Raw genomic sequence first — 72089 nt, 5'->3', positions numbered from 1 at the left:
AGTATCAGCACTAGAAGTGTGCCAACTTCTTGGGGACGATTGTTAAGGATATTTAGCAACCGTAGTAGACAAGTCAAAGGAGGAGTTGAAGTTGGAAGATATTGCTATTGTGCGAGAGTTTCCAAATGTCTTCCCAAAAGAGTTACCGGGGCTGCCTCTAGAGCGGGAAATAGAGTTCATTATTGAGCTAGCTCTAGGGACAGAACCCATTTCCAAAGCTCCCTACCGTATGTCTTTGACGGAGTTTAAGGAATTAAAAGTTCAGTTACAAGAATTACTCGATAAGGGTTTTATCCAACCAAGTGCATCACCGTGGGGAGCACCCGTATTGTTCGTGAAGAAGAATGATGGGTCATTGCGTCTTTGCATTGATTATCGGCAGCAAAATCGAGTAACTATCAAGAATAAGTACCCATTACCTAGAATTGACGACTTGTTCGATCAATTACAAGGAGTATCGGTATTCTCGAAGATAGATTTAAGGTCCGGTTATCAACAACTAAGAATCAAACCTAAGGATATTCCAAAGGCCGCTTTCCAAACTCGATATGGTCATTGTGACTTCCTAGTAATGCCTTTTGGTCTTACTAATGCGCCCACAGCCTTCATGGATTTAACGAACCGGGTGTTTAAGCCATTCTTGGATCTTTTTTTAATGGTTTTTATCGACGACATCTTGATGTACTCGAAAAACCCCAATGACCATGAACAAGACTCGAGGATGGTATTACAAACACTTCAAGAGCATAAGTTATATGCCAAATTCAGTAAATGTGAATTTTGGCTAAATCGCATGGTATTCTTAGGCCATGTAGTGACACATGAAGGGATATTCGTGGATCCAATGAAGGTGAAAGCAGTAACCAACCGGCCAAAACCAACGATAGTGACAGAAGTTCAAAGTTTCTTGGGTCTAGCTGGATACTACGGAAGGTTTGTGGAGAAGTTTTCAAGTATAGATGCCCCTCTAACAAATTTTACAAAGAAAGATGTCAAGTTTGAATGAACTCACAAATGTGAACAAAGCTTTCAAGAGCTTAAGCGGGGGTTAACAACCGCACTTGTCATGCCCCCGCACCCATCGGGCATGTCAACATCTCTTCTTGGTCATTAAGTTGTAACGTCCCAAGACGCGTCATCGACTCATTTAAAATTTTATCTTTTAATTAAGCGCATGCGGAACGTGTTACTTTCCCAGACACATTTAAACAACAGTAGGGATAGCACACCATGCAGTCAAATCAATCAACATCAGCAAAACAACACTTTTATTTATTTATATCGTTAACCCCGGGAAATACATACATACAAGCCCTATCTCAGGGCCACTTCCTACAACCAAAAAAAAAAAAGGGATCCACGTCCACTTTCAGCTTTCCATAGCTAAGGGCCCGAAAAATGGTTAACAACAATGGGTGAGATATAAAATCTCCGTGAGTCAACGCCTAAGTCCAAATAGGGCGCTGATTCGTTCAAGGCAACCTAAATATGCAGGTCAATGTCGATAACGGATCAATAGCGTGCTACTCTCGCAACGCTCTAGCTACCACATAATCAAGCGCAACTCAACAGTTAACCATCAATCATATGTCTACTTATCCCACCTTAGCTCACATATTATACAGTACTCAATATGGCATTGAACTACACACAAATCAAGGCTCACAACCAGAACACTAATCACAACTTTCATGCCAAATATGCAATAAATAAATTGCACGTGATCAAACATGCAGTAAATAAATTGCACGTGATCACCTACACGCAATTCAATCACTAACCTTGAAAGTTGCCAATCAATTTATTACATAAGCCAATTTATATGGCTATTCCCAATATCGACATCACAATTCAATCATAGAACAATCACAAACGAATACTAAAGCTACAAAATAATATTAGTAAAATAATAAATCGATAGCTTATCGTCCAAACATCAATAGCTTATCGTCCAAAAGCTCGATAGCTTATTGTCCAAACCTCGATAGCTTATCACCAAAAGCTCGATAGCTTACCGTCCAAACCTCGATAAATTATCATCTAAAACATCGATAGCTTATCATCCAAACCTCAATAGCTTATCCCCAAAAGCTCGATAGCTTATCGTCCAAACCTAGATAACTTATCGTCTAAAACCTTGACAGCTTATCGTCCAAACCTCGATAGTTTTTCGTCCAAACCTCGATAGCTTATCCCCAAAAGCTCGATAGCTTATCGTCCAAACCTCGATAACTTATCGTCTAAAACCTCGATAGTTTATCGTCCAAACCGATAGCTTATCGACCAAGGTTAACTAACCCAACCATGATTAACAAAAAGTAACTATGATTAACACAAAGTAACTACTCTTAACGAAAAGTAACTATAGTTAACTATAAGTAATTGCGGTTAATGAAAAGTAACTACGGTTACTTTAACTAACCAGGGTTGACTAACCCGACAACAGAAGTCAACTAACCCAACCGTAATCAATTAACTTAACCCAACCATCATTAACTAAACTAACCATTAACATAAACTAATATATCCCTAAACGTAATTAATGACCTGATCAGAGATTAGGGGTTAACCCACAAATAATAGCTAGCGACGATGAACGATCGGCGACGACGACTTGAGCACAACAACGGCGATCCTCGGCTGCTCTCGGCCTCTCGGCATGGCACAATGGTCGGTAACTTGAGCTCATGGCTTGGAGAAGACAATCCACGGCGGCGAGGCAACGAACGACGAACGACGAAGCTTGAATCGGCGCCGAACAAATCGGGTCTCTACCAACCAACCTTTGTTCTCCTCAAACCCATGAAAATTCCAGGGTTTCTTTGAGAATCAGCCCCACGGATCCAAGTAACCCTCGATCTTATGGTCGCAGAAAAAACAGAGCTCAATTCGCCCTCCGGACGAGCTCAAACGAGCGATTTCTTCTCCGGCGGGCGCAGAAATCCGAGAAGACGGGCTCTCGAGCGTAGGGGAGTTTTGGCCGAAATTTGCAAGAGAGAGAGAGAGAGAGAGAGAGAGAGAGAGATTATCTCATTTTTGGCGTCTTGAGCAAGCCTAGCTCAAAATAAGAAACCCTCCATCAAGACCATGCCACAAAAGTCTTCTCTCATGATGGTTTCTTGGCTTTTCGTCATAAAGCAAGAAGGGTATTTTAGTCATTTCATAAGCAATGGTAAGTTAGTCATTTGGCACAAATGATTGAGGGTACTTTGGTAATTTAGCATCAAGGGTAATAGGGTAATTTTGCAAAGGAGTATGTGACATCCCACTTTTGATAGATTCCAAATGGTCAAGAGAACCGAAATAGGTTGAAGGCTGACTTGTGATGAGGAGATTCACGCGAAGAGGGAAATGAGTTGAGGACGTAGCCGCCCAAACCATGTAGGGTAGGGAACTTTGAATACGTGTGCGATTACTTGTTCGTACGCAAGGGAAGCCCCACGTTACAATTATCGAGCATTTTGGGGCTTGCGTATCCGGCCACGTGATGATGGATTTCAGCAAGTGCAAGGAATCCATTCGACCCTGTCTTATAGTCTAGCTAGTATTCGGATAGAGCAGGCCACGTTGTTCGGCTTAGCTGGTATATTGATTCATGTATCTAGATTAACACCTCCATGAGTCGGGATAGCGGAAAGTACATGTGAACCAACGAGTTCGAGCGGTGACATGTGATCTCCTCATGAGATGTGGGTGGGCATAGGTTCGTACAATATTTAATGGATTTGCATGTTATACCAAAAGAATAGATTATTGTTATTGAAGTTGAAAATTAACAAGACATTTGAAGAATTCCGGAAAATGAGGGATGAATAGTTGAGATTATATGATAGTACTTAGGGGGCCAAAAGTATTAGCTTCAATTCTAGCCTGGACGTGTAGGATAGGTTCCGTTCGCGGGTTCCAGTGGCGCAATTAAGGTCACTGAAGGCTGAGTTAACGTGAGTTGTGGACTGATCATTGAGGTGGATAGCACTACATACCTGGCTATTAAACTTTATTAATAAGATTACGTAAATAATATATAACATTGGCAATGCCTCTTGGGACGTGGAAAGCATGCAGCTAATCCCAATGAGCTGCTCCTTCCTTAAACACGTGGCATCTATGGCAAATGAGAAGGAAGATTAGTGGAGGAGTGTGGCAATCGGGGAATTAGCCACCAAACCTCTACTACATGCGCAAGGACACATGTACGGGGAAGAGTCCTCCTTCCCATCTTACTTGTCATTCACGTCGAAGACCCACTCGAAAAGAAAAAGAGAGAGAGAGAGAGAGAGAGAGAGAGAGAGAGAGAGAGAGAGAGAGAGGAGAGAACGTTGGGTTTGGGGCAGCTCCGTCGACACTCTCTTGGACGACGCAAGTGACCGTGAAGAAGATAGGAAAGACTAAGTGGCTGTCTCCTGTTCATCCTTGGAACTAAGGGAAGAAACTCATTCAATCCTGTTTTGTAGTGTTGCTAGGAGGTTTGAACAGAGTAGATAGATGATGTTAGGTTGGGCGGAAAGTAGGTAGAGGGCTTGAGTTTTAAGGATACTGATTTGGGATGAAATTGAAAGAGGAAGACTACTAACCTTAGTCATAGAACTTGATGAACAATCGATTAGGGAGCGCCACAATGGTATTTGGCTAGAAATGGTAAGACTTAGAGAGGAATGTTGTTCGGTGGAGGTTAAAGGAATGAAGAATTGTCTTGTTGGTGAATGAGGACTATGAAACCATAGACAATAACCGATTGTGGACCGTGAACTGGAGTTAGGGGAAACAAATAGAACCCAATGACTTGCCTACTATCCTAATGCACAAATTATTGATTGAGGCTTTGAGCAGCTTGTAGTATTGTATTGTTGGTTGTTCTTATTGCTATGCTGTTCTTTCCGGATACGGGCTGATTAATTAAAAACGCCTCCAAGGGTCTTCGGGTAGAAAAGAATGCGTGTATGGGGAACTAATAGAGCTATGTACCTTCAGGGGCTGATCGAGCACCTAAGAACCAGGTCAGTACAATAAGTCTCTTAGGTGAGGATGTACAAATAAGAAGGTAGCTTAGATTTTAGTTCTTGCATTACTATTGTTGAAGTTCGTCTGAATTTGTTGACTAACATAAGAAGAAATTGCAGCATAAGGAAAGAAGTTCTGGATTTAAAATATCTCACGCATTATACATTCACGTATATTATGGCATAGAGTAGCAATGTGGTTGACATGAGTAATCTCTACGTGGAATTCGGGATGCCTAGGAAAAAGAGTTGCGTTAACCCTGAACCGTGTCCGGGGATGCCATGGCCACTGCAAGGAGGCCTCGAAGGGAGGCATTTGCCTCGGAGGGAGACGTCACAACGTTAAATCAATTTTGTGGCTAGTGGAAGGATCGGTCGAGATGAACTCGCGTTCATGATATCATGTACATACATGTTCATCACTCATTTTGACTACATATGTGTGACTTAAAACAAGTGATTCTCGTGCAATGAAATTCATTATTTGGATTTGAAATAACTCGTTTGTTATTGGAAAAATTGCATATAAATATGTTTGTTACTTTGTCGCCTTGAGTCAATTGATTTAGCTATTAAGGGATAAGCTTAGGAACAACACGAGATTGGACGTTTTTCTTGCTGGGCCTAGAGCTCACTCTTGTGTTATTTTCTCTTTTCAGATTAGAAAACAATGGCAACCCCTCCAGCAGGTCACTTCGGAGTCCCCTTAGAATACGAAGTGAAGAACTACGACATGATCTACTTAGATGCGCCAAAACTGAAGCTAGTAGTGTATGAGTTCACCCTGTGGGTAGACGAGGGCTTTGTGTCCGGCATAGTTCCTCACATTTTTCATGCTGTTTACATACCCGTAGGCGGGCAGCTTATAGGCTCGTTCCCGTACTATGCTACGGGCGACGCAGATGAGCTACTTGACCTAGGGAACCTTGAGCAGGCAAGCGACACTTCCGAGGGAGATGCTTCGGATGGGGACTAGTACTGGAGGGAAATAGTTCGTATGATGTCTTTTGAGTTTGGCAGTAAGTAAATAAAGAGGAGTAGTCATCCCAAACCTCCCAACTATGCCGAAGATTTTTTTGGAAGTCATAATGACTGTTGTAAATGAATCTAATATAGAAGTGGACTTTTCTAGAGAACCTTTTACTTTGAATTCTAGCTTTGAGTCCATGTAGTTTACAAAGGTCGGATGACAGGTCACGAAATGTTATAAATCCTACATGTACTATTTTATCCTAAGCTAGACGAAACGTGGATAAACTCTAACGTGCTAGAATGTGGTGACCTGGGACGTCACGGCTCTTTTAGTATCGTAGCATAGGTTTACCTGGAGTGATAAGGTGTGAAAGCGTTTAGGGTATTAAGACACGCACGCGATTAAAACACTAATGCTTGTGATTGTTGTATTTGTTGCGAAATAAGTAACCATTAGGTTACTCATAGGCTTTGGTAACATCCGTTACTTATAAGGCTAATCATAGTAATCATGATTGGACATGGATCAACATGCAGAGGACTAAAAGTTCACAATGGTAAGGACCGGAGGGTCATCAACAGTGGGAGGCAGGAATGCAGGAGCGGACAACCGGATTGACGAAGTCTTGCAAGCTTTGGCTAATTTGGGCACGGCGATAGGAGCTCAAGCGCAGCAACCACAAGTTGGTACAAATGTTGGAGGAGGCAAATACCGTTTGCGGGGTTTAGTAGAACAATTCCTAAAGTTAAGACCACCAAAATTTACAGGATTAGGACACCCCGAGGATGCCAAGAGGTGGATTAAGAGTATGGAAAAGATTTTTAGATTGCTAAATTGCAATGATGTGGACAGAGTAGCTCTGGCTGAATATCAATTGGAGGACAACGCCCAACATTGGTGGTATGCAAGCAAGGACACTGTATTTTCCCAAGGTGTAGAGGTAACTTGGGAGGTCTTTGTCAATGCCTTCTATGGGCAGTATTTTTTTGATTGTGCAAGAGATCAAAAAATAGCTAAATTTATGAATCTGACTCAAAGTGACATGACTGTGGTTCGATATGAGGCAAAATTTTCTGAGCTTTCTAGGTTTGCTCCTCGGTTGATTGAGGCACAAGAGCGTCGGTGTAAGAGGTTTTTGAATGGACTTAAGATTGAGATCCAGAAGTAGTTAGCTCCTCTGAGAATCCGAGAGTACCCCGAACTCTATGAACGAGCTCAGCTGGTGGAGCAAGTGTTATTGAAAGAAAGGACTGAGGCTGAATAGAAGGTGGGATCAAGTCACCAAACCTTGCAGGATTATATGAGGTATGATAATAAGAGGCCAAGGTCATTTGGCAGAACATTCAATGGTCCTAATAAGAGGCGTAACTTCGGACATTATAGAGGGACCAGAGGCGGTCGGGAGACAGGACAAGCTTCACGCCCGAATGGAACCCGTCGTCGATGTGGTAAGACACATGGTAATGCACCTTGTCCTAGAGGAAGGGAATGTTTTGGTTGCGGACAAGTAGGACACTTGATAAGGGATTGCCCACAAGGGAGGCAATAGCCTCAACATACTGCACCGACCCAACAACCCCAAAGAGGTAGAACTAAATTTCCAGAAGCTCAACGAAGGCCCCCAGCTCAAGGCGGGATTCAGGCAATGACTCAGGGGGAGCGCGAGACCTCCAAGACTACAATCACAGGTACGGTCTCCTTATGCAATAGAAATGCATACATCCTGTTCAATACGGGTGTGACACATTCTTTTGTATCTACCAAATTCGTGGAATTATGTGGATTAAAGTCCGAACCACTTGAGGTGCCACTTAGTGTGACTACTCCACCGAGGGATAAGGTGATAACCACTCTAGTATGCCAAGATTGTGAAATTGTTATAGAAGGGCAGGACCAGATGATTGACTTGGTAATGATAGATCCGGTTGACTTCGATGTTATCATAGGTATGGATTGGCTACGTAAAATGCGAGCCAATGTAGATTTTTTTAAAAGGGTGATTCGGTTTAGTCCCGCAAACGAGAATAACTTTGAATTCTTAGGAAGAGGAGCGAAGGTGCCAGCACCTCTTATTTCTGCAATTGAAGTCCGTAAACTCCTTAGCGATGGGTGTCAAGGGTACCTAGCGTGTGTTAAAGATTTGTCTAAAAAGGAAGACAAGATAGAAGATATTCCGATAGTTCAGGAATTTTTAGATGTCTTTCCCGAAGAATTGCCAGGTTTACCTCCTAAGCGAGAAGTTGAATTCACGATTGAATTAGCTCCAGGAACGGAACCGATTTCTAAAGCTCCGTACCGGATGGCATTCGCGGAGCTTAAAGAATTAAAAGCACAGTTGCAAGAATTACTGGATAAAGGTTTTATTAGGCCAAGTACGTCACCATGGGGTGCACCGGTGTTGTTTGTCAAGAAAAAGGATGGAACGCTTCGTCTTTGTATCGATTACGGACAACTAAATCAGGTGACCATAAAGAATAAATACCCTTTGCCAAGAATTGATGACTTGTTTGATCGGTTGCAAGGAGCCTCGGTCTTCTCGAAGATTGATTTGAGATCAGGCTATCATCAATTAGGAATTAAGGAAGAGGATATTCCTAAGACAGCTTTTCGGACAAGATATGGTCACTATGAGTTTGTAGTCATGCCTTTTGGTCTAACAAATGCTCCAGCTGCATTCATGGATCTAATGAACAGGGTGTTTAAGCCTTATCCGGACCAATTTGTGATAGTGTTCATCGACGATATACTAGTATATTCTAAAGGACCTAAGGAATACAAGGAACACCTCAGAATGGTGCTACGGACGCTAAAGGAGCACAAGTTATATGCCAAATTTAGCAAGTGTGAATTTTGGCTAGATCGAGTCATATTTCTTGGACATATGATAATTGGAGAGGGAATCTCGATTGATCCGGCTAAGATAGAGGCAATAGTAAATTGGCCTCGACCAACGACGATTACAGAAATTCAAAGTTTCTTAGGGTTTGCAAGATATTATCGAAGATTTGTGGAAGGATTTTCTTGTACCGCCGGTCCGTTGACCCAACTAACGCAAAAAGGAGCCAAGATTGAATGGACAGAGAAGTGTGAGCAAAGTTTTCAAGAACTCAAGAAGAGGTTAACTTCTGCCCCAATATTAACAATACCGTCGGGATCCGGAGGATTCGTGGTATATAGTGACGCATCACACAAAGGTTTAGGCTGCGTCTTGATGCAACACGGGAAAGTGGTTGCATATGCCTTGAGACAACTAAGACCCTATGAATTGAATTACCCAACGCATGATATGGAACTGGCGGCTGTTATTTTCGCATTGAAAATGTGGAGGCACTACCTATATGGAGAAAAGTTCCAAATCTATACAGATCACAAGAGCCCCAAATACCTATTTTCACGTAAGAAGTTGAACATGAGACAAAGGCGTTGGATGGAGTTATTGAAGAATTATGATTGTGAGATCTTATATCACCCTGGTAAGGCAAACAAGGTAGCCGATGCTCTTAGTAGGAAATATACATTGTATATGGCTAATATGATGGGTAAGGAATGGACATTATTAAGCGAGATCTCAAATTCAGAGTTTAAGGTTGAAGTGGATGGACTTATAGGTATTTTTGCTACGCTTAAAATCGAACCTAAATTAGTGCAAAGGATCGGGACGTTACAACGGTTAGATCCCGAGATCTCCAAGATCCGAAATGAGGCATTAGAAGGTAAGAAACCAGACTTTCACGTGTCAAAAGATGGAGTTGTCAAATTTTGAGGATGTCTTTGCGTGCCAGGGGATGAAAATCAGAAGAAAGAAATCTTAGTAGAAGTTCATCGAAGTAACTACGGTATCCATCCTGGAAGTACTAAGATGTATCGAAATCTCCGACAAAACTATTGGTGGAACGGAATGAAGAGAGATATTGCTAGATATGGCTCTAAATGTTTGACTTGTCGGCAAGTGAAGGCCGAACATCTCAAACCAGCAAGAATGTTAAAACCCCTAGAGATTCCCGAATGGAACTGGGAACATGTTACTATGGATTTCATACAAGGGTTGCCAAGGACTTCGAGAGGATATGATTCCATTTGGGTTGTGGTCGATCGTTTAACTAAATCCGCTCATTTCCTGGCCATAAGAATAAACTACTCCTTAGAGAAACTAGCAGACTTGTATGTCCAGCATATAGTAAAATTGCATGGAGTACCGGTAAGCATCACCTCGGACAGGGATCCAAGATTTACGACAAAACTCCGGAAAGGACTTCGGGACGCTTTAGGGACTAAACTTCAGTTTAGTACAGCCTTTCACCCTCAAACAGATGGGCAGACGGAAAGAGTTATACAATCCTAGAAGACATGCTACGAGCGTGCATATTGGATTTTAAAGGTAATCGGGATGACAAGTTACACTTGGCGGAATTTGCTTATAACAATAGTTACCAACAAAGCATTGACATGGCACCATTTGAAGCCTTGTATGGACGGAAGTGCCGAACGCCTATATGTTGGGATGAAGTAGGAGAATGAAAAATTACGAGACCGGAACTTGTGCAAGTCACGACCGAGGTGATACAAGTAGTACGAGATAAGCTCAAAACCGCCCAAAGTCGTCGAAAAAGTTACGGCGACAAGCGTCGAAGGCCTCTTGAATTCACAATGGGCGATCATGTATTCCCGAAGGTCTCGCCAACTAGAGGCATATCAAGATTTGGGAAGAAGGGGAAGTTAAGTCCCAGATATGTTGGACCTTTTGAGATCCTAGAAAGGGTAGGAGATATGGCCTATCGGATAGCTTTGCCACCAAAGCTATCCAATATACACGATGTCTTCCATGTATCTATGTTAAGGAGGTACCAACCTGATCCTAACCATGAACTGGATTATGAGACAATAGAAGTGGACGAAAAAGTCAAGTATATCGAGGAACCAGTACGAGTTACGGACCGTAAGGAGCAAGTCTTAAGAAATCGAGTCATCCCATTGGTAAAGATATTGTGGCAGTACCATGGCATGGAAGAAGCCACCTGGGAACTCGAAGAATTAATGAAACAACGATATCCTCATCTGTTTGAATTATAAGTCAGGCCTTTGACTCTTGATTAGACATGCTGCATTATCACTTCAATGCTTTCTTTTTTTTTTTTTTTTTTATTTTTTTTTTATCCTCTTGGTTTAAAGTACAAAAATTATTGGTGATCTACTAGTGTATTTCTATAGTTGATTCGGCATTGCAGTATCTCCTTATTAGCTCCTATGAGGAATTACTATTAGGAGAGGGATCAAGAACTTCCTTAAAAAGTAGACATGACAGTCACCGCTAATACAACAATTAACTAATCCGGAGGGAAGAGATTTTCTGACTAGCCTCCAATCTCATAATCGTACTCCAATTTCGGGGACGAAATTTTATAAGGTGGGAGGAACTGTGACATCCCACTTTTGATAGATTCCAAATGGCCAAGAGAACCGAAATAGGTTGAAGGCTGACTTGTGATGAGGAGATTCACGCGAAGAGGGAAATTAGTTGAGGACGTAGCTACCCAAACCGTGTACGGTAGGGAACTTTGAATACGTGTGCGATTACTTGTTCGTACGCAAGGGAAGCCCCACGTTACAATTATCGAGCATTTTGGGGCTTGCGTATCCGGCCACGTGATGATGGATTTCGGCAAGTGCAAGGAATCCATCCGACCCTGTCTTATAGTCTAGCTAGTATTCGGATAGAGCAGGCTAGGTTGTTCAATTTAGCTGGTGTATTGATTCATGTATCTAGATTAACACCTCCATGAGTCGGGATAGCGGAAAGCACATGTGAACCAACGAGTTCGAGCGGTGACATGTGATCTCCTCTTGAGATATGGGTGGGCATAGGTTCGTACAATATTTAATGGATTTGCATGTTATACCAAAAGAATAGATTATTGTTATTGAAGTTGAAAATTAACAAGACATTTGAAGAATTCTGGAAAATGAGGGATGAATAGTTGAGATTATATGATAGTACTTAGGGGGCCGAAAGTATTAGCTTCAATTCTAGCCTGGACGTGTAGGAGAGGTTCTGTTTACGGGTTCCAGCAACGCAATTAAGGTCACCGAAGGCTGAGTTAACATGAGTTGTGGACTGATCATTGAGGTGGACAGCACTACATACCTGGCTATTAAACTTTATTAATAAGATTACATAAATAATATATGACATTGGCAATGCCTCTTCGCATGTGGAAAGCATGCAGCTAATCCCAATGAGCTGCTTCTTCCTTAAACACGTAGCATCTATGGCAAATGAGAAGGAAGATTAGTGGAGGAGAGTGGCAATCGGGGAATTAGCCACCAAACCTCTACTACATGCGCAACGACACATGTATAGGGAAGAGTCCTCCTTCCCATCTTCCTTGTCATTCACATCGAAGACCCACTCGAAAAGAAAAAAAAAAAGAGAGAGAGAGAGGGAGAGAGAGGAGAGAACACTGGGTTTGGGGCAGCTCCGTCGACGCTCTCTTGGATGACGCAAGTGACCATGAAGAAGATAGGAAAGACTAAGCGGCTGTCTCCAGTTCATCCTTGGAACTATGGCAAGAAACTCATTCAATCCTGTTTTGTAGTGTTGCTAGGAGGTTTGAACAGAGTAGATTAGATGATGTTAGGTTGGGCGGAAAGTAGGTAGAGAGCTTGAGTTTTAAGGATACTGATTTGGGATGAAATTGAAAGAGGAAGACTACTAACCTTAGTCATAGGACTTGATGAACAACCGATTAGGGAGCGCCACAATGGTATTTGGCTAGAAATGGTAAGACTTAGAGAGGAATGCTATTCGGTGGAGGTTAAAGGAATGAAGAATTGTCTTGTTGGTGAATGAGGACTATGAAACCATAGACAATAACCGATTGTGGACCGTGAACTATAGTTAGGGGAAACAAATAGAACCCAATGACTTGCTTACTATCCTAATGCACAAATTATTGATTGAGGCTTTGAGTAGCTTGTAGTATTGTATTGTTGGTTGTTCTTATTGCTATGCTGTTCTTTCCGGATACGGGCTGATTAATTAAAAATGCCTCCAAGGGTCTTCGGGTAGAAAAGAATGCGTGTATGGGGAACTAATAGAGCTATGTACCTTCGGGGGCTGATCGAGCACCTAAGAACCAGGTCGATACGATAAGTCTCTTAGGTGAGGATGTACAAATAAGAAGGTAACTTAGATTTTAGTTCTTGCGTTACTATTGTTGAAGTTCGTCTGAATTTGTTGACTAACATAAGAAGAAATTGCAGCATAAGGAAAGAAGTTCTGGATTTAAAATATCTCACGCATTATACATTCACGTATATTATGGCATAGAGTAGCAATGTGGTTGACATGAGTAATCTCTACGTGGAATTCAGGATGCCTTGGAAAAAGAGTTGCGTTAACCCCGAGCTGTATGCGGGGATGCCGTGGTCACTGCAAGGAGGCCTCGGAGGGAGGCATTTGCCTCGGAGGGAGGTGTCACAATGCTAAATCAATTTTGTGGCTGGTGGAAGGATCGGTAGAGACGAACTCGCGTTCATGATATCATGTACATACATGTTCATCACTCATTTTGACTACATATGCGTGACTTAAAACAAGTGATTCTCGTGCAATGAAATTCATTATTTGGATTTGAAATAACTCGTTTGTTATTGGAAAAATTGCATATAAATATGTTTGTTACCTTGTCGCCTTGAGTCAATTGATCTAGCTATTAAGGGATAATCTTAGGAACAACACGAGATTGGACGTTTTTCTTGTTAGGCCTAGAGCTCACTCTTGTGTTATTTTCTCTTTTCGGATTAGAAAACAATGGCAACCCCTCCAGTAGGTCACTTCGAAGTCCCCTTAGAATACGAAGTGAAGAACTACGACATGATCCACTTAGATACGCCGTAACCGAAGCTAGTAGTGTATGAGTTCACCCTATGGGTAGACGAGGGCTTTGTGTCCGGTGTAGTTCCTCACATTTTTCATGCTGTTTACATACCCGTAGGTGGGCAGCTTATAGGCCCGTTCTCGTACTATGCTCTGGACGACACGGATGAGCCACTTGACCCAGGGAACCTTGAGCGGGCAAGCGACACTTCCGAGGGAGATGCTTCGGAGGGGGACTAGTGCTAGAGAGAAATAGTTCGTATGATGTCTTTTGAGTTCGGCAGTAAGTAAATAAAGAGGAGTAGTCATCCCAAACCTCCTAGCTATGCCGAAGATTTTTTTGGAAGTCATAATGACTGTTGTAAATGAATCTAATATAGAAGTGGACTTTTCTAGAGAACCTTTTACTTTGAATTCTAGCTTTGAGTCCATGTAGTTTACATAGGTCGGATGACAGGTCACGAAATGTTATAAATCCTACATGTACTATTTTATTCTAAGCTGGACGAAACGTGGATAAACTATAACATGCTAGAATGTGGCGACCTGGGACGTCACAGAGTAGAATAGTCATTTCAAGGCAAAAGGGCAAAACAGTAAATTTACCTTTAAGGGCAAAATGGTAAATTCACTTCTAAGGTTCGGCGAGGATTAGGCTCGGGCGTGAATTGTCTCGGAGCTTCGATTCGACGACTCAATTATCCCGGCTTGATTTCCCTTGTTCAATGCCTTAAGGTTACTCAATACCCTTTTAAATTCGATAAATCAACGTATAACGATTGTCCCTTAATCCTCGAAAATCCAATATTATCAACCAAACTGAAATTCATGGTTAAAATCTATCGAATTCATTTATCTTACAAACGTCGAATTTTCGCGATGTCACAAAGACTGTCCTAACCATACCGACAGGATTGGGAGGCTTCGCCATTTATAGTGATATGTCTCATAAAGGACTCAGATGTCTCCTAACGCAGCATGGCAAGGTAGTCGCTTATGCCTCTAGGCAACTAAAACCGTATGAGTTGAACTATCCGACTCATGAATTGGAACTTGCAGCCATCATTTTTGCTTTAAAAATTTGGAGACATTATCTATATGGAGAGAAGTTTGAGATTTACACCGATTGTCAAAGCTTAAAGTACTTGTTCTCCTAGAAGGAGCTGAATATGAGATACTGATACTGGATGGAATTATTGAAAGATTACGATTGCGAGATACTATACCACGTAGGAAAAACAAACAGAGTCGCGAATGCTCTCAATCGGAAGTTGGCCATTACTCACACGATGGTCAAAGAGTGGACCCTCCTGGAGAAAGTTCGGGATACGAAATTTAAGTTTGAAGTTTGGTAACTTTCCAGCTTGATCGCTACCCTTCGAATTGAACCAGAAATAGTACGAAGGATTAAGGCATTACAAGAAGACGACCATGAGATAGCTAAACTTCAAGAAGAAGCTTTGAATGGGAAGAAACCAGACTTCCAAGTATCTAGTAATGGAGCCTTAAAATTTCGTGAGTGTCTTTGCATTCCTAACAATGAAAAATTGAAGGAATAAATCTTATCAAAAGCCCATTGGAGTAGTTATAGCATCCACCCAGGAAACATGAAAATGTACCAGAATTTTCGACAACATTATTGGTGGAATGGCATGAAAATGGATATAGCTCAACACGTTGCAAAATGCTTGACGTACCAACAAGTCAGAGCTCAACATTGCAAGCCTGGCGGAATGCTACAGCCGTTAGAAATTTCAGAATGGAAGTGGGAGCATATAACCATGGACTTCATTCTAGGAATGCCAAGGACTCGACGAGATCACAACTCCATTTGGGTAATTGTTGATTGTTTGACCAAGTTTGCCCACTTTTTACCTATGCGGACTGATTATTCAATGGAGAAATATGTCGAGCTATACATTCAACATATAGTGCGATTACATGGAGTTATTGTATCGATCACATCCGATCGAGATCCGAGGTTTACATCCGCTTTCTGGAGGAGTCTACAAGAGGCATTGGAAACGGAGCTAAAGCATAATACGGCATATCACCCACAAACCGATGGTCAGACGTAAAGGACCATCAAATCTTGGAAGATATGCAACGAGCATGCCCCATTGATTTCAAAAGAAATTGGGATGAATAGTTGCATCTCACGGAATTCGCTTACAACAACAGTTACCAGCAGAGTATTGGAATAGCACCCTTTGAAGCATTATATGGAAGAGCCTGCCGAACTCTAATTTATTGGAGTGAAGTCGGCGAGAAGCAATTGACAGGACCCAAACTAGTCCAAATAATGACCGGCGCCGTAGAAGTAATATGAGATCGACTTAAGATGGCTCAGAGTCGATAGAAAAGTTACACTGACAAAAAAAGGAAACCTTTAGTGTTCAACATGTCCGACCATGTATTTCTCAAGATTTCCCCTATCAAAGGTGTGTTATGCTTTGGCCAAAGAGGTAAGTTGAACCCGAGATTCATAAGGCCTTTTCAAATCTCAACGAAGATAGGAAACCTAGCCTATCGATTGGCCTTGCCACCGAAAATTTCCAAAATCCATGACGCATTCCACATGTCTATACTAAGAAAGTATGAGCCCGATCCGACTCATGTACTAGATTTCGAGACAATCGACATGGATGAAAAGATGTCGTACGTTGAGGAACCAATACAAGTTTTGGATCAAAAGGAACGAGCACTAAAGCATTAGACAATTCCTTTGGTCAAAGTTTTATGGCAACGACATGGCATGGAAGAGGCTACTTGGAAGAGCAAGGATAAAACGAAGTGCAAGTACCCACACCTATTCGATAATCCAGGTATGTCCAAATTTCAAGGACAAAATTTCTTAAGGGGGAAAGAATTGTGACATCCCGGATTTTCCTTACATTAGAAATAATTAGAAAGTAAAAGAAATTCTCTCAACCATTATTTAAGGAATTTTTTATAAGTGGTTACTTCGTAACTTCTTAAGAAAGTTATTTCAAAAATTCTCAAGAAAGCTATTACTTAACTTATTTGGGATTGGACCAAAAAAAAAACTTATTTGGGAAGTTTTTGAAAAAATTGAATTAGAAAATATAATATGAAGAAATAGTTCTTGAATTGATATTAAGTCAATGGTAAGTCAATTTTCTAAAAGATAAGATCAATGTCGTTTTCAACCATTTAATGATAGGATAAGATCAATGTCATTTTCAAGCATTACATACTAAGATAAGGTTCAATAATAACCATACAAATGGACCAATCAAATAAGGATCGTAGCTACTCTAGAAACCTAAGATTAATAGCTTAAACAAGCGGACCAATAGAATACTGATAAGTGGCTAATCTAAGATACCTAGGGTTTAAGATGGACCAATAGGATTTCGATATGTAGCTAATCTATACCGAGATGACCTATAGGGTGCATGGTGGCCCAATAAAATGGAGATAAGTGGCTACTCTAAAGATAAGATAACATATTGAATAATAGGCTTTCTAGGTGGTCCAATAAGATTAGGACAAGAAGCATGTGTATTAATGGCATAAAAGATAAAAACTTTAGGCTATAAAAAGGAGGATGGTCTCCCATTTTAGAACCACAAAAATCCATCATTTTCTCTCTTCTTTTCTCTCTCTTTACCGCCGACTCTCTCTCTCCCTCACCTTACGCCACCGTCACCGTCGCCTCAAGCTGTCACCATCACGCTGCTACCGCCTCTTCCTTTGGCTTAGTTTGGGTTTCGTTCGTTAATCATAGTGAAATATGATAATTCGGTAAAAGGTAAATGGGATTACTAAATCTAATGCGGTAACGTCCGTTTGTTACTTAAACGAAGTATTGCATTAGATTGATATGAATTATTTACATTTCATGTGCAACACGAGTGTTATTGCATCAAGCAACGACGATATTTTCTTGCATTAATATGATTTAATGCATGCGCCTGTAAGAATGTGTTTGTGCGGATCATCCGAGGAACGACGTATGGCTCGGATAGGCAATTGTTATGACTCGGATAGGCAAACGTTCCCTTAAAGTCTCAAGGGTTCATATTGTGGGTATATTGAGCCGTCGTTCCTATGAAAGTGATTATGCTAGACGTTCACCTTTTGGCGACGTTGAACCCACAAGTGAGCGTTCCCGAGATACGTCTTACTAATTATGGCCCGGACAGGCACGAAAATTGACGAGCCAGGAATGGCCGTTTAATGTGACTTGCATAGATTGATGTGTTCATGGCATTTGAACAAAAGTTATGTGGTGGATTCTACGTATTTGATGATTTACAAATGAAGGTTCGTGCTCATGTTTGCAATAGATCACAGGATAGCTTTGTTGAGTATAAAGCTTACATTTCCGCCTTAGTCCTAGTAATTTCATTTACTGGGCTGCTCATTCATCCCTTTATTTTTTTTCAGGAAATTGATAGACCCACCATGACCTCCTTTGTTTGGCCAATCCACCCATATGCGTATGTACCACTTTCGTATTTTATTTATAAAGTAATAAATAGGAGGTTATATGATGATTGTAAGATATATTGAAGCATACATAAGATTATGTGTGTTTATGTATGGAGGTTGCTATGTCTGCTATTTCATATGTCCACCGTTAGAAATAAAGGTTGGCAGAAAATAAGGAAAACAGTTAAAGAAAAATATAAACAGGGTGATAAGGGGAAAAGGTCCTAGGGTCGTTACAAAAAAACCCTATATGTTCTTTGTTTTTTTTATTTCTTTCCTCTCTTGACAGAATATTGAGATAAGAACGTGGGCCCTCTTCTTATTTCCTTTTCTTGTACGGTGGAGTGTTTCATCTTGATCACATTGGATATTTACAAAATTGACACCATTCCGCAAGAGTCCAATAAATATTGAATTTCATAAATGAATTCAAACTCGAGACATAATTTAACAATTTCTCTAAACCATTAGATTTCATCCCTTGATCGAGCTAAAAAATTGACCTTTTTCCTATCGTTTTTATTATTTCGAGTCGGTCTTGACATTTGATCCAAAGGCTTTTAAATTTACCATGGTCAATCCTATTTCGCTATTCGGGTATAGTTAGTTTCACTAATTTTCATGCTAATCATCATCTTAATTGGGATTATCTCAAGAAGAGAAATTGCTCTAGAATCTTCTCATGTCAAGACAAAATAGAGGTGAGGATGAAATAGGTAAGTTTTCAAGTGGATAAGGAATTTCAACCAAAAAAAAGTGGATAAGGAATATCATTTCAAGGACAATGGTACAAAGGGATTTCTAGGGATTTGTGTCATGAAAGTTTGTGCAAGAGAGGATTATTTTAAAAAGGACACTCGTCATTCGGCCATAATGAGGAGAGGGTTACCAAAAATTCAAGGGGAAGCTCATTCTTGAAAGAGAAACACACACATGCACACGCACACACTCTCTATCTCTTGCTTTCCCCCGCATTGAGTCCTTGCCACTGCCTTATTGGTCGGTCGACGGCTCCTCTCAGCCAACCACCACCACTATGACCTTCCCCTAGTCCCTCCCTACACCATCATACGAACCGCTAAGCCTCCCACCACCCGCCGAGCCCCCTCTGGCACCAAGACCCTCTCAACTTCATCACCAGTTTTTACATGGGTAGTGCTCCCTAGTGGCACCGAACTTCAATCCGACAGTCCGATGACCTTTCCTTGACATTTCCTCGAAGTTTCCATGGCTGGAGCTACTTGAATCTCATACAGATTACCTATGTTTTCTCTTACTTCTATTTGTTGTTAGGTTTCTATCTTAGAACCAAGACTAACCATCCTTAATACTCCATCCATTTTTAGAGTTTGAGCCGCAACTTCGGTGCCTAGATTACCGAGCAAGCTCAACATCGACTTTCAAAGTTCATCACAAAAGGTAAACATCTTGATGCTAGCGATTTTATGCATAGGATAGATGAATAGAGGACGAGCATTTAGCCGAAATATGAGGAGAATCGGAGGCAATAGTTGTTGGTTGATGGTTGTTGATTGATTACTGAATATATCATTGTGACGTTGATTTTGCATACCTATGAGTGTTGGCTGATGTTGTGGTGCATTATAACGTGTTTTCATTCTTGGGTCAGAATGCACAATCTTACTATTATGTGACTTTAAGGGCTAAAACGTTTATATTCCATGGAATGATGTTCTAGAGAGTTGTCGGCTACATCTCAAACTTCGATTTGATATATTATGGCAAAGTAATCCGTAGCCGTAAGGATAAAACTATGTTTATAAGAAGAAGGTGGATGAATCTTGCCTATTATGTCCATCGCCCATCCTCCGAACGGCCATGGCTTTATAATAAAATGGAGTTCAAGCGGTGATACATGTTGTAGTGGTCCTTGTTTTTTACATCAGTGACATGCCTTAGCGTGATCAATACAATCATGCATAATCATTGGCCAAAAATATCCATATCTCTTCAATAACCATCTCATCTTAATTCCAACTTGATGCGCTCCACATATGCCTTTGTGTGCTTCTGCCATGACCAACTTTATATCATCTTCACATAAACATCACAACAGCAATCCATCCGAAGACTTTCGGTACAATTCTTCTCCTACTATCATCTACTTCTAAGCTTGTCTCCTCAGCTTTTGGTCTCTTGAATCAAGATTCTTCAAGAATTCCATGATAAGTTGTCTCTAATCTTTTTCTCGAACCACTTCACTAACTACTATCGGCATCTCTCTTTGCTCAATGGAAGGTACAGAGAGTATAATGGTGGTTGTCGTGCTCGCCAACTCTTTTGATAATTTATAACCTAAAGCCATCTGTCCTAACTCGTTGGCTTCATGATTTTTTTTTTTTTTTAACATGAACTATGTCATAATCTTTAAACCGATATAATTGCTTCTTGGCTAAATAATAATAGCCAATCAAATTTTCATTCGAGCATTGAAATTCTCCTTTCACCTACTTAACCACCAATTGTGAATCGTCACATGTCTTGATGAACTGTGCTCTCAAGTCAATCAATATTCCTAAACCTATTATCGGTGTCTCATATTCAGCTTGATTGTTAGAGCATTCAAATCTAACTTACAAACACACCTTGTTTGTTCTCCTATATGAGAGATCAACACCAAACCCGCTCCAGCTGAATTGTTGGTACAAGACCCATCAAAATACATTGTCCATGGTACAACCCGACCGAGATTCTATTCATTTTCTTCAATTTGTAAACATAGGTATTCGGTAAGAAAGTCGGCAATAGCCCGACCTTTGATTTCTTTCATTGGCACGTACACCAAATCGAATTCGGTTAAGATAAATGCCCATTTGGCTATACGTCCTTTTGTAACAAGCCGTGACAACATATATTTTATTAGATTAGTCTTACCAAGCACATGTACAATAGTTGACAACAAATAATGTTTTAACTTCATACAAGAAAAGTAGAAAGATAAACATAATTTTTCTATCGCAGTATATCTTTTTTCAACATCAGTTGGTGTCCTACTTAAGAAATATACCGCTTGTTCTTTTCCATCTTCATGTTCTTGTGCCAACATACTCCCGATAGTTGTATCGGTAGCAGATAAATACAATTTCAATAGCCTGCCAACTTTTGGTGGCACAAGAACAGGTGGATTGATCAAATACGCCTTGATTACATCAAATGCCACTTGTTGTTTTTCTCCCCAAATGAATTCATCTTAAGTCTTAAGTCGCAAGAGTTGTGTCATTGGTTCCATTCTCCCATATAAGTTTGCGATAAACCTTCCGAGAAAATTAATCTTCACGAGTACCATTTGGAGTTGTCTCTTTGATGTAGGATGAGGAAGTTCCATGATAGCTTTTTCCTTATTTTTATCAATCTCAATCCCCCTTTAATTGACTAGGAAACCCAAGAAATTTCCTATTCGAACTCCAAAAGCACACTTGGCTAGATTCATCTTCAACTTGTACTTCCTCATCCTAATAAAAACTTGCTCAATGTAGTCTAGATGATCCTTTTGAGTTGATTTACCATGATGTCATCAATATAAACTTCGAAGAACTTACCAATCATATCATGAAAGATAAAATTCATCGCTCGCTAGTAAGTTGCTGCTGCATTCTTCAGTCCAAAAGGCATGACTATCCATTAGAAAGTCCCGATTCCTCTAGGACATATGAATGTTGTTTTCAAGACATCTTCATTAGCAATGAAAATCTGATTGTAACCTCAAATGGCCATCCATCGTAGATAACATCTCACTTCCCAATGCCGAATCTACTAACATGTCTGCCATAGGCATCCGATATTCATCCTTTAGAGTAGCATTATTGAGATCCCGAAAATCAATACGGACTCGTAACTTGTTGAGAAAAATCCCTAGACGGTTTTGAAATTGACAAAACAATCCAAGTTCTCTTATGTTTTGAGATAATGCCGTGATTTACTTGTTTTGCAGATTGTCCTTTGGTGCGGGGATGCACGGGATTGAATCTGGCAAAAGGATTTGGCTCAGATGTTGTTTCCGAGAGTCTCAAATGCTAGTTCGAGCTCAAACGATGAGCGGGGATAGCTCGGACGTTGGAATGGCGCTCAAGCTCTGAGAGAAGTACTTCACAAGCCATAATCAAAACTTCAAGATGAATACAAATTGAGCTTAATTGATGCATATCAACGGACTCCATCGAGTTGGATCATTCTTGAAGATTCTCGGTGACAGAGATCAATCAAGGATGCGGAACCAAGAAGACAAACAAAGACTTTCCAAATGGAAGAAACCATCTATGGAAACCCGGGATTATAATTGTATGGGCGATTTGATCCAAGCGGGGAAGACTTTCCTTTGGCGATCCCCAACGGCTAAGAGATCTTCTTTTGGTAATCATCTCATCCGAAAGGGTAGATTGGAGAGATCTCTTCTGGATGCCTTGCAACGGCTAGATTGGAAGCGGAAGAGTACAAAAGACATCTCGAAAACGAAGGGAAACAGAGATCGGCGTTAAGAGGGAAAAGTGTTCATAATTCTTAGATAGAGTGAACTCCATTTTCAACACAGTTCTTGATCCATCCATTGTAATTGTGAGGAGGTGTACACATGAGTGTTGAGCGCTAGGTGTGAAGTCCCGTGTGTCAAGGAGATCACCGATCAGTAACCTCCGAGCAGCTTACTAGTGGAATCCAAATGATTGGCTGTCGGTCGAAGAAGTGGACGTAGGCTTAACCAAAGCCGAATCACTATGAACCCTCTATGCAATTTTCCTTATCTCTTACTTTGATCACTCTAGATATATTGTGATAGCTAAACCGCACACGAACAGCGTGCATTGATTACATTACATATCCTGCGTCAATTGAATTACTTGCTCGTTACGATACACTCTGTCTCCATCATCCGAGATCTCTGTTTTACGCCGTGTGATCTAAATTCCGCAATAAATTCTTAAAATCACACTCCATTACCTATTCACCCCCTCTAGGTGAAATCACTAGCCACTAACAATTGATATCGTAGCCTGGTGCTCATATTTTGTGAAGTGTTTTTACTTCTGAGCTAACGATCTTTATGGCTAGCAATTTCTCTCCTTCTTGGATCGAAGGTGGAAGCAATAACAGGCCACCATACTTTGAAGGAAAAGATCATAGCTACTGGCAAAATAAATTTAAAGCATTCGTCAGATACCGGGATCCCCAAATGCGGGATGTCATACAAAAGGGGAATAAAACCAACGACAGAGACTACAAGTGCAAGGGACAACACAACGCCGACGGCTGTTCTATCTGCAACCGAGATAACCAAGAGAGATGCTCTTGATGCAAAGGCTATTTATTCATTTTACAAAGGATTATCACCTACCGAATATAGACGTATTGCAGATTGCTCCTCATTGAAAGAAATATGGGATAAGCTTCACGTCACCTAAGAAGGAACAGACAGAGTAAAGGAGACAAAAGTCAATTTTCTACTCGGACAATATGAAGCATTCAAAATGAAGCCTGAAGAGATAGTGAAAGAAATGTTTGACAGGTTCACTGAAATAGTGAATGGTCTCACATATCACGGACAACCAGTTCCGGACCGATGAGAATCAACAAGCTACTCCGAGCTATTACAAAGGAATGGGACAACGTTAAAACTTCCATTTGAAAGACTCAAAGAATATCTCCCTTGTCAATGGACGAGCTCATTGGAACTCTTCAATCTTATAAAGAAGAAAGAATCAATGATGAAACCACAACTAGAGGTAAGAAGTCAATTGCCTTAAAATCAAATGTTGATTCCGACGTTCCAGATTCTAAAGACGAAGATGATGAAGAACTAGCGCTCATGGTCAAAAGATTCAGAAGAATGGCTAAACAAGGTAGGAACTTCAAAGACAAAATGGATCTCGGACGATACAATCGTAGAAGATCATCTGAGACCAAAAATGAAAGCCAAGAAGTCATCTGTTACGAATGTAAGAAAAGAGGCCACATCAAACCCAATTGCCCACTATTAAAGAAGAAAGGCAAGGATGAGAAATCCAAGAAAGCATTGAAAGCAGAGACTTGGAGCGACACCGAATGTGAAAGTGATGAAAAATACGCAAACAATTTGTGAGAAAGGAAGTTTTGGAGATACACAAAAAATTCGACTCTAAATGAGAAATCAGTTTTCTCGAAAAAGAATTTTGTCAACTAAATGAAAAATCCGACTCTATATCTTGCAAAAATGCGCAATTGAAATCAAGGGTGGAAGCTCTCAAAAAGGAAAAAGATTTCTTGAAAAAGGAAAGAAATCCTTTTGAAGAGGAAAACGTTTCTCCGAAAAAGGAAAAACATCTTTTCGAAAAAGAGAACTCCATTTTGAGAAAGGTAGTTTTGGAGATACACAAAAAATTTTCATCCGATTCAAAAACTTTGCAACACATACTTTCTATATAAGTTCCCTACTACAACAAGTCAGGACTTGGTTTTCAAAAGGAAAGTGATGAGAAAAATTATTTTCCGACAGTAAAAGAAAGACTTAAGCAAAGACCTTCTAAATGCGCTTACGTGAGTCACTTTAGGAAACAATTTGTAAGATTTGAAAGACAACGTCTCTCAAGATGTTCAAATTGTGGTGATCCGAAACATTCCAGGAGCTACTACTCAAAGATCAATCGACCAACACATAACATTCTTAGATACACTTATACGGCTAACCTCAAAGGACCCAAACAAATTTGGGTACCAAAGAAAAAGTGAGAATCTTTTATCATTGCAGGTACCGAACAAAAGAAGAGACAAATGGTACCTTGATAGCGGTTACTCTAGAGATATGACTAGTAATTCATCTATGTTCATTGATTTTGAAAACCTTGATTGAGGAAACGTTTCCTTTGGAGGTAACAACAACGAAACGATTATGGGCAAAGCAACCGTGAAGATTGGCAATCTACTCATCAAAGATGTTTCATTAGTCAAGGGTTTGAACTTCAATCTTGTTAGTATTAGCCAACTATGCAATATTGGATACAAAGTTTCTTTTGCAGAAAACAAGTGCTCGTGTACAAGCCAAGACAACAAGTCATCATTTACCGGACGAAGATATGGCAACATGTACCTTCCGGACACATCGTCCGAGAATGAAAAATGTCTTCTATCCGTTAAAGACGATCCAGAACTATGGCACAGGACGTTAGGACACATAAGCTTCAAGCAAATCAACAAACTTTCCACAAAAAAGCTTGTGAGAAAACTTCTAAATGCCAGATTCGAAAAGACAAAACTTTGCAAAGCATGCACACTTGGAAAGCAAATAAGAAATTCCTACAAATCCATAAAAGAAGTCATCACTACCCATGCTCTGCAGCTGTTGCACATGGATATCTTTGGACCTACTCGAACACGTAGTATTGGAGGTAAAAAGTATTGTCTTGTTATTATTGATAACTATACTAGATTCACATGGGTATTCTTTCTTACTCACAAGAGTAATGCATTCTCATTCTTTAAAACCTTTTCTAAGAAAGTTCAAAATGAAAAAGGTTATTCAATCACTAGCATCAAAACCGATCATAGAGGTAAATTTGAAAATCACTACTTTGCAGAATTCTGTTATCAAAATGGTTTTCAACACAATTTTTCCTCTCCATATACTCCTCAACAAAATGGAGTTGTTGAAAGGAAAAATAGATCCTTGCAAGAAATGGCATGAACTATTTTAATTGAAAGCAAAGCACCACCCCATTTTTGGGCTGAAGCCGTTTCAATTGCCTGTTATACTATCAATCGTGTTTTCCTCGGACCATTGATTGAGAAAACTTCCTATGAACTCTACAAGGGAAGGAAGCCAGATATTTCATACTTTCATGTGTTTGGATGTAAATGTTATATTCTTAAAAATGCAAGTGATCGAACCGGTAAGTTTGATGAAAGATCAGATGAAGGTGTATTCTTGAGATACTCCACAACAAGTAATGCTTACCGAGTCTTCAACAAGAACTCTCGGACAGTCGAGGAATCAATAAACGTAAAATTTGAAGATGAGCGAACTACTCGGACGATAGATGCTGAAGAAATAATAAGATCCGAGAATCAGAAATCATCATCCGAGAAGGAAAAACCACCATCTGAAGACGCAGAACCGGATGAAACCTTTCAGAACATGGAGAATACTCCGCAAAGCACATCATCTGAAGATTCAAATGATGAAGATTTCACCGAGACCGAACGTCACAAATCAAATAGGAGCTGGAAATACAGATCCAGTCATCCCCGTAAATCAGGTCATTGGAAATATAGATGAATGAGTAAGAACCAGATCCAAACTCAAAGATACGATAAATGCCTTTGCTCTAGTTTCCGAAGTTGAACCCAAAAGAATCGAAGAAGCTCTTGAAGATGAAAGTCGGATCGAAGCTATGCAGCAAGAGTTACAACAATTCAGATTGAATGAAGTTTGGGAACTTGTACTCGAACCAAAGAATCATCCTGTTATTGGAACCAAATGGGTCTTCCAGAATAAGCTGGATGATAAAGGAAAAGTAATCGGGAACAAAGCAATGCTCGTTGCAAAAGGCTACTCACAGGAAGAAGGGATTGATTACGATGAAACCTATGTACCAATAGCAAAACTAGAATCTATCATATTGCTACTCGCTTACGCTTGCCACCATGACTTCAAGTTGTACCGGATGGATGTTAAAAGCGCATTTCTCAATAGATATATCAAAGAGGAAGTTTATGTCAAACAACCTCCAGGCTTTGAAGATCCGAAGAACTCGGATCATGTGTACAAGTTGAAGAAAGCTCTCTACGGACTCAAGCAAGCACCCCGAGCCCGGTATGAAAGGCTAAGTAATTTTCTTACTAAAAAAGGTTTCAAAAAAGGTAAAGTTGATACAACTCTTTTTTTCAGAAGGGAAGGTAAAGACATTCTACTTATCCAAATATATGTTGATGATATTATATTTGGCTCGTCTAACCAACATCTTTGTAAGAACTTCTCTCAAACCATGTAGAATGAGTTCGAGATGAGCATGATGGGAGAACTCAAATTCTTCCTAGGACTACAAGTGAATTAGACTAATCAGGGTACATTCATACATCAAGAAAAATATACCTTGGAACTAGTGAATAAGTTTGGTCAAAATATCCGCAAGAAAACAGAATCGCCGATGTCTACCTCATCCAATTTGGATGAGGATGAACAAGGCAAACAGGTTGATCAGAAGCTATATAGGAGCATGATTGGTTCTTTGTTATACCTTATCGCTTCTCGACCTGATATTATATTCAGCGTGTACATGTGTGCAAGATTTCAATCCGATCCTAAAGAATCTCATATGTCCGCTATCAAAAGAATCATCAAGTACACAGGAACTAATCCAAATTTAGGATTATGGTATCCCAAAACATTAAATCTTGTATTACATGGCTATTCGGATGCTGATCTTGCAGGTTGTAAGTTGGATAGAAAAAGTACTTCGGGCACATGTCAACTTCCGGGATCTATGCTGGTGTCATGGTTCTCCAAGAAACAGAACACCGTAGCTTTATCAACTGCAGAAGCTGAGTATGTAGCACTAGGAAGCTATTGCGCTCAAATCCTATGGATGAAGCAACAACCGAAGGACTTTGGTGTTGAAACTCACAACATGGAAATCAAATGTGACAACACAAGTGCTATCAACCTCACGGAGAATCCAATTCTGCACTTGTGAGCTAAGCATATTGAAATCAAGCATCATTTTATTCGTGATCATGTGTATAACTGTAATGTTAACATTCAATTTGTTAATTCTAAACATCAATTAGATGATATATTCACTAAAGCACTTGACAAAAATACATTTGAGTACATTAAACAAGAATTGGGTATTACCATGATTCCCATTTGAGCTGTGATCTAGACAGGAGAAATTGCCTCGTAATTTAAAAATATCATCTCAAGACTTTCAGCGACTTCCGAGCTTGAAAGCATCATCTAAAGGAACTCAAGGATCTCGGAACTTAGAGGACCATCCGAAGACAACATCTTCCGAGCGGATACGACAAAAGATTTGATCGTTCGAAATCTTGGTGCGTAAGTCGTTTTTATTTTTGGCAACAAATAAGGTACGCATCAACACAATCTTCTTAAATATTCGGCAAATATTATGTGATTGTGCTTATTGTTCCGATTGAATATTTGATTGCCTTGATTGAAATTAAATTGATTGAGCTGAAATATTCTCAAAATATTTTCAAAAGAATTTCCTATTTTATCAAAATAAGAACCGCCTCCCGCACCCTAAACCTTTTCTACTCGCTCACTCAATCTTACGAAATCCAAAAAACCCTAAATCTCTCAAAGCTCCACGATCAGAATCGCCCGACAATTCTCATTCCTCATAGGGCCCAAGAATCCTTCGGCACAGAAATCATCAGCTGCTGGCTCTCGTCGTTCTGTTCGTCTAGGATCCAAAGAACAGAGAGCATCCGGCAATGCTCCAACCCATTACGACCTCACCACCTTGCCGAGTGAAGCTGAAAAGCAGGCATAGAGATTGATCGCTCACATGGCAAAGACTTCGCCAACAGGAATGACAGAAGAGAAACGCAAGAAGATTCAAGAACGAATCTCTTCCACGGTAATCCGAACCCCCGAGGAAAACGCTAGTTTGCCTATTGAAAAAAGGATAAAGCTAGCTAGGGGTGTATCGAATGCCATTAAAGGGATGTGGATTGATGGTAGGTATGAAAGTAACATTCTGGAATTTGTAAAATTGAATAGGTTCTTCAATGAGAAAGAGCTGTACAAATTTTCCGAGATGCTCACTCGAAAATAAATAGGGCTAGCTACCGGATAGGAACCGAATTTCGGAAGAGTAGTCCCTTCGGAAAGGGAAAAGGAAAGGTTGGAGAACCCGTAGAGATTGAGCGGGGAAGTGCTCAAAAGGAGGATGTGAAGGAGGAAGAAATTTCGTGATCGAACATCTGAGGGATGATGATGATGAACTGATTTATTCCTTTTTCAAGCCTGTACCGATGAAGTTTTTGGCTGATGAAGAAGAGGGAGATAGGGTCTTCGGATCGAAAGAACATCAACAAGGCTACAAGGCACTACGTGCTAGAGGCATTATGCCTAACAGACCTGTTGATTCAGACTTTTTTGAAAGGAATGGTCTGCAGATCCTCTATCCCCTCACCAACTTGCAGCTCCATAACTTCTGCTCCTTAACCACTCCAACCTATACTGAATCGATCGCCTATTTCTACTCGAACTTCACAATGATCGATAGAAATGCAATTCAATTTTCTTACGGGGAGTAGAACATCATTCCGATTGCTGAAGACCTGGCAGACATTCTTCGGACCGAGCTATTCGGTTTCACCAAAATTCCTATATCAGATGAAGATGTTTACAAGGAGCTGTCTGGCAACCCCGATCTCTCAAGAGCCAACAAGCTACACGTTGAGCATCACCACTTCCCTCCGAGGACCATCATACCGCATAAAGTAGTTATCAACTGCCCAAGGCCAAAGGGATCCTCAAAGACGGATATCTCAAGGTATGAGGCAAAGCTTATCTAGGCCATTCTAAATTGAAAACCCTTTCTTCCGCCTCACCTAATCTTTCCGCACATGAGAAGAGCAGTGAAGAAGAATAAGGGTCACCTGCCCTATAGATCTCCGATAAGCAAAATCTTTGAGTACCGGCAGATAGTGGTACCTCTGGAACTCGGATCCGTAGAGCTCCATCGGGGAAGTGTGGTCGAGAGAATGCTCACAAAAATGGGTTACATATTTGAAGATGGAAGCTGGAGAGATAGAAAGAAGAAGGTGATCCCTATAGATCTTCCTCAAAAGGCGCCCGCTATTGAAACTCCACATAACAAATCTGCGAAAACATCCTCGTAATCCACTCGAAAGAGGAGGATCAAGATGATTGCTCACAAATCAACCGGACCTAGCATCAAAAGAAGAAAACTTGCTAAGGTGCTACTTGATAGAATTGAAAAGGAGCACATCTCGGACAGCTCAGCAACAAATGATACAGAATTAGAAGAGCTGATCCAAACGATCGTCAGATCAACATATGAGGATGAGACTGCCACTCAACCGGAGCAGCAGAAAAAGGAGAGAGAGGACACAGAAGAAGGAAGAGATACAACGAGAGAAGAAATGTCATCTGTTCCCGAACAGGGAACAAAGACCGAGGGGGCACATCCACAAGAAGGAACGTCCGAGAGGGAGCAAACCGAAACAGATACTAATGCTGCTGAAATAGCAAATCTCCCAGGCAAATCTGCTTCATCATCTAAGCACCATGTAAGGACTCAGGGGGAGTCAACAAATGTGAGCACTCGGACGGATGAAACAGACAGTGCTAATGACTCGGACCTTCTCAGGGAGATAGCACACAGGAAACAAGAGATGAACCAAAAATGGTCAGAGCTTTGGACCTCTCTACGCTCGTAAGTTGAAAGCCCGAGTACAAAGGTAGATGCTGAGGTTGCAAAAATTCAGAAAACTGTCCATGATTATTCGGAATCTCAGCTGGGCTTCTTGGACAACAGGATCCTCACTATGAAGCGGGATCTGGACCTTAAGTTAAATCGGCTATCCAAGTTTGTCCTAGTTCAACTATCTACGGACCAAGCCTCCACTTCAGATCAAGCCCCATCATCTTATCAACCGGACCAAACACCAAAACCTTAAACTGTTTTTTTACAACATTTCATGTTTGGATCTGTATTCTGAATCTCACTCTGAACACTGTCCTTTTCTCTTCCGATTCATTTGATTGAATGATTCATTATTCTCTGCTAAATTTCATATCCGAATGTTAGCATGATTGATTTGAGTATATTGCATAGATGACCCGAATAGGCATCGAATTCAAGAGGAGCAACGTTTTATCTCTACAATTCGTATCCGACTATGCAGGTCACTCCCTTTTGCTGATGACAAAAAGGGGGAGAATGGTATATTGTGAGACATGTGTGACATAATTGTGTTATAACTTGTGATGTCGTGATGTGATATGTGAGATATATGACTAACTTGTAATGTCGTGATGTGATATGAAAAATATGTGAATGAATCGTGTAAAATCAATCTGTGATATGCGTGCGTATTCTAGCAAGAATCCCTCAAATACAAGATCTCAAGTTAAGCATGATCTGTGGAAACATCATCCGAAAAGGAGTACCTTCTCCTAAGCTGAGTAAGTGAACAAGTTCCCTTCTCTCAAAATCACATATTTCACTTGACGGGTTAAACTTGAAAGCATTAGCTAAACAGGACAAGCTCCGAGCATCTAACATAATGTGATGCTCTGAGGAGTTACAACTTTCATACTCGCATCGTATATGAAACTATTACACATCTCAATAAGTATATGCACTTAGAATACAAACTCATCAATTGAGATAGCACAAGTTCCGAGACCGCTCATCATCGTATATAATTGCATTTTTTTCAGAACTTATTCTTGCTAAAAGTACAAGTAACGAACCACTAAAATTATTCCTTAGCAAGATCCTCACTAGAGTAACTTTGCTAGAGTTGCTCACCTTTTTAACTCAATTACTCGTTACTATTGTGGATTGTTTTGTCATTATCAAAAAGGGGGAGATTGTTGAGAAAAATCCCTAGACGATTTTGAAATTGACAAAACAATCCAAGTTCTCTTATGTTTTGAGATAATGCCGTGATTTACTTGTTTTGCATATTATCCTTTGGTGCGGGGATGCACGGGATTGAATCGGCAAAAGGATTTGGCTCGAGATATTGTTTCCGAGAGTCTCAAACTCTAGTTCGAGCTCAGACGATGAGCGGGGATAGCTCAAACGTTGCAATGACACTTAAGCTCCGAGAGAAGTACTTCACGAGTAATAATCAAAACTTCAAGAGGAATACAAATTGAGCTTAATTAATGCATATCAACGGACACCATCAAGCTGGATCATTCTTGAAGATTCTCGGTGACGAAGATCAATCAAGGATGCGAAACCAAGAAGAAAAACAAAGACTTTCCAAATGGAAGAAACCATTTATGGAAACCCGGGATCATAATTGTATGGGCGATTTGATCCAAGCGAGGAAGACTTTCCTTTGGCGATCCCCAACGACTAAGAGATCTTCTTTTGGTAATCATCTCGTCCAAAAGGGTAAATTTGGAGAGATCTCTTCGGGATGCCTTGCAACAGCTAGATTGGAGGCGAAAGAGTACAAAAGATATCTCGAAGACGAAGGGAAACAGAGATCGACGTTAAGAGGGAAAAGTGTTCATAATTCTTAGATAGAGTGAACTCCATTTTCAACACACTTCTTGATCTATCCATTGTAATTGTGAGGAGGTGTACACACGAGTGTTGAGTGCTAGGTGTGAAGTCCTGCGTGTCAAGGAGATCATTGATCCGTAACCTCCGAGTAGCTTACTAGTGGAATCCAGCCGATTGGGTGTCGGTTAAAGAAGTGGACGTAGGTTTAACTAAAGCCGAACCACTATAAACCCTCTATGCGCTTTTCCTTATCTCTTTCTTTGATCACTCTAGATATATTGTGATAGCTAAACTGTACACGAACAGCGTGCATTGATCACATTACATATCATGCGTCAATTGAATTACTTGCTCGTTGTGATACACTCTGTCTCCATCATCCGAGATCTCTATTTTACGCCGTGTGATCTAAATTTCGCAATAAATTCTTAAAATCACACTCTATCACCTATTCACCCCCCCTCTAGATGAAATCACTAGCCACTAACATAACTTTCCATTCTTCTTTTTCAGGGGAATAATATTCGAGATCCACTCCACATACCTAGTTGTCTCAATGAATCTTGCCTTCAGCAGCCTTTATATCTCTTCCTTGACTTTATCAACTACATCCGGGGCGAATCTCCTCGCCGGTTGTTTGTGTGGGTGAAATCCCTTCTTAATTGGAAGGCGATGTTCGACAATATCTCTTGACGGACCAGGCATCTCATGATAATCCCATGCGAAGCAATCTTTGTACCTTCTAATCAAGTTGATCAAGTCTTCTTTCATGCCCCCTTGTAGGAAAGTACTCACATATACCAAGAGGTGACACCCGGATTCTCCACTATCAACTTCCAGCAATGGATCTTGAGCCTCTATCGCTTTATTGTCTTCCTTAGTTGGTGATTCTTTCCACTATTCAATGCGATCTGAAGTTTCAACACTTTGCTGAGCTATTTTCGCCAAATATGCAAAGTACCTCTCACAAACTTCTTGTAATAAGGATTCGTCTTCCATATAGAGTATGTAATTCACCTAATGCCAAGCTTGACTTAGGGATCCATTTAGTCTTTCTATCCCCGAAGCAACAATAAGCAAAGAACTGTAAGTCCATCCTCGGTAGTTCAACAACATAATTTCCACATTGATGATCCCGACACCTTTGATGGATCTCAATCCAACCCATTGGAGCAAGTCCCGAGTTGGCCTCGATGTATTCCACTTTCTCATCTTTCCAAAATGCTAACACTTGATGGAGAGTTGAATGTACGCATTGATTGGAATGTATCCAATCCCTTCCAAGCAGCAAGTTATATGAACTATATGACTCTATTACAAAAAAGGTGGTCTTTGACGTCTTGGACCCTATGGTTAGATCAAGTACAACCGCCCCCTTGACTTCGGTGACTTCTCCAAGAAAGTCGGACAACCGATCGTTCGACGGGATGATGTCCTATTCGTCTTTCCCCAACTTCTTGAAATATTTGTAAGATATAAGATTCAAGGATGCTCATGCATCTACAAAGATCTTACCGACGGGACGACCATTGACTCTCCCTGAGATAACCAAAGATTTCAAGTGCTTGGCTCTATCCAATGGTACCTTCTCAAACTTGATGGCCTCATTATCAGAGAACTGAAATTCTTCCATCGCTATCTCTTTCTTCGATATGTGCTCAAGATCTTCTTCCACTATTGAACATGCCCCGTACTCGGGTGGGAGCTTTGCATGAACCATATTGATCCTTATTGGAGAGAGAGACTTTTTCAAGATCTTAGACTGGCTCGCTTAGCAACTCTTGCTATCCTCCCGCGATAACTTATGATTCCTTTATTTTGACTTTCCTTTATGCTTTAGGCTAAGTGCTACAATGAACTACCCAAAGTTGATTGTTCGAGGTGTGTCTTGAATGTCCTTTCCTCTTCCAAATTCTAGACGAGAGTAACTTCCCGAATCATATGTGGAGGTAACTCTCTCCGCCTTAGTGGGTTCCTTCTCAATAGAACTACGTCTCCAAACCCAATTGTCTTTTCTACTATAAGGCCTGGATGTTGAATTTTGTAATGTCATGCCTCATGTTTGGTTGTTCCCGAAATTCCTCCGTCCGCCTTTCATTCGCCGAAAGTGTCTTTTAATGGTTCGGTAAGACGCTTAACCAGGTGGCCTAGTTACTGACCATTTCTCTTCATGAGGGTTGTGTGGAACCTTAACCGTCCTCTTCTTCTATATGTTTTGTGGAACTGGATTTGGTGGTGGAACATCGGACTCATCTCCCCAACCCGTTGGTTCAACTGGCAGTGACGGGGGTGGATAATCGAATGTATCCCCATAGTACACAACATAATCAAACTTCCCACTAGACTCTCCCAACAGGCCTACTATGGGATCTCATTCTTTATAACGTTGCTACAAACTCTTCTTCTTCTCAGGCTTTCATGGGGTTTTCTCTTCTTTGTGAGCTCGCCTTTCGATTTCTTGGGCTAGAAGAACTTGTTTTGGTAGCTTAGGGTAAACCTCCTTCCTATCAGCCCGATCATCGATATCTTTCCCTTCAAGCACTAGCACTAGCTGTCTTGGTTGGGCTTCTTTCTTTCTTGATTAAACAGAAGAATGCCTAGTTGATACTATCTCGGACCTTATCCGTGGTCTACTGTCTTTGCGAACGAACGATTCCAATCTGTATCTTCCTCTTGTTCCTCTCATAAATTGAAACCTTGGAACATCCCGATTCCTATTTATCAACTCTTGGTGACAACGAGTACAAAGTCCCATCTCCTCATATCTAGATGGCTCATGGATATTAATCATGCATGTCATCTTCGAGAACGGATCCGTGTCTACCTCCATTGCAGCTTTGCCTTTGTTTTCAGCAACCTTAATCTTGCCTTGCCGAATTGCCTCTTGGATTGTCTTTCTAAAGACAATGCAATTCACGATATCATGGGTCATAGAATGATGCCACTTGCAGTACCTCTTGTCAACCAACTTCTCTTTAAATGGGATTACTTGACCTTCAACCAATTTGGTTAGGCCATCTTTCAGCAACAAGTCAAATATCGCATCCAATTTAAAGATGTCAAAAGAGTAGTTGTTTATCTCCTTAGCTTTAAACTTTAAGACGTATCCGACTCTTGTCGGTTTAAGAGCTGGATAAACATAAGGTTTTTACAATACCATAGTTGTAATCGCTTTCTTATTCTCTTCTTTAGCGTAATCCTTGAACTCGGTACTTTCCGCAAGAGTCACTATCTACCGATTGTCCTTCATCGGCTTCTTGTCTCTTTCTTTCAACAAATGCTCATACTTGGAAACTCAAGCGATTAATTGAAAAAGATCATCAAAGGATTGTCCATCGAACCTTTCCCTCAAATTAAACTTTAACCCATTGAAGGCTAAACCAATGAATTCTCTCTTGGTAAGAGAAGCCAAACACATGTTCCTGGATTTCTTGAAACGAGCAATAAACCGATCAGCTGTCTTGGTGTTGTACCGTTACATCCTTGCCAAATCAGCCATGTCACCTCTGGTACCGATCGGTAAAATTGAGAATGGAACTATCTTTCCATCTCAGTTCATGTTTGAATAGAGTTTGCATGCAAATTGGTATACCAAGTGAATGTTGTTTTTTATAAGGACAATAGGAACAGCCTCAACCTTAGATATTCATTGGTTCCAGCCTCCCCACATTGTGCTAGAAAACAGCCTACATGCTCCACTGTTGATCGATCTTCCTCTCCCGTGAACACACCAAAGTCCGGTGTCTTGAAACCCCTCGGGTATAGGATATTGTCAACCCAATCGAGATGTGGCTTCCTATACACAAGTCTTGGAGCACCTCTTTCTACCCCCAATTGTTGCACCAACTTGCCCACCGCGTCCGTATTCCATAGCCTCAAGTTCTGTTGGCCTATCCAAGGATCTTGCCCCCTAGAGTTAACCGGTTGGGGTCTATCTATCCCTTGATGTTCCACATTGAAGTTAATTAGTGGCCCTGGCCTATACAAAGGATTCCTTCTCATCGGTGGATATGGTTGGGCTGCATGAGATTTCATAGGCCCCATATTTGGTACATTCGGTGCTAGCAGTGGATTTGGAACAAAGGGGTTGACCACATTAACTTCAATGGGGCCGGTTTGAGGGAAATTATAACCGTTCACTCCATTCATTAGGTTTGTTGGTGTTGGATTCTTTGGCCTTGGTACAATTCTCACAAAGGGTTGTAGATTCTGTCCCCCACTATCATTATATCCAACAATGGGAGGTCCCGATGTTAGAGGAAATGGCATAGTACCCGGAGAATTCACATAAAAAGGTGGAACTTGAGAAGACGAACTAGGATGCGATATTACCTCGTTTATGGCGTTGACCACCATAGGCCTTATCACGTCGGTTACATGTCGCACCATGTAATTGGTGAGTTCGTTTTGCTGTTTCTCAAACATCTTCTTCATCGTAGCCACCAATGTAGCATCGCTTGCTAAAGTACGAGTCTGTTCTCCAATTAACCGCCGTGGAATATCGGCATTGCGATGGGGTACCTCTTCAGCATGATTAGCCACTAAGTGCTCTGAACGTGCACCATCATCCGGATTGTTGACTTTGTCAACTTGTGCTCTTCCTGGTTGATTCATAGTTCTCACCATTTCTCCAAATCTCACCACGATAGTCCCAACGGGCGTGCCAAAAAGATGTTTGCTCATTTTGCAACAATGAAAATCTTTCACCTCAATTCGTTCTTCGATTTTTATTAAGAAGGTTCTACGGTTCAATTCTCGAGGAGGTATCCGATGAAGAACAGATCACAAAGAGAAGGTGTGAAAATGGGTTTGAAATAGATGGATTGAAAGTGGACTTGAGATCAACAAAGGTCAGAGTTAAGTTACGGTACTCCTAAGAAAGCAGTACATGACTAGGAAATAAACTTGGCTACTAGAATTGAAAGTGCAAGAACTTAAAGTGAGACAAAAGTTAAACTCAGAGAGGAAATTGAGTGTTTTTATATATGTGTTCATCTTGTTGTTCTCCTCTGTCTTCTTGATATTTGTATCTCCTTTCACCCCGTAATTACTCGCTTAGTTATCTTTGTGTTTTCAAATCTTTAATCTTGGCTCCTTCAATAACTACCCCTTTTTGCCCATGTTCTTCACTGCTTTTGTCCGCCAAAATTTGATCTTCAACTGCCATAATGACTTTGAATTTGAATCGTTTTGAATAACCTCCCATGATTTGTTCGTGCCCATTACTTTCGTTTCCCGCTTGTAACTTCCCATTGACGTGGCTAACTTAGCTATTCCATGGCCCTCTTTATGCCTGCACCCCTCCATCGTTGACCTTCTATGATTTTCGGGAAGTTCCCGAATCATGACCACTTACCGAATCTTGGACTTAATGACCTTGCTACCCACTTCCCGAATGTCGGGTTCTTGCAACTTTCAGCATATTACGGCCAACTTATCGAATTTCGAAAAATCATTTGTTGCTCTTGATTTACCGACTTCAAGATGTATTGACGATGACACCCCTTCAGGACTTATTATTTTGGTGTTAACAGTATGAAATACATATACTGTATATACATACATTATATATGTTACATAATAGAAAGAAATTCAAGTATTTATTTTTTTAATTTAATAAGTTTGTTATTCAAGAAAAATACGTTTTGTGTCATGTAGTTTCGTCGAATATCTTTCACCGAAAATTATTTTTCGGCTTTTAATTAAAAGGAAACAAGTTTTGTGGAGACTCCGGACAGGAAATATCCAGGCAAACAGCAAAATCATCAACTTGAATTTCAGTAGGATTATGCAGACACAAGCTGAGCCAGAATTTAATCAACGACAAGGCATGGAAAATACAAACTTCATAATAGGACTTATGTAAACAAACTATGCCAGAATTTAAAGACGATGTGAATCTGAAAACTACAATAGCTAAGAAATACGCCGAATTTAATCGATGACATGAATCTGAAAAAATAGGGATAGAATGCAATATAGTAAAGATACTGGAAGATAGTAAATTCGCTTGATTTGCGTAGGGGTTCTCCAGTGACAGGCAATGATTTTTATAGTGATTTTCTTGTTACTGCTCCTGAGCGGTTTCCAATACTTGGATCCATGTTGTCACGATGCCATGATCTTGCTCCAAAGCGGCTTCTCCTCCAATACCGCCTGTCGTTTGCCCTACGATTGCAATCACTTCGTCCTTTTGTGGCTCTGAACTTGTAACCGTATTTTTTTATCTTGTCCACTTTCTTCTCGATCTTCTGCTGACTTACTCATTCCCACCGATCGATACGTTTACCAATTGTCTTTGATCATTCGTCGTCGTCACAGGTCAGTAATTAATTATTGATTAGCACAAGTGTCGATGTCACTTTTATTCCCAGGGATTAGTCATGTGCCTAGCGAAACTTGTTGTTATGGCCGTGTATCGATTTTTTTTTTTTTTTTTTTTGCACATGGCCGTGTATCGATGGCTTAGTCATTTTTGTGCTATCATATGCTTTCTTTTAAAAGAATTAAAAAGGGCAGAATGGCACCTTAAGTGTCAATATTTATATACGGCGCTCACTTTAATGCCACTATTTTTTTTATAAATGCCAATTTTTTTGAAAGATAGTTATTTTAGTGCCAATTCCGATGAGCTTGGCCGAAAATCATACGTGATAATTTTTTATTAATTAACTAATCCTATGTGGCTCGTTGAAAATCCTTGTCGGCTTCCAAAGCACAAACGACATCATTTAGCCAATTTCACGGAGTGATTTTTTAGTGCCGTAAGTTGTAAATTATGATCGTTTGAGTACCAAGTTTTTCTGAAAGTGATCACAAAAGTGCCATAAGTTGTAAAATATGATAACTTAAGTGCCAAATCGACCAAGCGACGTCATTCTCTTTGCACACGTAGAATTGATTTTTATTTAAAAAAGCCATGTTACTAAATTGTTTGGATAAAAAATGACATGTCACTAAATTTTTTAAAATAAAAATGCAACGTATTTATTTTAGCTAGAATCTCTCATCGTTGGCACTTAAGTAATCGCTTTTTCTACGATTTGGCATTTAAGTGAGGTGGTGAAAAATTTTGGCATCAAAGTGAGCGCCGTACACAAATATTATCACTTGAAATTTCCTTCTACTAATTAAAAATGTATTTTTAATTTCTTTTAAAGAAAACCTTTTAATGTATGATTTTGCACCATGTACCATGAAATTGCTGATGTGGATGCCTATCGTCCTACGTGGCATGATCTAAGCTGGCCTATACATTTTAATTAACTTTCGATTTTTTTAATTTTTATAGTTCTTTTCTTTTCTTTGCTTTTCTTTGCTGAGTGCTAGCAAAGATCGCCGACCATAGGCAAAGGCTGGCAACCCTCAATCAGTACTACGCGAGGGTGAACCCCATCCAAGTGAGGCCAACCAACTCCTAATCGTGGTCGTCAAGGGCAACCTCATCCAACCCTCTCTGGCGATTATCGGTGGCTAGCCATCACCTGAAGCCGGCCACCAACGTAAAGGAAGGAAAAAAATAGGAACAAGAAAAAAAGAAAAAATGTTATAAAAAAGTTGTCCATGTCGACGCTAGTAAGTCATATGGAACAATCAAGACCGACCGGATCGCCACTTCAGCATTTTTCGATCAAAATTAACCGGATGGACTTAGTTGGCATAAACATAAAAAGATTTATGATTCAATTGGCACAATTGAAAAGTTTGGGACTAAATTGGCCAAATGTGCAATAAGTTAAGTACTTTTTGGACAACCCCTAAATCTACATGGAAATTGAATCTCTAAATGATTAGCTCGTGAATGACCCGCTTGATGTGTTATCTTCGTACTAATTTCTGGAAGATTTTAGGGAAAACGACACAAATAGTTCCTTTGATCCTATGTGCAATGTCATTTTTAAACTTTTAATTTGATCAATATAGTTTTCAAACTTTAATTCAATCTGCAATGTGGTCTCTAAACTTTTGAAACACTTTCAACTTAATCCCTAAAATATAAAATAAAAAAAAAGTTTAATGCAGTCCTTCCATTAATTCAAGCTCATGAACGACTTTGAATAATTTTCTATAGTTCAGAAACTAAGTTAAACCCGCTTCAAAAGTTCAAAGATCACATTGAACAAATTGAAATTTCAGGGACCACAATGCACATTGGGCCAAAATTCAAGGATCATTTGTGTCATTTTTCGAAGATTTTACATTATAACATGCCCATAATTTGCTATTTGACTTGTTGCTTCAATACCCTTCGGTGCAGTAAAAACCTAATTATAAAAGATTTTGGTCAAGTTTTTTTTTTTTTTTGTGGTTTTGTTTTGGGGGGGTAATGATTTGGGGTTTTGATGAGTTGTTGCATTTGACCATATTTTTTTCCGAAGATAGTGTATCGTTTGTAAATTTCATGTCTTTTAAAGCTCAAGAAGTGGGACGACCATGTTTAATTTCGGGACATATCCCTCGTCATGTTGCGTGAACCTTATCCTTTCGACATAATTTCATCTGCCCCACAAGCACATTCAGGCCCATATGTGAAGCAACCTAAAAGGGGCTGTCGACAGGAAATATCGAGGGAAATTTATCGAAAAAATTATAAATTTATTGTATTTATGCCGATTCAGTCTTAAACAATTTCACTATGTCAATTTAATTATAAATATTTTCATATTTTTTCAATTGAGTATATCCAGCTAATTTTGACCGGAAATTACTTACGTAAAATGACATCGCCAATGCTGACGTAAAAAATTTTAATTTTATCAAGGAACCCTCACTGGTCACGTATTGGCCACGGGCGAGGGCCGGGACGCCCTTGCCTGTTCCAGGCATCGTGGCCTTGCCTAGATCGGGCAAGGGCATCGCAGCCCTCCCCATGCCCTCATCGGCCGTAGCGAGGGCATTGCAGCCCTCGCGAGTGCCTGCGAGGCTCGCGATTGCCTACGAGGGTCGCAGTCCCCTAGCCTAGTGCCGGCGAGAGCTAGTCGGCGATCCTTGCCGACTATTGGTAATATAAAAAGTAAACGAAAGAAAAGAAAAAAAGAGAAAATTTGAAATGTTTTTAACAAATATTCACGTCGGTGATGGACATGTTACGTCTAATGGCCAACGTCCACATAAGCGAATTATGGCCAAACATTGGTCAAATGGATTGAAATGGCAAAAATGTGAATTTAAGACTAAATAGACACACGTAAAAGATTTAGACCTAAATTGACACAAATATAATAGGTTTAGGACTTTTTAGATAATTGTCCCTATAATTGATGTGATCCGCAACTGTAAATTAATAAAAAAAAAATAAGGGAATCGTTACCAATTTTTTTATCTAGCACAAGTGGCGCCATCTAAATTTTATCTATAACGGTACCTTGATTGTTTTTTTAGATACAATTTAATACGTATATATTCACAAAATTAAAGCAAAAGATGCTAGTAAAACTATAATAGAAGAATATAATCAAAAACCAAAAACAATAAACTACAAAACGAAGCATGCACATTTGGTTCAGCTTTCTCAAGCAACATTGAAGTCCTAAAGCCCATTAAGAAAATGCTGGGGTACTTGCAAGTTTTTTCAAGGAGCATTTAGCCAAATGTTAGCCTTTGGAAGGCTGAAAGCTCAATGCCGCTAAGACAACATTTCGCCAAATGCTAGCCTTGGGAAGGCCGAAATCTCAATGCTAGCAAGGATCAACATTTAGCCAAATGCTGGCCTAGTGTTTCTTTCTTCCAAAATTACCCTCACCAATTCTTTCAAATTTCGGTTTTGCCCCTCATATTCTATGCTACATTATTTTTTTTAGTTAAAAAATATTTAAAAAATGAAACCCCGTGGCTAACCTCGATGGGGTCTCGCGACTCCTAGTGGCCTCGGCCGATGACCGCCGCTTCATTTTCATTTGTTTATTTAAAAAAATATTTTAGCAAAGACCCTTGCAAATTTTTTTTTCACAAATACTCATTAGCCCATAGTTACTTTTCAAAGCATTTTTTATCAAACATAATTTGCATTTCTCCAAAACCCTTTAGATTGAAGGTATTTGTATTTCCTCAAAATCTATTTCCAAAACCGAACCAGACACACCCAAAATATCCTTAGACTGTGGATTTGGTTTGAAGTTGTAAATTGTGGATTTCCAAAATTGATGATGCGAATTGACATCAAGAAAAAAAATTGGAAATGATTTTTGAAACTTTCCAAGGAAAATGTAGTCTTTGAAATTTTCCTCATTGTTTCCGATCAAAAAACAAAATTCCTCATTGTTCGATTCATTTCTAAACTAGTTATTTTTTAACTTGACAAGACGTACACACGACACTTGTTAACTTGTTCGTTCAATTTTACTCATAATAAATAATAAACAAGTCAAGTATAAACTCACCTTTTTACGTGTTTATGACGCACTTAGGTAAGTTTAGAATATCAATTTAAAATGCTCCTTATGCTAACATGACATTTTAGTTACACTTAGAAATGCTTACACAATTTGAACACAAGTAAACATTTTGATATATGCAACCTATTAAATTAATTTGTTATTTTTGAATTTTAATTTCGTGACATAATTGATACACATTTTTCATTGGGATTAAACCTAGATTTTTCATTGGTGCAATTGACAGAGAATAAAAAATAATGCAGGGACTAAATTGAAAAAAAAAAACAAAGTGTGAGGAAGAAATTGAGGAAAACTATAGTCGGAATATGCCATCTACATCTAGTAGATTTTGTGAATTTAATGGAAAGATCACATTGAATCATTTTTCATAAGTTTAGGGACGGCATTACATAAAAAAAATTAGTTCAAGAATGAATTGAACAATAAGCAAAAGTTTAAGGACTACTAATATCATTACCTCAAAAATAAATAGTTAATACCTCTCATGATAAGCTTACCACAAGCTAATTTTTATCTCAAAAATTCAAAATCGCCATTTGTCTCAAACTATTTTTTCTTTTTAATAAAAGATCCTTGATTTTTCTCTAAAATGAAAGATAATTTGATATAAATGGGCAAAAAGACATCTGGAGTGCCAATATTTGTGTACAGCGCTCACTTTATTATTAATATTTTTTTAGATTGTTTAAGTGCCAAATTGAAAAAAAAACGATCCTTTGAGTGTTAATTCCGAAAAAAACGATTACTTAAGTGACAATTCCTTCCAAACAAGACACATGGCATTTTTTATTAATTTTTTAATATTACATGGCAATTTGAAAAAAAAATCAACCCACGTGCCGTCCACATGGACTGTTCAACTTAAAAATAGTTTATTTTTTTCAAAATTAAAATTAAACGAAAAAATAACCTAAATAATAATAATAATAATAATAATAATAATAATAATAATAATAAGGGAAGTAGAAGTTAGCCCTCGCCGCCGCCCTACCATCGCCGGCTATTGCCGACAAGGGTAGGAACTAGCCGATGGGGTTCGCCGAGGCCTCGGCGACCCGTGATCGCCTTCACAAACCCACGGCAAGGCCGACCTCGCCCAGAATGGCCGTCAATGGTGGGGAATGGCCAAGGGGGGTCGCAAAGCCCTAGCGACCTTGCCAAGGTCTCGCCGTAGTCGACAAGGCCGACCTCGCCCATCGAGCTATAGCTAGGTGAGGCCGGCCTCGCAAGTCGAGGGGGTTCGCAGAGCCCCGGTGACCCTACCAAGGTCTCGCTATGGTCGGCTAGGCTATCCTCGTCGGCCGAGCCGTCGCCGGGTGAGGCCGGCCTCACCATGGGATTGCAAGGCCGGCCATGGCCGGGCCTCCCCGACCCCGGCGAAACCTCGAGGGGGTGGCCGGGATGTAGCGATAGCCCTCGCCGTTGCAATTGCTTCCCTGTTTTTTTAGTTTTTAAGTTTTTTAATATTACATGAAATTTTATTGATTTTAAATTTATTTTTTTGCTTACTAGGATCCTCGGCGAGCCACATAGATGATACATATGATTTTCAACGAAGGTCACCAGAGTTGGGACTTAAATAACCGTTTAAAAAAATTTTGTATTTAAGTAATCAAAAAGAAAATTAATATCAAAGTAAATGACGTACATAAATATTGACACCCTAACTGTTGTTTTACCGATACGGGCAGTATAAATGTGCTTGGTGGATATCTTGAGGGTATTGCCCTAAGTGACAATCGAGTAAAAATGATGTCATAGAATTCGACCACGACCTTCCTCGCTTGGCTCCGAAGGTCACCGAAACTAAATGAACTCCTCTTTCTCTGCTCAGTTTCTCCTTCAGTTTTGCCTTTTCCAGGTGAGCGCATGCCTAAAGTCGTGTGTGTTCGCCAGTTTTTCTTCTGATTTGGCGTGGCTGTGATTGATGCATCTGCTGGTTGTATGGTTGATTGTCGATCGTTAGAAAAGTTTCCACTCGCTGCTTATTTTCTTGTGGGTTCTCAGGAAGAGAAACCTTAGAAGAGACCCACATTTTCAGGGCGCCCCAACTCTTAGCATTTGGCCTTGATTTCGTGTATCATAAGGGTTTGCAATTGGTCTTCGGCTAGTAGGTTTGGTTGAGAGTGATGGGAAAGTTTTTACTCTGTGGAAGAATTAAGAGAGAGTCAATTTGGCTCGTAAGATGGTCAGCGATGTTTTGGGCCGTGTCTAATCCGATACTTTTTTCTGGGTTTTTGTAGTTTTTTATGGATCCCTGATAAGTGCATAGGCAGCTGCTATTGGAGCTGTGTGGCCCATGTTGGTATGAAATAGATGATCTCGAGAGAAGATGAAGTTGAGAACCGGGATTATTTACATGGTTTGTTCGTTAATGGGAGATGTTGATTGAGCCCATCTGAGCAAGCGGCAGATGCATTTTGACAACTGCATAGATGTACTTGATCCGTCGCTTATGAGGCTTAAAAATTGAGGGCAGAGGGAGACAGATGGTATTTAGTGATTCTTGCCTAAAGCAAAACACCAATGAGGTTAAAGGGGGAGACAGAAATTTCATGCTATCATCATTGTAGAACTCATCACGGGGAGAAATATGTTGGTGTCTTTAAGCGACTTGTTCTTTGCGACGAGGAACGGTATAGTCTCAGAGGTTCTTTCTCTGATGTTCCAATGTGGTTTTTCATGCAACTCTTACAGCTGAAGATGCCAATAAGAATACACTATGGCTTCAGTTGACTTTAGTATTGAAGTTGAACTAGATTTTGTGCAATTTGATCAAAGGTATCTTTTCTCTTCGTGAAAAAGGGGAGAGAAGAGGAAATTTTTGGCTTTTGTTGGAAGGACCATGTTTCTCATGCAGATCTACTGTGAAAACCGTAGTACTATAATGGTCGACCATATATTTTTCGGGAGGAGGGAAGAGAGGTGGGGAGGGATATGATCAGAGGCATACATGGGGGTGGAAATCAAGTGATTTCTAAATTAGTAGTTAGTTCATGAATGATTGATCTATCTGCATTTCAAATTGAATAATGATTCAATGGATACCATGGGATCTCAAGAATTTGTAAGTTCGCCATTTTCTGTGCATTTAGTGTCTGTTGTTCTGGTTTTTCAATTTACCTCTATTGTTTTACCAACTAGCGATTGGAAGAGCAAGGGACAAAAGATATCAGTGTTGCTGTTTGAATGCTCGTCCTCTTGATCAATCAACGCATGTCTCCCTTCTTGGTAGCCACATAACTACACTGAAAAGGCAATATGTCAAGGTCTGTTCCTATCTTTGAATAGGACAGCCATCTCCGCATTCAGCAACAAACATTGCTTCATGTTATCTATCCCTAGATGCAATGTTCAAGGCGCCTCCTTTATAAGTTGTTGGCCACTCGGAAGTTTTTCTTTTGTTAACCCATCCTTTTGATTGATTGCTAGAAGAATCGCAAAGCAATAGTTGTCATCTGTTGTTGAAGATGTTTATTTGTTCAGGTTCTCTAACTCTTCTGTGTTTGACTTCAAAGCTCAAAGTCTGTTACTTTTTGTCATGTTATTTTGTGATCACTTGGTCATTGATTTTGAACTCCAAATCTGTGCATCAGACAGAACGGTGCATCCAAAAAGATGTACGGTAACTAAACTTTCTGGTATACTTAGTTATGCTCTTTGAAAGTTTACAGCTTTATATGTTTGTGTTGGGGTACTTACTTCGCTTGCCATTTTATTCCACAAAGAACAATCTACTCTTCTGTTGTAGTAAATTATCGTAGTTCGAAGAATGCTTTTGTGCTGTCTTATGGTTATCTCACGCTGGCAGTAGCACACTAAAATATGTATATGTTTAGTGCCTGACAATGCTTTTTGTGTTTCTCTTTCATCGAATTAGCCAGTAAAGTAACTTTCTATTCTATCTCATGAATTCACTTTCTATCTCAGGAATGAGTGAGATGGAAAAACAGGACAATGCCGCCGCCGCTGCCCCCATTGCACCGCCTCTAACTTCATGTCGAAAGAAGAAGAAGGATGATGCCACCTTTTTGGAGGACATAACGGATCACATTGATGAATTCATCAATGCATCCATGGATGAGCACAAGAGCTGTTTCACAAAGACAATTCAGAAGGTATCATCTTCCTCGATTGCACTCTAGCTTCGCAATTACCCTCTTGATGCATCATGTAGTCTCCTCCCCCTTGCTCCAACTTATTTCCGTGTTTTCCTCATACAGATGTTTGGAATGTCAAAGATTGTTGCAGAGAAGAACGCCTCTGCCCAGGAAGTTGAAAGTTCGCTGCCTCTTAAAACGGTAGTATCAGACTAGAACATACTCCTGACTATTGACATAGATTTCCCTGTTGATGCTTCACTTTTTCTTTCACAATGACATTTCGTGATCAACACTTAAAATGTGATGGGTTCCTAGTTGTTCCCGTCTTGCTGTGAGTTGAAGTCTGGTTAGTTCAGATTAGTAGGCCTGTGGAAATTGTGGGTTTTATGGTTTTAACCAAACTAACCTGCTCTCTGCGAGTATTGTTCCACAAGATAGATATATGATTAGGTGATGAGAAAACCATACGTACAAGTTGAAAGTATCATGAACATGGATTTGGCACTATCTTCCTCTTAAAGATGTTTGACAAGTTTAGGATGAAGTGATCTGAAAAGATTCCAATGATCTTCATTGACTCTTACCCCTGTTTCCCTTTTGTCTGCTCTATTTCTATAAACCGTAAGTTTGCGTTTGAGTATATGAATGTTGCCCCTAACATCAAATAACATTGTCATTCTATTTGCAAAATTGTCATTTTTCCCTGAAAATATTTGTCACAACTCAAATCGCCATCCCATCATCCCCCCCTCCCCCCCCAAAACCCACCCTCCTCTTTCCCCCTGTTCAACTCGAAAGCCCTTTGACATTACTAGTTTGCTCATGGCCTGTGGCGTCATTGCCGGCCTCTGTCACCAACAGACCTCCAGTAATGGCACGACGGTGGTAGCCTTGCTCAGCTCCATCGTCCGCCATAGCTCTTCCACTGTCACAGAGACCTCTGAAGCTTCTCTCTCTCACACACAACAACAATCACAACCTCCAGTACAATCTAGACCGAGGTTGCGCATCTAGACATTTTCCACACTGTGCGCAAGTATTACAATCGATGAACCGAGAGTCAATAATAGAGAGGGAGGAAGGGGAGGTGATGATAGTGGCGTTGGCTCTGGTGCTAGTGGCCAAGGTGGCCGGGGAGTGGACAACGGCAAGGTGGGTGATAAGTGGGTCTGTTTTGTGAGTGATTAGTAGACCTGTCAAAATGGGTCCAAAGCCTTTTTAATGATCCAAAATTATTGGAATGGGTCATAAATAGGGCACATCTAATTTCGCAGGCCAGCCATAATGGGTTTACAAAATGAAAGGCCAAAATAATGAACCAATTTACAACCGTCGCTTTTGCGACTCTTGTTCATCTTCTTCTTCATTGGAAGTCTGAAACTAAAACAAGCAAGCGAGCCACAAAGAGATATGAAGAAGAAGAAGTCATGTGAGCTCTGCAACAGCCTCGTGGCCATGTTCTGCGAGTCGGACCAAGCAAACCTATGCTGGGACTGTGATTCCAAAGTCCACGGCACGAACTTCCTTGTCTTGTCGCCAAGCAATCGAGGAATCTCCTCTACTACTGGTGCCAGAGCTCTACGCCATGGAACGTGTGGGGGCCGAGGTTTGCACCGACAGAACACGTTCACTCTGGACCTGCGAAGAACAGGAAGCCCATTTCCAATTTTGCCTCCGTCCTTCCATTTACTCTACTTCTGTTCACAATTCTTCACTTATGTTCATCCTCTTCTTCTTCATTTCACCATCCGTTCTTGATGAGGAGCTCCAAGAGGAACCGCAGTCGTCAAATTCGGTAGTAGTCCAAGAACTGGTTGAGCTTGTTGGGATTCAGGTTTAGACGGATGGGTACAAGGTTTTCGGTCCTGTGAGCTCATTCCTTAATCGTAGCTCCGCGAGGGGTTGATTGGTTTTGTCGTCCGTCTCTTAAACAATGGTGGTGCTCTAGTAATGCGTATGCGCGATTTTGCTTGCTGAAAGTAGAGTTGACGGTTTGATGCATGTGGTCAATGAGCTTGATGAGGATAGTTTGGTTGTATGTGAAGTGTTTGGTGTAATTCCTATTTGAGAGTCTAGCTTCAACTACTCATGTGGCTTCCAAATTGAGGATCGGCTGGCGAGCCTCAGAGTTAGAAGGAAGAATTAAAGAAAGAAAATATAAAAGAAAATATAAAAAAATATGATTTTTTTTAAAGAATTATAAAAATTACGAATATTGTTAATTAAACTTGGATGGAAATATTTTAGCAATATTTAAAAATTATAAGAAACAAGTTCTCTTAATTGAATTGAATATGTGTATATTTTGGGTATATAGGTCAAGTTGGGTATATGGGTAACTAATTTTGCATTGCAATAAATTATACATGAACGAGTTAAATGGATCTATTTGGGACCCGATCCAAACCTCGCTTGACCCACCCCTTTAACGAGTCTAATTGTTAGGGGAAAGAAGTTTCCTCTTGACATGTGTGATTGAGTGAGGGGTAAGATGGTCTTTTTGCTCGTGAAGATGCAAACTCAATTTCTGAAAGGAAAAAAGTCACAAAAAATAATGCCGAATTATGCCGACAAATTTACCCTAAACTATTTTTTATGACATAAAAAATTTCAAACTCATACGTGTATCACCCATTTAAACTCAGTCAAGGTTCCGTCGACAAGTACCATTAAAAACTGTGGAAAGAAAGCATTGTAAATACAGGGCGGCTAATGAAATTTGATGAAGCTATGCGGGTGGCAAATTGGTGGGACGGGTATGAGTGCAGGTATGTTGTGGGATGGGATGCAATGGGATGAAATGGACACAAACCTCTCCAAACGTGAAAGGAAATGCCTAACATTTCGCACCAGAGACAATAGTAGCACGACCTTTGCAGAGAAAACCAAAACTCAAATATTTCACCAATGGAACGAGAACGACGACACCCATATCACAAATTACGCCCATTCTCACTACGAGCCATGTCATTGGCCTATTTGTAACAAAATTAGGATTTGTCATGATTAATTCGGTTATCTATATAGTCACCAGCATAGCACGTCGATTTAATTGTGAGAATCGACGAAATCCGCGACATGGTCAAAGGTAGGAACCCCTTCTTTTTTTTTTTGGGTGGTGGGGTGTTTAACATTTGAAAGTTTGTATCGTATTGATCACAAGCGCAAAAGCTCGGGCTTTTTAAGGATTTGGCCTCGTCACGTGAACCAACTCTCACCCAAGTCCAGGATCGAATAATGAGACAACATGGAGGCCCCTAAATATCCAAAGCAATCGGTCTGATAGGGGACGAAATCTACACGACGACGTCGAGATCGGATCCGGACTTACGAACGTAGGACTCAGCCTAAAGTGTACGACCCATAGCCACGTAATTAACCAAAAACAGTCCGCCGTCTCGTCAAGAAAGTTCAATCAAACCAAATACTTCGAATTACTTGATTTGATACATTGAAAGGAATCGAGATTCAGCTTTGATTTCACGGAAAGACTTGAGAATGGAGCACCCGTTTTTTCAACTTATCCCACCAACTCCGCAGATACCGGGGACCTCCGAAACATATCCTTCAGTATCAAACTGATATAACAGAGACGGAAAAGGACGGAGATAATACTTTTACATCGCCGCCCTAAAACGCAACGCTATCTAGGCATATGCTGGAAAGCATATACCCTTTCGCTAAGTCCAATTCCGCACATCGCTAACTATTTTTATTATTATTTACTTCGACGTTGTCATTGCGTTACAGGCTAGGCTCTACCAGTCTTAAACAATGCGGGGCCTACAAAAGATTCAATATTTCCGTAAAATTTAAGAAACTCCTTCCCCCAAGAGTTTTTGCGAAGCCATCAAGGAGGGAAAAAAAAAACCACGAACTTCTGCAAGGCTTTTGAGAAATCAGATGTAATAAAAATATATATCAGCAGACAGGTAGCGCCAGCGCAACTCGAATTAGGACACCGACGCTGTTTAACACTGACTCAAATGATAATTGTTCCATCTATGCTTCGGAAACTTGAATCATCCCTCATCTTTTTTATTCGAGGGAGTTCACCATTAGGAAGCAACAACGCCTTGAAAAGGACAAAAAAAATTCAAAACCAAAAAAAGTTGGTTGCCCAGGAACCCAACTTGCAATTTGCAACTACTACTAAAAACAATGTAACAATCCAACCAAAGGAAAATTCTGCGACCAATCGAATGAACTGGGACCACAGTCTGCAAGTGGGAGGTTGGTGTTGCAAATTTTCTATACGCTTCCGTTGACACGTCTCTCCGCCACAGAGTATTCACAGAGAAACGCAACGCCTATCGAAAGCGACTCCACAATTAAAGCATCAGCAATGACGGAGAAGAGAAGAGGGAGAAGATCGTGGCGGAGAAGGAAAGCTGTAAATTGTTGAGAGCGAAGAACTATACTTCCATTTGCTTTGACATCTATGCGCAAAGGACAGGTTGCTTAGTAACCATCGATCAAAAAAGCAGAGAACTCGAACACGACGACGAAACCACGACACCATAAGACCACGACACCACACCCACCTAGGCTCAGATCACATGCGCCAACTGGGAAAAAAATTAAAAACAGCACCGACAAACTCAGTTCAGTTCCTCCAGTTACCCTCGGAGGCACCGCCGCCCCTGGAGTACCTGGAGCCGCCGCCGTAACCGCCGCCGCCGTAACCGCCGTCTCCGTACCCGCGGTCGCGGCTCCCGCCGTACCCGCCGCCTCCGTAGCCACCGCCGCCTCCGTAGCCGCCGCCTCCGCGGTTGTACCCACCGCCTCCTTCGCGGCGGCCGCCACCGTACCCGCCGCCACCGCCGCGGCTGAATCCGCCGCCGCCTCCTCCGCCCCCGCCGGAGCGAGACTGGGCCTCGTTGACGGTGATGTTCCTCCCGTCGAGGTTCTGGCCGTTCATGCCGTCGATCGCGTCCCTCATCGCCTTCTCGTTGCCGAAGGTAACGAAGCCGAACCCGCGGGACCTCCCGGTCTCGCGATCGTTGATGACCTGAAACAAAAATTCAACGGCGTACGCATCAGATCCGGGACCAAAGCGCACCGTGGGGGAGAAGGAAAAAACAAAGCTGTGTTATCGATCGATCTTCCGTCTCTGGCGAAAAAGATGAAGATGGACGTACCGATTCGAGTCACAGTAACAAAAATTTTTTCAAGAGTAACACAGAGAGAACATAGTATCAAGTAACACAAACAGATCAGATCAGATCGGAACGGATCGGGATTCGATTCGGATCGCGGTCAGATCTGGATCTCCTGCTGCGACAAACGGACCTTCGATTCGAGGATCTCCCCAAACTGGCTGAAAGCCCTCTCGAGGGACTGGTCGTCGGTGGCCCAAGCGAGACCGCCGACGAAGCACCTATACTCAACCTCTGCGGAAGACATTGAAGAAATCGAGAGAACCCTTCGAGAGAGAGAGAGCCAGAGAGAGGCGGTTTCTAGGGTTTACACGCCTCCGGTGGAGAGCAATGAAAGGCCTGACCAGCTGGAGAGCGGGTATTTATAGCGGGTGCGGGGCGTCGAACTAGGGTTAAGGTTGGGGGTGCGCATTGCGCTCAGTGTGGTTAAGGTGCTAACCATGGTTAGTGTTACGCGGGTGTTTGGATGTGGATGCATGGATGAGTGGGAACTAGGATCATGCCTGCCACAGGAAGGCATAGGGTAGGGACAATTGAAACTTGCAAGGCTGTCAACCTAATCCTAGTCCTAAGCCCAATCCAAGGATTCAAACGGCTCATTCTGAGTTAACTTCCCACTAATTGTCTATTTTATGGATGACCCAATGTCGAAATGTGGATCTTCTCCTCTCTTTAATTTAAATTCATTGATTTATCGGGTCTCTTAAATATCTCGACACTACTAGAAAAACACATTTATAAAGATTTTATGGTGATTTCTTTTTCAAACGAGGTGAAGTGAGTCAATTAATTGAAGAATTTATCATTGAGGACAGAAAAAATAAGTTAGTTACGAAAGCATTAGCATGAGATTCTGATTGTTGTGGCGACTCTTTTGAAACGAGAAATGATAGGAATGAGTTGGGATTTGATGCCAACAGCGAGATTACAACAACAAAGCCTGAAAAATATTTAATATGCTATTGAGACTTCATAATTGAATCTTCTTTTTAACTAATAGGCAAATTTCTGATGAAAAAAACAAGTAATGGGCAAATTTAGAGACAAGAATTATAAGTTTGGTGACAACCTATGTGGCCCCGACACATTTCTTGTCCTCTTTAATTTAAATTAACTGATTTATCTCGTCACTTAAATACCTCAACGCCACTCGAAAAGTAAATCCATAGAAACATTATTATCGCTGTTCTTTGATGGGTGAAGCAAGTCAATCAATAAGAATTCATGGTCAATGGTAGAAAAAATAAGTTAGTTACCTCGCTTAGCAGTTGGGCTACCAAGAACAATTAGCTTGAGATTATGGTTGCGGTGGCGATTGTTTTGATGCGAGAAATTGCTCACAATGGGTGGATTTGATGCCAAAAGTGTAATTACAACAATAAACCCTCGAAAATATTTAATTTGTTATCGGAACATCGTGGCCAAATTTTATGGACATCATCGCCGACTTATTTTCTTTTAACTAATAGGCAAATTTATAGACAATAATCTAATTAAATTTGTTCGTTTAATATCTTGACATTTCATCAAATTATGACTTGGTGATAACCCATCGAGGCCTCGGCTAATGAACCGAGTCAATTAGCAAGAAATTCGTTGTCAATGGAATGTAAGTATGGCAGATTTCAATTGCTAGCAAGATTAGCACATGGATAATATGGAGGGGAGAAAAACATAGACAGCATTTTAAACACGGACAAATAGAAAATCAGTCAAAATTTGAATAATTTTCGTGAGATGAGTTTACGATATACAGCAATTTTATGACAATGGAGACTCAAGTGTAAAGTTTTAGCACGTGACACGTTAATGAAGGCTAATTTTTCAATAATTATGTCGAACATCCATATAATGATACCGATTTTGTCGTAGCGTATCATTGCAATTTATCTCAAAAGAGTAAATTGATATGTTATGCTTCTTCTTTTTTTTTTTTGGCTACATTTGAGTTTGAAATATCGCATTGCATTTGCTATAAAAAAAAATACCGGGTTTTTGGATTAGCGTGAACGGCCGTATTTTTCGATAATAGATGTTTTTAATATTTTTAACGAGATGTGGAGTGATAATTTCAAAATAACGTTATTTTCGAGTGATTGACGGAGTAGTCGCGACTTAGTGTCGGAAATCTCTCGTTCCCGAAAATTTAAAAATTCGTTCCGTGTCTCCTCCACCGAATTCAAAGCGAGTTCGTCACCAAACTCGTCGCTACGAAAAGAAAAGGAAGACAGGACGACAAAGGGGGAAAGAACGCGCGCACGTAAGGAAGGAGCTCCGTCAACTGAGTTGGCCGGGAGTCCCCCGGGCGAGTCAACGACGGAGTTGACCCGGAGTCACACGAGACGCACGAGGCACTAACCGTGGTTAAGGAGAAAAATCGAGCCGGAGGCGGTGGGGATTCGGTGGGCCCGGGGGGGTCAAGTGACGCTGCGGTGCTGGTGGCTGGTGGGCATATTTCGTTCCCTCTTGTTATTACTTTCGCTGAAGATTTCTTTTATTGGGTCCCTCTGGAGAAAATATCTAAACGGTGAAATCACGGATATGCCCCCGCCCTGTCGAGTTCCCGTTGCCGTGTCCATGGTTCTCGCAACGTCGTTTTGCGATCGCACCGTCATTTTCTTCTTCACCTTTTTTTTTTTTGTTTCATTTTTAGTTCGGCTTCGTTTGTTTTACGAAAAATTCGAGATTTAAAAGATATTTTTTAAAAAATAATTGGTTACATCTTTTAGAAAAAATTAGTCAACGAAAATTCCGAAAATATAGTCTTAAAAATGATTGATTACATCTCTCAAAAAAATTAGTTAAGAGAAAAATGTTTTCATTATCTGTGACAGTTTATGTCTAATTATTTTTGGGGGTAATAAAAAAAATATTTTGTATTTATTCAGTTTTGTGAGCGATATAACAGATTATTTTTTGAAAAAAAAAATTATAAATCTTGAATTTTCCGTGATACAACTACATCCTTAAGTAAAATAAAAATGAACTATAATATAAATCTTCACTTGTCAATAGCAGATGAATCACAACTGACTCGGCAATAATTGCTACTAATCTTCCACTGAAAAAATCTTGCATATTCACTCTATAAAATAAATTTATGAACATTTTTCTACAGACAAGAAATAAAATTTAAAAAAAAAAAAACAAGTTTCAAGAATCCAACAATTTGTATTGGGGACCTCCAACTGAACTCGAAGTGCAATAATGTCCAGAAGAGCATAAAAAGATTTTGCAGAAATTCTCCACACTTCTGGTATTTTGGTACTATTCACAGGAGGTGATAAAAGATGATACGCCTTTATCAGATCCAAGGACGAGCTTGCATCCCACAAATGAACAATGTGAAGATGAGCTCCTTCGGCAGGTCCACCGACCCTGGTGTCATTTCTCACAGTTAAAAGCTATCGAATAGCTGCTTCCTCCAAGTTCTCCGTCCAATTGGTCGATTCCCCGATTCAGTTCTTATCTACAAATTGGGAACCGAATCACACGACATCGATTCCGCTTTTCTGGAATTAGGAAAGGAATCGAACCGGCAACCACGTGAACCCGAAATTGGTGATCGATCCGACGCGATCCTCGGTCTACTTTGAATCCATGCTCAGCCCTAATCTTGGGACCGTTAGGCCCAATTTCCAACATTAATATTGGCATTATTCGATTCCGTTGAAACAAGAGAGCATAAAAGAATAAAGCTTCATAGACATTGTAAAGTGCATCACATCGTTTTATAGTAAGGTTGTTTTCTAATAGACTAACAAAAGGGTGAGTCGGATAGAGTATGAATCTAGTCATAAATAGTTGGGTTAATATCACGAAAAACCCCAAACCGATACACATGTGATAAATCTACTACAAATTATTTGTTAACCACAAAAAACCCCGAACCGATACGTTTGTAACAAATTTATCCCAAACTGGTATATCCGTGACAAATTTACGCTCCGTTAGTTTTCGTTAAATTTAATCGTAAGATTGCTGAGTTGGATGACACGTGACAGTTCATGAGTGTACCCGTTTAGGATTTTTACCCTATGTTTGTCACATTTGTATCACGAAGTATTAACCCAATTTAACGAAGGGTAATTTGTAACGGGTATACCGGTTTGAGTTTTTTGTGGTAAAAAAATTAATTTATGGTAAATTTATCACAAATTTATCGATTTATGATTTTTAGTAGTCAAAAAATAGCTTGGGGTAGATTTATCACATGAGTACCGGTTTGGGGTATTTCGTGGTCAAAAAATAGTGTATGACAAATTTGTCACAATTGTACCGGTTTATAGTTTTTTGTGGTATTAATCCTAAATAGTTCGATCAACTTTTGATTTTTTATGGGCGAATGACGGGAATTGAACTCGCACATGGTGGATTCACAATCCATTGCTAGAAATATAAGCAATATATTGCAATGCAAATTTCTCGACCTATATTCAACCCATTTTCAACCCGACATATATTACTAAAACACTTCCATATTTAATTCAATCTAGGAAAAAAATTATAAGAATTTTTTTTTTAAGAATAACATTGCTAAAACATTATGGATAATTTTACAATTAAAAAAGAAATATTGAAATATTGAAACAATACAAATCTGAATTTTCTTTTTTTTTCTCTTTTATGTCTTCTAAGTTCGGCCCTTTAGGAGAGCCGTAAAGCCTTGGCAGGCCACGGGCGAGGTGGGGCCCTCGCCTAGTAGCCGTCTGGGCAAGGGCTTCACGGTCCTCGTCTGCTTTCGGCGAGGGTCGATCGACGACCTTTACTGGATTTCAAAACAAAAAGACAAAAAGGAAAGAAAAAGAAAAAATTATAAAAAATCAAAATAATTAATATAGTTCTTGTTTCCTTTAAGAAATTTTTGGCGATCCATTTACTAGCCATCTAAGTTTATTTTTAAAACTTAATACAACTCATTTATGATCCACCCTACTAAATATGGATTTTAGACCCATTTTGTCACCTCTCTTTTCTAAGGACGTGGTGGTGGGACGACGTCTAATTTTTTTTTTTTTAAATAAAGAGAGTAAACCTTAATTGTGGATTATAACATTTTTTACAAGAGTTACTGGAAGATGCAAGCATTTATGATCCTTTACGACCCGAGGATTCCTTCATTGGCGGACCATGGAGTTGCCTTTAGGTTGTGTTTAGTTTCCCGAAAACTAATTAATTGATTGGGAAAATATTTTCTTGGAAATGATATTTTATATTACTTAAAATAATTAGGTAATGAAAAATTTTATCATTGACTCCGATTTATGTCTAAGCATTTTCGTGGACGATAAAAATAGTTTTTGTTCAGTTATCTTTATGAACTATATGAGCTATCATCTTTAAGAAATTATTTTTCACATCATTCTTTTTTTCGGGAAACTAATGGAGCCGTGTAAATAATTTTTTCATCTCAAGAACTGAAGTATGAACAGTCGACCTCCCCCAATTCCAAAGTTGAGATTTCACCGACACCTTATTTTGTTATCTAAGCGAGGAGAGAATGGAATATAATGGAAAGGAAAAGAAAAGAAAGGAAGCGAGTACAGACGATAGGAGAAAGCAGTAAATTTCTCTGACTTGTCTTGTGGGTGCATAGTAAAGAAATGACATGAAAAGGGAAACTGGTTTGATTGATGGTGGCTAAGGGTTGGCGAGGCAAACCGGCGAATAGAGACCTTTAGAGCGCGAATGATAACCATTAGGTTCATGAAAGCGATTTCCGATTAGAAATAGTTTGTTATTATTATTTTTATTTTGTAGACGAGTTTTTGAGCAAAAAACACCCTAGACAATGACACGAAATTTCTGTTCTCGAAATAAAAATTCGTTTGATTACAACATAATATTTCTACGGTGGCCGGCCGCCCGGTCTCGATCGAAGACCGTCGGGCGACAAGCAAGAGAGAGACCGCACACGAGAGAGAGAGGGGGAATGAGCGATGAGAAGAATTATTATTTCTATTTCTGGAAAGGTATAAAATTTATGTTTCTCATTTCTATTCCAAATCAATTTATAGACTAAAAATTTATCGCGGAAATAGAACAATGAAATTATTTTACCAAACAAATTCATGTTTTAAATCTGTTTTCAAGAATAAAAAAATAAACAAAAAGAGAAAAACATAATAGTTATCATTCGCGGCAGAAAAACATAACGATAATCATTCGCGGCCTTAGAGGTGGAGGGATTGAGAGAGAGAGATAAAGCAAGGAAAGAGAGAGGTGTCAAAAAATGTCTCGACTATAGTAAATTGTGCCGTTTTGGGACATTTGGAAGGAAAAAAAATTTGAATCTAATCATATAAGAAATGCCAATGGTTGGGCTCTTACGAATTCCCAAGGATCCAACCCCGTGTATCGGCTGACTTTGAATCACAAAAGAATAGATTGCGATAATTCATTGCAAACTTTGTAAAATGTCCGTATGCTATGACAATTTTCGAGAGGAAATTCGATAAAATGCGCCAAGATATGACATATTTATGACGAAGGGTCGTCTCAATGATCCTTGTGAAAAAAATTCGCAGAGCGAGTGAATTACAAAATGTGCAAATTCCCGACCTCAGCTTGTTATCAGTAGTTATAATGCGTGAAAAGGCCAACATTATACTTTTTAGAGAAAAAACATTATTGAGAGTACGTCGAAAGATGCGGTTTCAATAATAACTCCTTTTTTTTTGTTTTTTCAGATATTCAAATGAAATCGCGAAGGAAATTACAAAAGTTGCACTGCCTGAACGAAATCTAAAATCAAGAATGCCATAATTTTTCGGTCCGGCCATTTGAATTTTGTCAGGCATTTCGATCTTTACAAAGACGGGCAGAGGATGTGAAATGACAAAAAGAAAATAGGAAGGAGAAAAATAAATAAAAAAGAAAAAAAAAAGAAAAGCAGAAGGTCCCACCGAGATTTGAACTCGGGTTACTGGATTCAGAGTCCAATGTCCTGACCACTAGACCATGGGACCTCACGTTGTTGCTGTCGGACTGATTATATCAACTTGTTTTATACAAGGAATATTTAATTTGACCAATTTCTATACCACATTCCAAGTTCACAACCAGGGTTTCCTCTGTCCTTTTTGTTAGCCCGTGGATACTCGAACTCGAATCAACTGTGTGTGTGTATATATAATGAATGCTAGATTCATTTAACCGAGAAGGAAGTTTTGGATGTCAGGTTCAAGTGTTGAATCGCAAATTGATTTCGACGGATTTAGTTTTGAGCGCCCGCGACGTGATTTGCTAATTCTCTAGTTCATTTTTCCGTTAGATTGAGAATTTCACAAGCCATTTGGTTTATCATTTTGAGCATCATTGGACTATCACCTTCTTTTGTGAAAAAATAGACAAATATAAAAAAATGCACACTTATGTTTCGTTTCGGTTTGTGCTTCATATTGGACTAAGGGTAGATTTGATTCAATTTTTCCAAGGGCCTTTCAGCCCCTTAGGAGAATGTTGAAACATTTGGTTCAATTTTAGGCTGTCATTTAGCCAAATGCTTACCCACATAGTCAACGTGTGTCCGAGATCCGACACACGGTCAACACTCAATGCCCGAAGTGACAAACGAGTCGGCCTTGGGCGACACTTGAAAGGGCCCAACTATAATGGTGGGCCTTTTCGCTAAAATACTAAATTTTAACTACATATCAACTTAGCCTAAAAGCTAAGAGAAATAAGCCTCCACGTCTGTTTCTTGGCATTTTAAAAAGCCATCCTACTTATTATCCTCGTTAGGCTACCAATGCGAGACTCTTTCCTTCAATAGGTAAGCCTCGAAGTGTCATATTTAGCTTTTTAAAAAGACTTCCTTGTTTATCTCTCTCTCCCTCGTTACGACTATGGGATCAATTATAAGCTTATGATTCAAAGTGTAAATGATGACAAAGCCAATAAATCGTTGCTTGCATAGATTTCCAGCACATGAACTTTATCTGAACATGACAAAGATAGTCACTTTGCCGACTATAATCGAAGGAAAGGGCATTATAGCGTCTACGTTAGCACACTTTCTTCTCATGCAAATGCAAATTGCAAAGCTTCTCTTTTCACATCTTCGCTCGGTCTCCAATCCTTTCATCTCGGGGCATTGGATCAATGCTGTAATTGTTCTGACATAATAATTCACTAGAGTGTTTGGTTAGCATCTTATCAAGTCATTTTACTTTTATCTATTTTTCTCGCTATTGATGTGGGGTCAATTCTAAGTTTCTTTTAATTATTGATTTTTTTTTTGTAAATTTGAATCAAATGAATTTCATTGAAACAATCATAAAAATAATAATGTATTATGTATATATAAAAATATATATTTAATATACAACGTGTCTCGACGTGTCAGAATTACGTATTTTTGAGAAATCATGTGTCGGCGTATTGTGTCGTGTCGTGTATCGGCGTCGGTGCTACATAGTTAGTAGAGATCGGTATTGGGCTTTCAGCATTTAGCCAAATGCTACAAGATTTTTTTTCCTTCTAAAATTACCCTCATCAATTCCCCAATATTCCGATTTTGCCCCTCTTAATTACCGTTCGTCTGCTTAGAGGACGGTAGAATCTGGCCGGCGAGGGACCGGCGAGGGAGAGGAAGGAACCGACCTTTACGGCCCCTACTTCTCAAGAGCCCTAATCAGCCTCGCCGTCTGCGAGCACCGACTCTTCCATCGCCGATTCCCAAGGAAAAGGAGGCGGGCAGAAACCCTAGACCCGAAGCAGAAGAATCGAGCAACCATGTCGTACGACGACGTGGAGATAGAGGACATGGAGTGGAGCGAGGAGCTCCAGGCGTACACCTACCCTTGTCCCTGCGGCGACCTCTTTCAGATCACCAAGGACGACCTCCGCCTCGGCGAGGACATCACTCGCTGCCCCAGCTGCTCTCTCTACATTACCGTCGTCTACAACGCCGAGGACTTCGCCGGCAGCACGAGTAAGATGAACCTGGAGCCCTCGAAGCAACAGCCCGTCGCCGTCGCTTGAATTTGAGGTCGGTTTTTGGAGTTGTTGTGATTGTAATTATCAGTTCGGGTTTTTGGTCGGGGGTGGTTTTGTTAGGTGTCGACGATCGGTTCGCGTTAGTTGAGGTCGAGGTGTGTTGTTAAGTCTCCGTGATTTTGCCAGATGATAAGAGTTCACCGATTGATTGATGTACAAAAGGTTCATGGAATGTATACGTTCGATGGTTTTGAATACTTTTTAAGTTTGGATCGTGTGCTCTTGGTTCACTCGGTGTTTACCCGGTATAGAAACTGAACAAGTTTGAGGTTGCTTCCTCCTTGATCTTTACGACAAAGTGGGAATATTGGTTATGGGCCCGTGTGTTGTTTCTGCTTCGCTTGGCGAGAGTTTTCTTATCGGTGGGTTTGAGCCTTTGAGATGTGATTATATGGGAAGGGCGATCTTTAGATCCAATGGGGTCAATGCAAACAAACTGGGAACCATGAGGGTAGCTTCTATTACTGCGAGACCTGCTACTGTCGAGAATTTCTCTCATTTGGTCTTTCTCCTATGGCTATAGTGTTGAATGGTTAAGAACTGTTCTGATTACGGATATGACTATTGTAATCGATCTGTTTTATCAATCTTGCTCAAGAAGATATTTGTAAGATCCATCATGATTTTGAGGAGAATTGTCATCTTTAGCTGAAGATAATAAGCAAATCCATTGTGTAACAGGCCACTCTTTATTCTTTACACCTTCACAATGTCCGTGGTTTTTGCTTATCTACATTTCTGTTCGGTATTTCATGGGGTCGTTTCTATTGTTTGTGAGGCCTACGCATTAGAGTAGCGTTTTTTTTCATTGATGTTTCATTCTTACTGAGACATCTTTCATCATGAGCATGTGGTAACCTCTGAGTATAATGTTCAGTAGGCCCTCTTTAGTTATCAAGAAGATTTAGAATCCTGGGTTGCTTCTATCTTGTACTCTTTCATTCGGGGTTTGGTCTGACTTATAGGAGTCTTGGGTGTTTTCCTTTGTTTTTCGCTTTTCTTTACTTCTTTAATTCTTGAACATTTTTTATGTACTTGAATTTTTCAACTTAATAAAATCCTTTATGTGCCTATAAAAAAAAAAGTTCTGTTACTGCTATGTTCTGATGTACAACTATAGGGAATAATCGTAATGTAGATTAAAATACTGTATCAGACCGAATGTATGGCCATGGTGATCTTCGTGGTAACATCGACTCTTGGTCATTTTCTGTTGTTGGCTCCATCTTTTCCGGCCATTTTGCATTATGCGGTCAGATGTATCATGCCGTTAATAAGAATTTCTCTTTAAATTTATGCTTGTTGTGTAGGTTTCTTTCCCCTCAAATCAACTCATTTCTTTCTAGGTGGTATCAGATATCTTAGAAACTTAATGACTACTATTTGTATGGCCAGAAAGGAATACAATTAGAAATTTGCTTGAAGTTCTAGATGGCCAGCGTTGTCAACTGTTGTAAGCTGCATTGTGAATATGGAGAAAATGTGTGGATGCTTCTGTTTGTGGTTACCTGTCTATGCGAAGGGAGGAGAAAATAGGAAATGTGAATATGTGAGTGAACAATTGTGGTTTGTGATCTACTTGCAGTTCTTTGAGTGAGCTATCTACATATGTCTTTCGAGAAGTACCATTTACATATATTGGCTATTTGTGCTGAATAAGCAAGAAGAATCACCTCATGGCCTCTGGAAGTATCATATGCCATAAATAGACTGGCAGTGTTTCTAGTACTTCAAGGATGTTGGTTTTTTAATCCTTATGTTGCATGGTTTTAATTGAACATTATAAATTCCAAATTATAGGTTTTATTTTGAATCAAACCTAGTAGACATGAGGTGATTCGGAATCATATCTGGAGAAAAGCTTGCTTGTGGGGTTCCTCATGATATAGATGAAGTTTGTTCCGAGTGACTAGAGGCTTTGTTTCCAGATGTACCTCATCACTTTCTTGAAGAAGAATTGCTGAAAACATTATCCGAACTTGATTTTTTTTCAGAGTGCTCGCATTATACATGAACCGCCAAGGGCATTTTCTTTCCGGACTTCTTAGGTTAATTTGACTGCATGTGTCTGCTGTCCTTGTTTCTTGAATCTTGTAGGCTATTATTGGTTGGAGGTGAAGAAACCTCGCATTCTGTTTCTACTTATTCCATAATGCGGCATGAGATTCCTATCGCATACATTTGCGAAGTTGACCTAGTTTTGCGATAGTGGAGGAAGTTTGTTTTACTTGCTGTGAGGTTGGCATAATTCATAGGATCAGAAAGAGGATATCCTGCGAACCTTCATGATCGGAACAACATATTAAACGATTCGTCAGTCTATTCACAGAGTGTTGATTCTTCAGTATAGGGATCTTGTATGGTCTACCAGTTTTTTGATTGCCAGAGTTGTGCGCACACCTTCTTGAAGTGTACGCGTGGTCATATGCGGGGAATTGCCACAACTTTGCAATTCAATGGATCCAACGTTCACTCCACTTTCCTGAAATGCTGATATTACTCGGAATTTGCTCAACCTTCATTCCCTGCAGACTCGAGTCAGATCTTGTGGAGAGAGCACAAGCCTGAGACTTCTCTAATCTAGTGTAGTATGATTGGGATCTTGGCTTGGTGTCGATTGATTTTCATCGACTCCGGACACTTGATTAAATCATGACTAAAAGTGTTTGACACAGCTTGGAGATCGACTTTCCTTTACATTAGTTAAAGCAAAGGTTTCTCAGCCCGCTTTCCTCAACCCTCTGCTTTTGAGTGTGCAAAGATTATGTTGTCTTTTTCTGCAATGTTTATTTTGTGGAAACACATGCAACAAGCACTGAAACAACGGGACAAATAACCAGATTGGGCTCCCGTCGCTATATGAAGATCCTCTGCATATACATGTCTGCAGGAAAAATTCAGAAACCTTGTCCAAGACTCCAAACTCAAGAACCACTCTCTACCGTTTCTGGGAACTTTTCTTTTGCACTTGGTGCCAGGACTCGCCCTCACCTCGCTTGGTTTTTGGCACATCATAAACATATCAAGAAACTACTTCCTTACAGGATCAAGCAATTTCAAATCATGGTTTTGGTATCCGTTCACCGTCTCTGCCCCCCCATATTCAAGCATTCCAAGCTCGTACTAGTGTTCTCATGTGCAAGTGTTCGACTTCCCTTTCATCCACCTTGCTTTTGAGCTCGATAATATCGGGCACCCCTCCACATTTCTCCACCTGGCTATATTCTCTGGTTTCGGTCTTTTGGCAGAGATCAACCATAAAGCAGAGACTATCGGGAGTTCAGGGAGTTCTTGCTGCATCTGTTTTTGGTCAAGAACTTCTCTTGCTTCATTTCCATTCCACTGATCATGTTGGACTTGAAGGGCACTACCACTGGCTATTGCAGCTTGTAGTGCTCGTATCATTCGTCTCATCTTTGGCAGCAATATGTTTTCCAACGAGTTTCCTGGCATATCTACTTCTTGCCATTTTTGTGACCTTTCAGGGTTGCTGGTTTATAAACATCAGGTTCTTCCTTTGGGTACCAGAATTTGTGGCCAAGGGTTGCAGCACTCGGTCCACCCACGCAAGCGGAGAATTAGTGCAAGGTGTGGTAACTTGCAGCTCAAGTCATGGGGGCTCAAGCGCTCGAGCCCTCGCCTGAGTTTGAAATGGGCCGGTAAATGTATCGAGAGAGGGCGGCCTACGGAGTACGAGTGACTACAGGGTAAAGGTGCCGAGTTGCCTCTATCCTTTGATGGATTCGGGCAATCGCATCCTTAAAACATAGTGTAACTGCTTAATAGAGCAATTTAATGTGAAATTAAGCGTGTTTGGAGCATTTGCAATCTTCCTAGTAACAAAGCTGGAGTGGAGCGTGAAGAAGTGGTTCAGGATACCGGCGACTACTGTTTATTTCATTTACAGTTACGAAGGAATTGTGAAGATTATCATAATTTGTCCGCTAATTGTTATGCAAGTAGCTTATTTGTAAGGAAAACAACATATTCTCCCTTGGTCGATTTTTATTTTCTCCTTTTATGAATGTCAGGACAATGAATTACTATGAATTATGACATGCTGTATAAAAAAGGGCGGATATATGCTGAAAATTCAAGGATAAATACATCTTAATCCATCCTCGCGTATGGTTAAACATAAATCTGCAGGATTGGTAATTCTTGTTTGCGTGTCGCGTTCGTATTTTGGCTATTCAAGCCTTTATGAAAAGGTTCCGATGTGATTACCTAGTATATTTCTTCAAAATATAAGTGAAAATGTGTCAACGGTATTAATTTTGAGTTGAGTCATGCGGTGTCGAGTTCGAATTTCCCTCGGTAATTTCATATAGGGTTAGAGTCGTGCTATTGTGCGTTGATGCCCTTAGGAAGGAAATTCCAGTTTCAAAAAGCTCCTTCTGGGCTCATGTCTTGTGCTTATTACCTTTGGAATCACAAAATCACTTCCCTATTCATTTTTCACTGGCGCTAGCATTTTCCTTTATGTTTTTTAATCCGACTCCATAAGCTTTGCAGGTATATCTTCCGAAATTATGCCAGTTTCAAACTTAATATTTTGCCCAAAGAGCAACTCTACTTCTTATTTTGAAAATACTTACTGACCGTATAACTTGATAAACTTAGGGCTGTCAAATGGGTGGATCAGTTCGACAAAAAAAAAAAAAAAATTGGGTGGATCGATTCATCGAAATTGACCTAAATTGACCCATTTTGCCTATCGTGACCAATTTATATACAATATAAATTCAGTAACCCAAACCCAACCCTATTTACTAAAATACTTTATATATAATTTAACAAATGAATATCCATATCAACCTAGTCAAACTACTTCAACCTCTTTATATGCGTATATTATCCCGATAAAATCATTATTACGACTATAAAATGCTAAAGAATTGGCTTTCAACATTGCATAGAATTTTCAATTTTTGTATTGATTCACAACTGAAAATAAAAGCAAGTTGGCACTTAGCAGTGAATTCATAAAATCAGGGCAAATAAACACTAACCCAGGCTTATCCACCAAAAAAATCCACATAAATTCCAATAAAATAAATTGTGGACTTAGTGCAAGCCGAAACCCCGAGTCTCCTTCATTTCTTCTCTTATGTACCTTAATGGAAAACCTCAAATCCACACATTTCATTTTGGACTAAACTTATTTTAGACCCAAATATCTTCGGCTCCTTATTTTTAAAACCCATTATGGCTCGCCCTTGAATTAAAAAAATGATCCATTTACGACCTATCTAAACAAATACGGGTTCGTAAATAGGTCTTTGACTCATTTTGACAGTCCAATAAAACTATACTATAAAAACTACATTGCCCCACCTTGTAAATCTCGAAGCTCCCAAACTCTCCCATGATTCCTAACCTCCATCACTCATAAAACCTCCAATCTCTCCTCCACCACGCACCTTTGTCCGCCATTGCTGTCGACCTCTTCCCCTCCTTTCTCTTCTTCCGTCACCACGGGCTTAATCTAGGTATGGTGGCCATGGCCACATGTTCAGAGAGTGACCATGGTCGCAAGTTCAGAGTGCGAGAGTTGGTGAGATTAGGGGCTAAGTGAGAGAAGGGTTCGGGTTTTTTTTGTATTTGTTCATTTATTCAGAAAAGATTTCAAAAAAGGGTTTGAAGTGAACCTTATTTCAAATAAGAGCTTGAAGTAGTTATGCCTGTTTCAAATAATGGCCTAATCTTGCCGGCATGCTAGATATTTTGTCCGGTCAAGAGCTATTTAGTCCAAACATAATTTAAACCTAAATTTTAGTTAAATTAGATGAAAAATAAAATAAAAAACTAAAATTTTTATAAAAAAAAGAAAGAAAGCAAATACAAGCTAGCCCACCCGCTTGTGGCCGCCTTCCCATCACCGGTGGGGTGTCGGGTCCTCGGCCCTCGCCCAAGTCTAGTCGAGGGCCCGGGACCCTCTCCCAATTTTGGCTAGGGTCACCGGTGGGTTCTGGCCGATGACCTTCTCCGAGTTATGGCAAGGGTCATCGGCGAACCCGCTGGCCATCGTCGACCACAAGCGGAAGGCTTGGGTTTTTCAATTTTTTTTGTTCTTTTTTTTATTTATTAAGTTTTAACCTTTTATCTCTTTTTTTTTGAGTTTATCTTTTATGGAAAACATTTTAGATTTTTTAAATAAAAAAATAAAAGACGAAAGTTTCCTTGATTAGCCAACAAGGTCAGACCCTTTTCTAAGATTGACATAATCAATTCAAGCCTTTATTTGAGAAAATGAAGATAGTTCATGCCTTTATTTAAAATATTCTCATTTATTTATGGATAGGGATCCCAATTTACTTTTTAAAATTTTCCCCGTTCAATGAGCATCCCCTCAACGATTGGGTATTCATGGTTGAGATTTCTAGTCTTTTTATTTGGGTTTTCCACCTTTTCTTTCCACCTTTTCTTTCCACCTCTCTTCCCTCTCCCTTTCTGTTCCGCCAACCTCGATAATGCAGGTCTGACGATTGCAGAGCCTGTTGTGCCGTTGCCAGCCCGCCCGCCCGCTGCAGCTACCGCTAGTCCTCGTCGACACTCTTCCGGTCGCCGGAGCTGCCGTCTCTGGTTGACCTTGGCTGCGACACCCCCACCCCCCCCCTCTCTCTCTCTCTCTCTCTCTCTCTGTTTGTGTGTGGATGGAGCTGGATAGCGATGAATGACGCAAAGGGACGAGGATAGGCGAGGATAGGAAGGAAAACCTAGCAGGCGAGCTAGAAACGGATTGTTGGGCGATACATGGAAAGACATTTTGATTGGTATGTGATTTTCTACCGAAGGCAGGGGCATTTTGGTAAGTCCGGTGTTCCGGCCATTCATTTAGGTGCCTTAATTTCGAGAAAAATGAATGGTTTGAATTTTTTTTGTTAAGAATAATTATTTATTAGCTTGAAAAAATTAGTCAATAAAAGATACTCTAAATCTCGATAACGGTACCTGTTTAAATATATTTGTGGACGATAAAAATATTTTTTCGTTTATTCATTTTTGTAAACTAGAAAAGTGATTATTTTTAGAAAAATTTTATCAAAATTATTCGCTTTTCACGAAATAAACGCAAGCTTTGAAGATGTGAATTTGTGGTGTTAATCCATTCCCAATCCTTTATTTGTTATATATACCAACTCAAAACATTAAACCAGTGAACTTCTACCGCTATCATATCATAGTATGCAACATTGCAATTACATCAAACCTTGAACTACAATGATAAGACACTTAATAAGTTGACAAACATTACTTAAGAGTAGACCTTGTGTACAGGAGCACCATTCTCAAAGAAACCAAACAGATGCAACAAATACTAAAGACCTAAGTCCATTTTCATTTTCCTAGTCCACAATATCGTAAGATCCGGTGACTTTGCGAACGATATATTCGTGCAACCTCTCTATGTCCCCCATTAGGAAGTGAATGCCAGAATATCCGGATCTTGTTTAAGAAGAATCATCTCATCTTCGCTGGTGGTTATCCATGCATCAATTCCTCCGCTCTCTTCGTGGTCCATCAGGAAGATGGATTTGAGATTCAATGATATGTTGTGCACAAGAACCGGCCTTCCCCACCCGAAGTCGATCTCATATAGCCCGAACCGGCACCAGCTGCTGAAGGCAATTGGACACTCTTCGCCTGAGGACACATTTTCGACAAATTCGGCTATAGAATTGCACACCATTGAGCAGAACTCCTCCCTGTCTACTACTGCTGCATATTTTTTTCTGGCGTCCGATATCATTTTGCTTGTTATATTCACCATCTCCTTGAATTCCAACTTGCTTTTGCTTGCTATGGGTTCACAGGATCGCCCGAAAATCATGGCGAACAGATTGCCACAAGAATTCGCAGGGATCGCTAGATTAATTTTCTCGCGCAAGTTGAACGTCATGTAAATCACGAAAGACCTTTGTTCGCCGTGTTTATATTGATCAATACTGGCGAGAGCCCTACTTATTAGCGCCGAAACAACCGCCACCCTTGAAGGCTGGGAATTGTTGGGCGTTGAATCCTTCGCATCATCCCTAGCTAGGGCTTTTAGCTTCGATATAGCATTACCGCTGAACCTGAACCTAGACATGACTAATTCCTTATCGCCAATAGTGCGTGGTGGAGGCCAATTCGGGACCGTCGACGCTTTCGCCGGGAAGAGAGATGACAACTCGAAACTTGGACAGATTGTCATGTCTATGTTACCTCTGCAAGCGGTAGCCCAGGAATTAACGAACATGGCCATCGTGTACACATCGCTGATCTTGTGTGTAGATCGCAGGGCAATCGCTAATCCACCGCAATCGAATGTATTCACTTGAATCACAACCAGCGGATTGCCTACTAAGTTGGTCGGGAATTGTGACAAAATATCGAGCAAGTCCATGTCGGGATCTCCATGGAGAAGCTGATCAATCTGGCCATCCACTTTGGCATGGACGAACTCGACTCCAAGGTCGTTACAGTCGATAAAACAACCGTCCTCCTCGATATATCTCCCTGCCATAGGATAAAAGATCGTTAGAGTTTTGGAAAGTGACTCCTCCATTTTCTGAAGCCTTTTAGAGATATCAACTCCGGGGTTCTCAGCATCATCTCTATAGTAGAAGATAACGCCCACATAATTTGGCATTTGAAGCTCATCCATTGATGATAGCTTCCATTTTCGCCGGTTGCTCGGCGTGGGCACTGACGGCTTGACCAACTTCTTCCACTGTACTTCCACCTTCATGCTTGGGTTGCTTCTCAAGATTATGTGTGGAAGTACAACTATGGAAGCAATATAGAGAAACGAGGATGGTGAATATGGTAATGGGCAAGTTCTGTCCAGTGAAATACTGGTTTTATAGATACTGTTTTGTCATTTTGACATTGAGGGCTTGCTTTGATTTGAAGTAGTTTCCGGATGACATTTAAGTCTTGAAAGTAATAGTCGTTTCAAGATTGCCTGTATTTCTCGTTGGTACAATCAGTGCAGTAGGTAGACAACAACAATCGTAGTGTCACGTCTGTTTTCGTTCTTGGATCTATTTACCCTTGTCAGAAACCATGTAAAAATATCTTGGAAACGAGAGTCACGCTTTGCCAATTCCCGGAGAAAGAAGGAATTGTCTTCACTTGCTCATAAAAATATCTTAAGTCACACTCGCACAAAGTCATAAAAAAGAACAAAGAAATAGATGTGCCAAAAAGTCTCTAGAGGAAAATTGTCCAAAAAGTCATAAATCTAGTACACTTTTTGTCAATTTAGTATTAAACCTTTTAATTTTGATAATTGATGTTTCAATCTTTTTGTATTTTTCCAATTGAGTTCATTTGACTAATTTTGACCGAAAATTATTGACGTGGACGTCGGTACTTTCGTGGATAATTTTTAATAATATATCTATTTTTTTTTATAGATTTCTTTTGTTTGTTTTTAAATTAGATAAAAACGTAAAAAAGACAAGTTAAAATCTTATCTAGAAAAAAAATACTGAAAAAAAGAGAAAGAGAAAGAGATTGGAAGGCGCCGGTGGGTAGATGTTGCCGCTCGACGTCGAACGGGCCGATAAAGGTTGTCGGGCCACCTCTAGGCCAAGGCGAGGCCTCGTTGGCCCCAAGTAAGGGCCGGCAACCCTCGCTAGGCCCATTCGAGCGCCGGTCTGGTGGAGGGTTGGCCACCCTTGCCTATGGCCTGCGCCCTTCGCCGGCCCCTCCGGGAATGGGCGAGGCAGCGGTAATGCCCTTCCGGCGCTTGCCATTCTCTTTGTTTTTTTTTTTCCTTTAGTTTTGCTTTTCTAAATAAAATTTTAGCTTTTCTTTTTGAGTTTTTAAAGTTAGATTCAATACAAAGAAAGAAACGAAAAGTTAAATTAGCAAAAAACGTTCAAAAAAATATTACTAAAAATTATCCATGACAGTCTACTTTGGTGAGCAAAATTGGCTGGATGGACTTAATTTGCAAATATGAAAAATTTTAGGACTCAATCGGAGTAATTAAAAAATTTAGGACTGATTTGATAAAAGTGTAATAAATTTAGGATTGTTTGGATAATTTTCTCACGTTTTTTATGATTTGAGGTTTGTGGGCCCACAAAGTTTACACAAATCAATGTTTGGACCACTAGCCAGACAACAAAAGCCGTCCGGCAGCCCTAAATATAGCCTCAAGGCACATGAATGTCAACAAACATTATCATCCCCGTAACCACAAACATCAAATCATAAAAAAAACGTGAATCGATTCAAGATTATCTTAAAGTTTTTGGACTTAATTTACATTAAGCCCCAAAATTTTTAAGAAAATATTTTTACCCCGTGTCTACATCTTTTAAAAGAATCTTTATCTTTCTTAAAAAAATGATGAGACATGTTTTTAAGAAATCATATCTTGCTAGATTTTTTTTACTTTTTAAATTTTCTGAGATTTTGTGAGATTAATTGAAAGATGAATTAAAACGTGAGACATGAATGATTCTTTTTTTTTTTTTTTTTTCAATTTTAGAATTTTATGATTTTTTATTTTTTATTTTTTATGGGTGAATTTAAATTTGAATTGCAAATCTTTTCAATTTGAATTTTCTTCCCCTTTTTTTTTTTTTGGCTCCAAACCAAGCTTTGTGTATCACAGACTAGCTTGGAAGCTGGGGTTGCACGGCTTGAGACTGATGGCGAGACCGACGGCTCCGTGGCAACTCCGGCGGGACCGCGAAGGTGCGAGGGCTTCGGTCGAAGAGGGGAACTTGATGGGACTGCTCTTAGCTGTACCGATGGTGAAGGAGAAGTTGCTGGGAATTCCCACTTACTGAACGTTACTGCCTTAGTCTTGAAACCACCACGTGAACTTATCGTCCTCTTCCCTTGACTTTTTTTCCGCTCTCCAGTCTCGAACCCACCACGTGAACTTATCGTCC

The 72089-nt window shown here is 40.1% G+C and overlaps 5 protein-coding genes and 2 non-coding genes across 7 annotated transcripts; 3 read left to right on the top strand and 4 right to left on the bottom strand.

The window, feature by feature from the left end:
* The first annotated feature begins 6526 nt into the window (after positions 1–6526).
* Positions 6527–7141, top strand: LOC115732117. The gene has a single exon (XM_030662779.2). The coding sequence runs from the start codon at positions 6527–6529 to the stop codon at positions 7139–7141; it is 615 nt and encodes a 204-aa protein (XP_030518639.2).
* A 37486-nt stretch (positions 7142–44627) lies between these two features.
* On the top strand, positions 44628–47599 carry LOC115737255. The gene is made up of 3 exons (XM_030669298.2): positions 44628–44790; positions 46860–47047; positions 47153–47599. The coding sequence occupies exons 2-3, from the start codon at positions 46862–46864 to the stop codon at positions 47243–47245; spliced, it is 279 nt and encodes a 92-aa protein (XP_030525158.1). The 5' UTR covers positions 44628–44790; positions 46860–46861; the 3' UTR covers positions 47246–47599.
* A 3347-nt stretch (positions 47600–50946) lies between these two features.
* On the bottom strand, positions 50947–51102 carry LOC115737265. Its single transcript, XR_004015002.1, has one exon. It is a non-coding gene; the product is annotated as a small nucleolar RNA snoR137 (small nucleolar RNA).
* A 328-nt stretch (positions 51103–51430) lies between these two features.
* LOC115737232 (glycine-rich RNA-binding protein) lies at positions 51431–52525 on the bottom strand. Its single transcript, XM_030669268.2, has 2 exons — positions 52325–52525; positions 51431–52043 (listed from the first exon to the last, which is right to left on the bottom strand). Exons 1-2 carry the CDS (start codon positions 52436–52438, stop codon positions 51639–51641), a joined length of 519 nt encoding a protein of 172 aa, XP_030525128.1. The 5' UTR covers positions 52439–52525; the 3' UTR covers positions 51431–51638.
* Positions 52526–59087: 6562 nt separating this feature from the next.
* On the bottom strand, positions 59088–59159 carry TRNAQ-CUG. Its single transcript has one exon. It is a non-coding gene; the product is annotated as a tRNA-Gln (tRNA).
* A 1626-nt stretch (positions 59160–60785) lies between these two features.
* LOC115737260 (diphthamide biosynthesis protein 3-like) lies at positions 60786–61505 on the top strand. The gene has a single exon (XM_030669305.2). It carries the CDS (start codon positions 60928–60930, stop codon positions 61174–61176), a length of 249 nt encoding a protein of 82 aa, XP_030525165.1. The 5' UTR covers positions 60786–60927; the 3' UTR covers positions 61177–61505.
* A 6805-nt stretch (positions 61506–68310) lies between these two features.
* On the bottom strand, positions 68311–70018 carry LOC115737251 (acetyl-CoA-benzylalcohol acetyltransferase-like). Its single transcript, XM_030669294.2, has one exon. The coding sequence runs from the start codon at positions 69923–69925 to the stop codon at positions 68612–68614; it is 1314 nt and encodes a 437-aa protein (XP_030525154.1). The 5' UTR covers positions 69926–70018; the 3' UTR covers positions 68311–68611.
* Between the last annotated feature and the right edge of the window lie 2071 nt (positions 70019–72089).

The sequence above is a fragment of the Rhodamnia argentea genome, chromosome 5 (genome assembly GCF_020921035.1).
Source record: "Rhodamnia argentea isolate NSW1041297 chromosome 5, ASM2092103v1, whole genome shotgun sequence".
NCBI classification, from domain to species: Eukaryota; Viridiplantae; Streptophyta; class Magnoliopsida; order Myrtales; family Myrtaceae; genus Rhodamnia; species Rhodamnia argentea.
This window is presented reverse-complemented; position numbering and strand designations above follow the sequence as displayed.

What these genes read in the sequence shown, in the direction of transcription:
- LOC115737255 (XM_030669298.2), top strand. Translation starts at nt 46,862, where the DNA reads ATGAGTGAGATGGAAAAACAGGACAATGCCGCCGCCGCTGCCCCCATT. An exon ending in TCACAAAGACAATTCAGAAG is followed by an intron (nt 47,048 to 47,152) that starts GTATCATCTTCC and finishes TTCCTCATACAG; the next exon opens with ATGTTTGGAATGTCAAAGAT.
- LOC115732117 (XM_030662779.2), top strand. Translation starts at nt 6,527, where the DNA reads ATGGTAAGGACCGGAGGGTCATCAACAGTGGGAGGCAGGAATGCAGGA.
- LOC115737232 (XM_030669268.2), bottom strand. Translation starts at nt 52,438, where the DNA reads ATGTCTTCCGCAGAGGTTGAGTATAGGTGCTTCGTCGGCGGTCTCGCT. An exon ending in GGGAGATCCTCGAATCGAAG is followed by an intron (nt 52,044 to 52,324) that starts GTCCGTTTGTCG and finishes TTTTTGTTTCAG; the next exon opens with GTCATCAACGATCGCGAGAC.
- LOC115737251 (XM_030669294.2), bottom strand. Translation starts at nt 69,925, where the DNA reads ATGAAGGTGGAAGTACAGTGGAAGAAGTTGGTCAAGCCGTCAGTGCCC.
- LOC115737260 (XM_030669305.2), top strand. Translation starts at nt 60,928, where the DNA reads ATGTCGTACGACGACGTGGAGATAGAGGACATGGAGTGGAGCGAGGAG.